Source organism: Dromaius novaehollandiae, chromosome 1, assembly GCF_036370855.1.
Source record: "Dromaius novaehollandiae isolate bDroNov1 chromosome 1, bDroNov1.hap1, whole genome shotgun sequence".
NCBI lineage: Eukaryota > Metazoa > Chordata > Aves > Casuariiformes > Dromaiidae > Dromaius > Dromaius novaehollandiae.
Window position 1 is genome coordinate 145,070,129 of NC_088098.1, and position 71,931 is coordinate 145,142,059.

Here is a 71,931-nt window from a genome sequence, read left to right on the forward strand (position 1 = left end):
TAGATTCAGAGCAACATCCTGCCCCTTTTCCCAGGCTGATCTATGGAAACTCCTTCAAAACAGGCTAATCGCTAAGCTCCTGTCAGCTGCTTCCCTTCTACAGTAGAGAGCAAGGCTGTCTGAGACATCCATTGAAAGGTCTTAGCAATCAGAAGAAATTACAAGTATTTTTCATTCTGGAAAAAAGTTTACTACAGTACCAGCCTTATTTTACGTTAGCAGGGAAACATTTTCATGTTACGGTTATTTTTTGAATAAAAGAAAGAAGCTATGACTAGTAGTATTTCCGAGAGAAATCTATGTGAATTTTTGCTGTGTTGGTACCTAGTAAAACAGCAAAGGTAGAACAGTTATTCTTGAGTCGTTGCTGCCAAAGAAAGACAGATGCATATTGTATAGGCATCCTGTAAGGCAGTAAGTTCTGTAACATTTGACAGCTTCACTTAGAAGATAGCTGAGAAAATTCAGATCCCAAACCTAGAGCTTCAGTTGAGCTCAGTCTCAGCATTTGTAGGTGAAATTCCCTCCTTTGTGGAAGTCCAGCACAGGACTGAAAAATCATATTAAACTCTCTTAAACTCTCAAAAGAGGGCATAACAGGATCATAGGCACAGACACCAAGTAGTCCACCCAAATGAAAGCATCCACCTTCTGACTGAAAGCATCCACCTTCAGTGTTCAGCACTGTGTACCAAATTCTCCCTCAATAGCTGCAGGTATCCAGTATAACAGATTGCTTGTTATAGTGTAAAGCATCTTTATAGAAATATTTATTATTTGTATATGAAAAGTGCTGGAACCACTCTGAATATTTCTTATTTTAGTTAGAAATTCATACAGCATCATGAATAACATTTATGCCTTCTAGGTAATGTTTTGTTTCAATAAGAAATTATTTGCTGAGATTCTTCTCCATATTTCTCAGAAACACGTAATATTATCTTAATATTTTGGCCTCATTTTAAAAAGGTACTGGGCTTTCACAGAGGTAGAAAAGGCAGGTAACACTTATCAGCTCTAGCAAATGCAAAATATAACTACTTCTCACACAATAAATAGAAAAGAAATGGCACATCTTTGACACTTCAGAAATTTTGCTTGCTAGAAAATATCAAAATTTGAAGGAGAAAAAAAAAGACAAGTGTCTAAAATTTATCTACAGCATGAATTTTTGTCCTGCAGTAATATTTGGAATTGATAAATATCAGCAAAAGCCAAAACTAGTAATGGATTGCTAAACAAGACACAAAAAAGCAGGCTTAATAACGGTACTTTTGAGAGGATAACCTTCCATCGATGCAGGCCTTGATAACAAAGGCAATAAATAGTTATCTTGTTAGAAGCAGACAAGAGCAATATTTGTACCTTTCCTCTCCCCTCCCCATCAAAAAATTAATGATATAATAAACTGATTAGGAGTAGCATAAATATTAGAAATGGGGGGGGGGGTCAGTAAACCCAGCCACTTTGGTAGTATAATTTAAAGGATTTCCTATTCCCCATCTTTTCCAGATTTAGGTTAGCTATTTTGCTTAAGCATTAGCTTAAGACTCGTCTAAATAGCATGCAAAAATTAAAATGGTCAAATATTGAACTTGTCCACCTCAACAAAACACTTTCATGGGTTGTTTTTTGCTTTTTTTCTTAAAATGATTGCAGAAAAATGTCATACAGACTTTTCAGTCTCACTTCTGAGAAATATGGCACATTAACTTGACTAGAAATCCTGGCATCTATCTTTTCCCATATGTGATACATACAACTTTATCCATTCATAGAAAACTCAGACTGTCATTTTGGCAAGGAGCTGCAATGCACCAGTCTGAGCATAAAGGACTTAAGTTATGGTTCTTGCAGAATCGGTTATAAACAGAATAAGCACGGCTATTTTTTTAATCTATAATATTTACAGTATTGCACTTTACTGCACTTAATTGCATTTCACTAAAATTAATGCTGCATCAGTATTATGCCTTAAAATCATAGGTCCATCTTTGTTGTATAAGTCATTCTTTCTACATCTGGTAAAACAGCAAGATTTCAATTCAAAGATCCAGACATTTGGAAAAAAAATTAGAAAATTGGCCTGTTTCTATGGCATAATGCATCTCATCAAGTTCAGGTGATTCTGGCAAAACAGGTGCATTTCTTATTGTTCCCATCTTTCAAATTATCACTAATGATTAATAAATTCTAGTCTCTCTTTTTTTTTCCTTTCAAAGGACATAGCCACTTGAGACACACATTTTTTGTTATTGCTGCTTTTTTTTTAGGAAAGAAAAAAAACTGCCTTGCCTCAGATCTGAAATTCCACATTTAAATTCAAACCAGTTCTGCAGCAGCAGCTCCTCAGTGATGGAAGAGATTCATGGCAGTGAAATAATACTGTTGGCAACAAAGAAATGTCATCTTTAATGGAGACCAGCCCCAAGGATTTATTATTTATTATTATTATGTTTTGTTTAGTTTTGTTCTAATATATTTTTGATCTTCAGAATGTGTTTAGTTAGACACATGCACAAGGTAGCAAAATTGACAGCAGCAGATGATGTTATGCTGGAGTGATCACTTTTGCCAGGGTCAAAATCCAAAGTGTCCCAATGTTCACAGATTAACATAATTTAGAGATTGTTTCCTTTTTTTTTTTTTTCCTCCTCCTCCTCCTCCCACCTACTTTTTCCTCCAAGAAGTCTTTGATTTATGGGGCGTGTGTTTGCTGCGCGCGTGTGTGTCTGAACTGGGACTCGGGGTGACTTCGCCCTAGCGCGGGGTGCGGTCCGAGAGTTTTGCACGTGCCACAATGCCAACGGCCGCCAACCACCTCGGTCTTCGCCCCGGCCGCGAAGTCTCTGCGCGCGAGAGGGCGGGGCGGCGCGAGAAGGGCCGCGGGAGAGGGCCTGGAAGTACTCGCAGACCTTAAGAAAGAAGAAAAAGAAGGGGGGGGGAGAGGGGAGAACACACACACACGAGAAAGGAAACCAGCCGGCACGGCACGGAGCCCCCGCTGCTCTCCCTGCGGCCGGGGTGCCGGAGCCGCGGCGTCGAGGCGGTGCGGAGAGACGGGGGAGAGGAGGGCGCGCGACAGTCCGCGGGGTCTCACGCACACGCCCCACGCGCGGCGCGGGCACGCGGGCGGGGGGCGGCCGAAGCGTGTCAGAGCCCCAGGGCCTCAGCGTGCTTCCTGGCCTTGAGCCGCAGGTCGGCGATGCTGGAGTTCTTGCTGTTGCTCTTGGCGGCGGCGGCCACCACGGCGGCGGCGGAGGCGGACTCCGCCAGGGAGGCGATGGGCAGCCCGAAGGGCGGCGGCGGGAACATCAGGTAGGGCGCGTGGGCCGCCAGGTGCGGGTGCAGGTGCGGGTGCGCGTGGGCTACGCCCTCCAGCTGCAGCTGCGCCTGGACCTGCGCGGCGGGCGGCAGAGACACGGCGTCAGGGCGGCCCGCCTGCCCCGCCGCTCGCCCCACGGCTGGGGGAGCCCAGGGCGGCGCCTCCCCCCGCCCTTCCCCGGCCGCGAGGCGAGCGTGCGGCTGAAAGGGAAGCTTGTTAGCGCAAGCCCCCCGCGCTCAGCGGGCGCTGACTGGCGGGGGCGCAGTAAATCTCCGCTCCGCACTTAAACAAGAGACAGAAAGACATACTTAATCCTTCTCATATTAAAAAAAAAAAAATATCGCTGCCTAACGCGCGGGCGCCAACAAGTGCTAAATAGGTTTTTTTTTTTTTTCCAGGGATGTTTATTTATACCTTGCTAAAAACTCTTTGGCCACGGGACCCTTATATACCAGGTTGATGTTTGCTTTGGAGCTTTCTCGATCTATACAAACACCTTGGGTTGGCTGAGAGATTTCAGCTCCAGGTAGGTTTGGGGAGGGGAGGGGAGAGTTTATTTATGTATTTCATTATTTTGGTCCAAATATGTCTTAAAAATCAATACAATTAATCTGTCAGCTCCATGTGTCTCTGAGAAGGAAAGTGTGGCAGAGGGTCACTTCGGGCTGGGAAAATCGATTCCCCGATTAATTGACCAAAAAAAGGGGAAGTGACAAGTGGGAGGTTGGATGGGAGCGGGCCTGAATTTCTCCGCCCTTGTCCCCGCTTCCCACCAGCGGCTCTCCACGGAGGGACTGCGTCCTGCTGAGGCTCTTGAGCCTCGGGGAGCACCCGCGCCCTCCGGGGGCAGGGGAGGGCGTGTGGTCGGTCTTTGTCTCATTCGTGGCTAGCCGATTCCCCTGCAGAGCATTGCCCCGCTCCGGCTTCTCCGAGGAGAAACGTCTCCAGCCCCTCGACGGTCATTTCTACGGGGAAAAGCCAGGCCTCGAAGGGCCGCTCAAGAAGGAGCGGGGAAATACAGGGCAAAAACAGCTTTTTTTTTTTTCTTTCCTCCTCATCGTTTCCCCGACCACGTGGGACGCTCTCCTGCTCCTGCCGCAGTGGCCTGCGGCGCCCGGACGTAGCCCTGCTCGGCGCCGGCGGAGGGAGGCGAAAGCGCGCCCGTCCCGCGGCTCCTCCCGCCCGCGCCCTGCGCGCCCGCCGCCCTTGCCCGGGCTCCCCCGGCGACCCGCGCCCTGCCCTCCCCGAGCCGCGAAGGCCGCTGCGCGCCGGCAGGGCCGGCCCGGCCCACCCCGCCGGTGCCACGTCTCTCGGCGGCCGCCCGCGCGGGCCCCGAGGCCGCGGGCAGCCCGTTACCCGCCGTACGGCGGCGGCGGCGGGGCCCTCCCGCCCCGGCGGCGTCTCCTGCCGGGGCCGCGGGACCCCCCGGCCGCGGCGGCGCGGTGGGCTCGGCGCCCTCCCCGGCCCGGGGGCTGCTGAGCTCCCAGCAGCCCAGCGGGGGCTCCTTCGCGAAGTTTTACAGCCTGTTTTTAATACGTGCCAACTTCTATATAAATGGCACTTGTAAATGTGTCCGACTTCCTCCCGTGCAAACGAAAGGGGGTCGGAGCTTGCTGGGGGAAAGGAAAATAACCAAAACGGAGCTAACTACCTGTTGGAAAGGCATCCTCAAGGCTCCCATATTCACATACGGGGCCACTCTGCAGGCGTCTAAATGGCTGGCAGTTCCCAGGATCACACCTGCGGGGAGAGACAAGGCGGGTGAGCGGCGAGGGCGGCCCGTGGCTCTGCGTCCGCCGCCCCCGCCCGGCCCGCACTCCTTACCCACCTTTGTGCATCTGATTTTCCTGCTTTCGGCACTTTGCTCTCCTGTTCTGGAACCAGACCTGCAGAAAGAAAACGGAAACAAAACAAAACAAAAGGAAGAAAAGTGGGGGCTGACCGGGCAGCTGCTGAGAAAGTGGGTTAGCTCGGGGGACGGGATGCAGAGGAGAGGCCAGGCCGAGAGGCTCAACACAGCTTTGCCGAGATCTCTTCCCGGGTGAAGCCGAGGGCGAGATCCCAGCCCCAGGTAGAGTGAGCCCCTCTGTGTGCTGCTGGGATGAGAGGAGGGGAGCTACTGGGGGGACTTGGTGCGGGGAGTCCCGCTTTTTGGTGTGGTTCCTCAGCGGGAACTGAACCTAGGAGATCACACGTCCCCTTGCTGCCTGGGAGACCGAGAGCCTGCCGGCTGGTCCAACCCTCCGAGGCCCCCTGTGTCTCCCAAGCTGGCAGGAGCTGGGGCACGCACTGGCTGTCCGTGTGCCACCCATCTGAAGCGAGAGACCGCTCTGGCAAACACTAAAATAAGCCCACACGCAGTCTAAGGGGGGACCCTTGCTTCCTTCCCGTTCACACCTCAAACAGCCCGGGAACAGTCAACGTGGGATCAGACTACAAGATCTTAGTCCATAAGCGGTGGGATTGTCTGCTCCTTCTCCCGAGATGAGCCTGGAGCCTGAAGAGCTCGGAGAAGATCCGAAATATAAAACTTGAACAAAGGGGCTGAATCATTCGCCCTTCCCCAAGCGTTATACCAAAGCAAAAACCGCTCCTGTTGACTTCTGAAAGCTCCGACTTTCAGACAAGAGTAACATCTTTCCAAATTGGAATTTAAAGAAGTACTTATGCCCCACCAGAGAAATGCCTGTAATCCAATAATCCTCCTCTAATTCCAGTCCTTCTAAATCAAACAAGCGCAGAACTTCCAGTTGTCACTGTATCCCCCTCTTCTTTTCGAGGGGCATTTCGGATGTTCATTACTTTTTTCCTTCTAAGGTGCTCAGTTTAGTCATTCTCCTCAAAGGCTCATCGGAGGCACGGACCAAAATGTTTTACCGACCCTTATCCTTACACAAAAACTACCGATTGTGGACAAACATTGACTTCCACCGCTGATAAAATCTTATAGCTAGGTAAACACCTTCAACCTTTGATGTTCTTGCACTTGCCAAGAGATCATACGGTTAATTAATACTAACTGCACTTCCTACATCAAATTTTCCCTTCAAGCTTTCTCCAATTGCCTTAATGATGGTCATTTACAACGGAGTAATTAGTGCAAAGAAAGGCTTCCAAAGGCATTAATTACCTTGGGTACCTCAGTGATTTTCTTAAGTAGGGATTGGCCTTCTCTGATTTGGAGCACCATCCTTCCTTCCTGCCTGGGGTGGCCGGGGGAGAGCGTGCAGCAGGCGGGCGGCTGCGGTGCGGTGCGGTGCGGTGCGGGCTGCTCGCTCGCTCGCTAGCTTGCTCGCTCGCTCGCTCTCTCGCAGCTTGCCAGGGGCGCAGCCCGCCCCGCGCTAACCCGGCACCTGCCTCTGCAGCTGCCGCCTGACTCTCTCGCCTGGTTCTCCCACCGCTTCCTGATAAACACAGCGCTACACAAGTCTGTCCTTCGTGCAGAAAATACGCAAATACTGAGAACGTGAAAAGTCTCTCTTTTTTTTCAGTGAGGGTGTTAGAGTTTGTTTATATAAGTGCGCAAAATATCATTGTGCTGTAGCAACGATAATACTTTTTTTACAGTTGTAAATCCTTGCAGGAAATCTCCGTATGTGTTTTCTTTCCCTCTCTCTCCCTTTCCCTCTCCAAAGGAGTATAAATTGTCAGGAGGAATTTAAGCAGCGTTTAAACAACTTCTCTTGCAAATCAGAACATCTTTCAAACAGAAATTATATTTAAATCTGGAAAACGAAGTGCCCTTTCCCTTTAGCTATGAAAAAATAAGGTTATGAGGAATAAAAGTGATGAATTAGCCACTGCGTTAAGCGATAATAAATCAGGCTTGGTGTGATTCACGATCAATTCCAATTAGTCATGAATATGCTAAGTAAAGCACAGTACACTGTTTTAGACAGTTATTTCTTCATTAAGGATCACTCAGTGATTTCTTTCACAAATGCTCTAATCTGATTTCCTTTTGATTTCCATTAGAGACAGTGAATAATGACATTTAATTTAGCCCTGCACCATAAACCCAAAGATATTTGTTGTAATTGAATTACTGCCTGCTCCTCACTATGGTCTCATAACTTTCAATTATAACCCTGACAGCTGGGTGATATGAGTTTCCAGTACAACACTAAAAATAAAAGGTTAATAAGGACTAGCTACCATAGGAGCTTCAATTTATTTACAGCAAATTTCTACACTAAATTGAAACTATATCCTTTAACAGCAAGGGACAAGTGGTTCAGATAGGAATTAGAAAACAATTCTGAACGTATTAAAAACATTTTTTTTCCTTTTCCCCCCTCTTTTTCTTTTTCCACTTCCACCTCTTGACAGATATCAAGTTCTCTGTTTATTCCTAATTAAAATTATCTATGCCTCGGCTTTTCACTCCTGATATTTCTTTTATTTCTGGCGTTATTTTCACTGATGCAAACCTCTTTTATTAGATGATTAAAATTTAAAAAAAGGGGCGGGGGGGGTCTCTCTCATTATCCCCACCTGAATCAATATCACTTTTTTTTTCTTTTTTTGGTGTGCTGTTTTAAGATCTGTAAGCACTTGAAGCACCAATTTTCCTGTAACTATGAACATCCTGTTAAGGTGCTGCTCAGTAATAAAGTACTTGAAAGAAAGAGTACAGAATTCAATTACAAGTAATTTATTTTTATAGAAACAGTACATCAAGGCCTTGGAAAGATATTACAGAGCCCAAGTAAGAAGATCTGGGAAGATGACATAAGAGTTGATGTCCCCTTCAGCAAAAGTTTAATCTTTTCATTAATTTATATGGTGTGGTTAGATCAATCTTCCGAGAGAATGTAGGCCAGCAGCACTCTGAACCCCTGCAATATTCCCTACAAGTCTCCCTTTCTAAGGCGTATGCCCGGCGCGATCCCTTACCCAGCTTGGTTTATACAGCAAGAGGCTGGGGCTGAGGGGAGAAAAGAGCTTTTAAAAACAAAACAAGAAAGAAAACAACCTAGCTACACTATTTATTTCGAAAAATGCCTCCAGGAGGCAGCTGTTTAAAGCTAGATAGCCGCTTACTCAGCCAGACGCGTGCTGAGCGGATCCAGGAAGAGCAGGATCCTTCCTATTTGCTCTGCGAAGTTGATCGTGTTTAAGGAGGGGAGCAACGCAAGCCCCTCTCCCTGCTGCAACTCAGGGGTGTATTTCTTGTATTTCTGCTGTATCCCAGAGCTGTGTGTACGCACGGAAACATGTATGTCTGCACAGACACACACGTACCTATGTGTGCACACACACACGCATCCATGGAGCTATATATACATATGCATGGGCACCTATCAGCTCCAGGAGGTGAAGGCGTTTTGTTCGTTTGGAGGGGTTGGGTTGGTGACTTTTTCTTCTTGGTTTTGTTTTGTTTTGGGTCTGCTAGGCCAAGCACAGAGTTATAACCTAATAAGGGGTTTCCTGAACGTTTCTCTTGCTCTGTAGGCCTGCTCAGAGAGCCACAGGTTGATCTTATTAATTCTTTCTAGTTTTTTGTGCGACATCTGTTTTGGGGATAGATTCCCTAGTTAGCTTAAGGTTTGGGGGGAGAGTTGTTCCTACCCCCCCCCCCATCAAACCGAAAATCGAATTTAAAAATAATCGATGTGGAGCCAGCACAACAGGCAGCTCTGATGGCCCCAGAAATAGAGCAATCCGGACTTATTCTCCAGGTTTAGAAGGCTAATTGGCATTTAGCTGTATTTGAAGCGGGAAGGGAGGGATGGGGAGAGACTCCACCAGATGGGGTGCCATGCATTCATACGCTTGCTGTGTGAATCAGAGGGGGAAACATTCTCCTGGCTCTGGCTAATCCCGTCCCTGAGCACCCAAACTGTCTGGCTTTATTCATGGCAATTGTTTTCTGGGTTGTTTTTTTTCATAACGTCCCCACGAAAAGGGGGATGGGGAAGAGGAGTTAAGGATTAAGGGAGCAGCTATTTACTGGCACGTTTGCAAGGAAAAATATTATAGCTTTAAAACAAACAAAAAAAGCAAATCGCTCAGTTATTAATTTGATACTCATCACCAGAAAGAAAGAAAAAAAAAGCCTTCCTAGGAAATGCAACGAGCGGGCAGATATTCTCAGAGCAGAATTATTATTTAGCAGGACAGGTACACCGGCATTGCAAACAGCTTCCCCAACACACGTGTCGTTTCTGCCTTCACCTCCCTGCTTTGAATGAAACAGGGCACTGTGCTAGGATCCGCTGGCAGTTAGGAAGTGAGGTGAGGACGTTTCCAGGAACAGAGTCTTTCTCTTACCTGAACCCTAGCTTCAGACAGTCCCAGCCTCTGGCTTAGTTCCTCCCTCATGAAGGCATCCGGATAGTGAGTCTCATCAAAAAGTCTTTCCAGCTCATTCAGCTGCTCTAATGTGAAATTGGTTCTGCTTCTCCTTTGTTTGAGCTTGGTCTGTCCATCTTCATCTTCTGACTTCACATCTTCCCTCTTCTCCTTGCACTCGTAGATCCCTGCCGGGGAGGGGGAAGGGGAAAACGACACAGAGCCTCCCCTTAGCACCTCACCGAAATTGCTCTCTCCAGCAGACGAGTGTCTCCCCCCTCCCCTCTCTTCTTCCCCAAACTCAGCACAACCTGCAGGGACAGGGGCCGGGGGGGGGCGGGCCCCACTGCAGCCCCGCGCCGGGAGAGGGCACCTCCGCCGGGGCGCGGGAGGGAGCCGTGCGCCCGGCCTGCCGGCTGCTGCATCGGACAGTCCGGACCGCTTTTGGTTTGGCTTGCAGGAGGAGAGTGGAGCTGCGCCGCCGGCTGGCACGGGAGGCCCGGGAAAGTGGCTGGCGGAGAAACCGCCGGCCTCCGGTACCCCGAGGCGGCGGGGAGAGGCGGGGGAAGGGGGTTTCTGTGTTCCTGTTTTCTTTCGAAGTAAATAGGGTTATGTAAGAAGCTCCCCACTAGTGTCATGGTGAAGCCATGGTGAAAACATTTGCCTCGTAAAAGAAACTTCCCATGGGCCTGAGACCGAGTCGCTTCTCCCCTTATCACCGCCTGCCCGCCCAGCGGTACCTGCCGGCGGGCGAGGCTCCCGGGACGCCGCGGGGCAGCGGGCGGAGCCCCCGGGGAGGGGCCTCAGGGGAGCTGCAGCGCCCTCGGCCCTCCAAGCCCCCCAGCTCGGGGGGGGGCGGGGGGGGGGCGGGCTTGCGGCCAGAGGCAGCCGCCTGTGCCGGGCACCGGGGAGAGGGGCTGGGGAAACAGCGGGGAAAAGTCGGTCGCCCTTTTTTGTCTATGCTTGTGCGGGGGGCGCGGGGGGGGTCTTTCTTTGGCTTTCTTTCTTTCTTCCCCCCACCTTTTTTTTTTTTGCCAGGCAGCCTAAAGCACCGGCCCTGTTTTAAACCCGGCTAACGAGAAGAGGAGAGCCGCTGGGGCAGGGGACGCCTCTGGAGGCTGAACCGGTTCCCCGGCATCGCCTGCCTGCCCAGGGCGCCCCTCCGGGGTGCGCGTCTAGCGCGGACACCGGCGGAGTCCCGGGACGAGCCTGCGCCTGGCTGTCTCCTTTGTCCAGCTTCACCTCCTAAGCAGTGCGAGGCTGAGGGGAAAGCCACATCTGGAGATGAAGTGGAATTAAATTCATTTTTCCATCACCAAATACATCCGTACATATATATATATATATGCATATATATATATGCAGGCATGCACATATATGTTATCCTATATAATTAGAGGCATTCCCAAATTCAAATGACTAAATGTAAATCTTCAGTTAATCGAATGTAATAAAATGTCCTAAACTGTATCTCTGCTGAAGAAAAGCGCGGCACAAGCACCCGAGCCGAAGTGTTCATTTTCACTTCTGAAATTAAAACTGTCTCTGTCCGTAATTATTCTTCTAGTTCCCTGTCTCCGACTCTGGGCTCGTGATCGACTGCGTAAAACTTTGAGATAGGTGCGGCCTCCGGAGGGGGTGTTCGCTGGCTATTTTTAATGGCATTTTTTTCGTATTTCTCCTGTAAGGGGAACCCCTATTAAAAGACGAGGGTACTAACCCAGTAAATGCCTAGGGAAAATTAGCCGCGTTCAAAAGCTCTCTGTCTCCTTTCGGAAATACGGGGCTACAGCATGTCCGTGATAGGTATAAAATATTAACTAGCATATCGGTGGGACTGAAATCACACGCTGGAATCAATTGAAATTAGACTGAGACCTGGCATGAATTTAAACTGTCACAAGCATCTCAGTTCTTTCCAACTCCTCCCTTCCATCCCCACCCCCAGCCCCTCTCCATAGATTAGATTAGCTAAACATACAAGCCAGAATTTCGATACACAGGGAAAGGGGGGAGTAGTGGAGAGATTTTTTTTCTTTCGTTCGTTTTTTTTAAGAGTTTTTTTTTTTCCTGGAGAGTGCCCTGGTTTCATTTTTAAAAACTATCTTCTGCTTGGATAATTCCTCTAAACTGAGCCCTCTCGGTTTGCAATCTCGAGAGCTGAGAAGGAAAATCAGCAAAGCTGAGTGGAACTGACTCGTGCAGAAATACGGGTAGCCGAATATGTCATTACGCCTGGTCCTTCTATTTGGGGAGGGGGTGAAAGAGAAAAGGATATTAAATAAGCGTTTGGGCTGTAAATTGAAGTGCCTTTCACCCAACGTCACATTAAATAAGATCAGACAGTAGGAAACAGCTGAAAGACTGGCTGTTGTTCCCCAAACTATTTACCGGATTTTATTTCCCGAAGCTAGCCAGTAGCTCCCCAGGCAGGTCCACCTGTCTAACTTGCCTAGAGACACTTTCTCAACTTTCTAATCCCCCCGCCCTTTTTATTCTCTTCCTTCCTGGCGAGCGTGTCCGTGCTAGAGATTTTTTTTCCCTTTTGTAATCACTGTGATTTTATTATTTTCTGCTAAGGAAAGGAATCTCGTTTTAATCTCGCTTCCCCCCCCCCGGGCGGAGGCGGTCCTCTGCTGACCCTGGCGGGAAGGGCAGGCAGGGGACCGAGGCACCAGGGGACGGGACCGGACGGTGCCTCTCCCTGCAGGGATGCTCCGTCTCGCCCAGGCCTGGGGAGCTCCGCCGCAGCTGGGCTCCTCTCCTGCTCCTCGCCAGCCACCGGCGCTGCCGCGGACAGGCTGACCGACGCAGCAAAAAACGTCCAAAAAAGAGAGCCCCTTCCACATCCAGCTTTCTCCCAGAAGAAGCAGCCGCATCCTGACGGCCCGGAAACAGGAAGAACAGGTCTTCTGAGAAATTAAAACTCCCCGGACAAGGTTTCCTCGTACAAAAACACACAGATACACAAAAATGTCTGACGTCCTGTGCTGCCCCCTTCCCCCGTGCGGGCGACTGCCTAAAGGAGCGGATCGATTGCGGATTTCGGCGGAGGCCGGCGGGGGGAGGACTGAAGTTGCTACTTATTTCTTGGGGACACGGGCGCGCACACATATCTGCCCTACGCGTGTACGTATTTTTCAGCGGTGGCGGCGATGGGAGGGAGGCCGGGGCCGCGAGGGGAGTCCGCTCGCCCCGCCGGGCAGCGGCCGCCGGTGGCCGCTCGGCCGCGGCTGCGGAGCGCCTGGCGGAGGGGAGGGGGCCGGGGCTGCCGGCGAGGGGCGCGGACGGGGGCGGCCAGCCCCGCTCTTACCTTCCGCCGTCCTGCCCGTGCTGAACTCCTTCAGTTTGTCCTTGTCGCTGTCTACGTGGTCCTTGAAAAGATGCACCGGGCAATGGTTGCTGCTCTCGGTCATGTCCTGCAGGTTAGAGTCTGAGTTTCCAAGCTCCCTAGAGCGAGCCAACCCACTCTCCAAAACTTCCCTGTACGTGATCGTCTCCTTCTTGTTGCTGCTGCCACTGCCGCTGCTGCTCTCTTTGCTTTTCTGGTCAAAAGATTTGGATACAAAAGCTGTAAGTTCTTCCATGGCTGCCCGGTGCTCTTATCCACAGAGATCCACTTGATTTCAGTAGGAGATGTGGCCGTCCTCTGCACGCTGTTTTTGCACGTAGAAGATGGGCTGTATAGGGTTAGATCACTCCTGCTGTTATTTATGCCTTTCAATTTGAGATCACACTATTTATACATGGCTACCTCAGCCCAACCCCCAGCTCTCCCTGTCTCCAGCAATTACTGACTTCTCCATAGTCGCAGGCGGACTCCTAGCAGCTATCTCCCCCACCTCAGTCCAGCAATTGGCTTTCTTTTCATTTCATCACTGTTTGGCATCTTTGCACCTTGATTTAGGGAGGTAAAGAGGCAAAAGCAAAAAAGAGGGAGCGAGAGGAAGAGACAGAGAGAGAGAGAAGAGAATAAAAAGGAGGGGTAAAAAGAGAAAAACATAAAAATAGGTATCTGCATTCTGTAAGTGAGTTGCAGAAATGAAAGTCGAGGAAGACTTAATTGATTGTAAGGACATCCTGTGCGTGGCAACACTGTGAGTAAAAACGGACCTAGCTAATCAAAAACCGTGTTCTGCAATTAAATGTATCGCTATCAAGAGGAAAAGAAAATGATTGTTCAATAAAAAGGTAATGAGTAAAAGGCTGGAGATGTGCATTTGTTGTAATCATTTAAAATTCTACCTGATCTGCTATTTAGCTAATTTAGCTTAATTAAATGATCTAAATAATCAGCGAAGCGAAAATGTTGTTTTAAAAGTGCTGCCTGTTCTGGAGGGCGGGTGGGTGGGTGCGTGGAGGGGGGGACATGTGTACAGTTAAACAAGTTGCTAGATATCTCTGAGATCCTTGTCGTTTTGTTCGGAGGATTTGGAGGGGTTGTTTGGTTTTGATTTTTTGCGTTTGTTTTGTTTTTTCACCCATAGGTAGGGGGACGATCAAGATGCGCGTAAAACTTGCAGACTCTGTTTTCTTGTAAAATGCTATTATGTTGTCTGAAGACATTGTTCGGGAAAATTAAAATCTAAAATGTTTCTTTCGCTGTAGAGCTATCCTGCTGCGCGTAGTAAAGGCGTAATTTGTTAACACGAGAGTTTGTACACGACGAATAGAATATTAATTCGTCTGCCTTTTTTTTAAAAAAAAAATGAAACATATCCTTCCAGATTTAAGATAGGATTGTCGATAATTTCCCCGCTTTGTTCATTATAGGCTGCTGTTATTTTTGTGGTACCCCCTGGAATAATTACTACTTTGTGCGCTTGAACAGCCGCCTGAAATTAATATCCAGATAACAGCCGTGGCATTTCTAGCACCTCTCCGCACAATTTGATCCGAATGCGGAGCTGACTTTCTAGCTATTTATTTCTATCTCCTTTCCTTGGTCTTTAACATAAAGGGTTTGGCGTTTGGTGGAATTTCGTCTTCTGTTCGTTTGGCTTTTTATGTTCTTATTACCGTCGCCTCGAGATTGGGATAATCAGACCCCATAATCACGCCACCCTCTGCTCTGAATTGTGACCAAAGGAGTCTTCTTGCCCGAGCAAGGGGCCATTGTTTCTCTTCTAGGGGAGTGTGTGACTGCTCTGAAAATTAGCAGAACATTAAAACAGCAAAAATACGCTTAATGAATCTAAAAGTGCCCCCAGCACCAGAGTTAACACCTCCACAGGAGGAGGGGAAAAAATAATAATCGAGGAAGCAATTAATAAAGAGCTTTAAAAAATCAATCTCCCCCTGTGTGAATTTAAAATGATTATCTAGGGGACAAGGATTGATCATTTGATCTCGGCACTGCGGATATCCCTGACATTTATTATATTGTTGTGTCTCGGTGGCATCCTTCCTCCAGAGTTCATTTAACAAGTGAGGGAGCCGAGGAAGCCTTACAACTTAACAAACAGGTCTTGTCATCGCAAACGCCAATCAAATCCGAGGCTCTAATGTATATCACACGGCACCACATAAATAATAAAGGGAAACGATAGACGTGGAAGTAATGTACGGCTAAAAAAAGACCCAGGCAAGATATGCTGATTACGCCTGTATCATGGGTCTGCATATTAACGCGCGTAAGTGCTAATGGTTAATCGTTGTGTATGAGCGCGGCGTGTGATGCACGCACGTCTCTGCTCGGCGGCGGTGCGAAGGACACGCACGCACACCCGCACACACACACACAAACCCGCGCACACACACACACGCACACACCCGCCCAGGCCGAGGGCGCTGCGGGAGGGACTCGGCAGCGGGTGCGCTCCGCGGCCCTCTCGCCCTTCAGGGAAACTTTTCCAAGGCTCCGGCTCGGTCAGGACCGATTCCCCCCGTTCACGCCCGTCCCCTCTCTTTCTCTCTCTTTTTTTTTTGTTGTTTTGTTTTAGAAAATGAAGGATAGATATTCGCTAACTCCTCTTCCCTTTCCAGTCGCAAAGCCCCGGGGTGCCACGCTTCATGCCGGGCCCCCGGAGTTTGCATCTCCTCCCGCGGAGCCCCCGGCCCTTCGCCTGCCCCGGCCCCGCCGGGCTGCCCCACGCCCGCCGCCCTGCGCCCCCTTGGCTCTATCCTGCCACCCCCAGCTCTCCAGCCCCGACGAGGCGGGTGTCTCCAAGCTCCTAAAGCAGCCCCTCAGAAGCCGCCGGGGGGGGGGGGGGGGAAATCCCCGCTGCCTCCCCCCATCCACCCCGCCCTCCATCCCCCGTCCCGGCGGAGCGGGCGCCCCGTGGGAAAGCCGGCCCCCCCGGGCCCTTGCCGCTCCCCGGCAGCGGCTCCCGCCTGGGGCCGCCCAAACCCCGCGGCGCTGCGCGGCCCGCCGACGGCGCCGACGGCGTCGACGGCACCGGGGACGCGGCCGGACGCGGAGCCCCGGGCGCGGGGGGAACTTGCCTCCGACTCGCTCCGAAAGCAAAGAGCGCAACGGAGCGCCGGGAAGAGGGGAGGGGGCGACGGGAGAAAAAGCGGTGCAAGCCGCAGCTCTCGGCGGGGCAGGCGGCGGAGGGCGCAGGGGCGTGGGCAGCCCCGCGGGCGCGCACGGCCGCGCTGCGAGCAGCTTTGCCTGTCATCTCCCGGCTCGGCCCGGGGGGGCGGCAGGGGGCGGCCCCCTCGCTCCCCCCAGCCCTGCCGGCACCGAGGGCAAGAGCGGGCCGGCGCGGGCAGGGCTGGGGGCGCTTCTGACCCCGCCGCAAACTTTGGCCGGCTGCGTGTTCAGGAGGGAATTACGATTATTGCTGCTCGTGATAACGGCGTGGGGTGGGGGGAGGCAGGGAGGCAGGGAGCTGCCGTCCAAGCCCCATTCCCCAACGGACGCGCAGCTCCCGGGACCCTGCCGCGAAAGCACGACGTCGCCGCCCCCCCCGAGAGCCACCTCCGGGCGGCTCAGCTCGGCCACCCGGGCCCGGCCCCCCAGCTCCCTCCCGCACGGCCAGATGGGGCCAGCTCGGCGGGGTCCGCCGGGGGATCCGTCGTGGCGCGGCCTCCCGGGGCACCTGCGGGGCGCAGCGCCTCCAAATCCCCCCCCCCCCCCCCGCCCCGGGGCACCGTCCAGGAGCATCTCGAGCTGCTGGCCGGGCGGGGGGCACCCGAATTGGGCAAAGGGGGGCGGCGCGTTTGCCCGCCCTCATTTGCCCCAGTGTGACCCCGCGGGGCACAGGACCCCGCGCAGAGCCCGCGGGCTGCCCCTGGCCCCATCGCCCCGAGGCCTCCCCGGCCGCCCGACGGGGCCGTGGCCAGCCGGACCCGGGCGCGGAGCCGCGACCCGTCGGGGCTGAGGCGGGGGGGGGGGGGGGCGGGGCGGGGGTGCCCTGCGCGCACCTTCCGCGCGCGGATCCGTGCCCGCCCCCAGCGGCCCGCACGCGAGCGCATCCCTGCGAGGTGCTAACAAGTCCGCGCCGCACGGCGGGAGCGGAGCGGGCGGGAGCCTGCAAGGACATAAAGCCGGCAGTGTGAGCGGGCCACATCGCCGTGCTAGGTAGCAGCTCCAGACGAGGTACCCCAGACGGGCGGTTATTTAGCGTCATATCAATACATTTCTTTTTTGCTGTTGTTGCTGTTGCCGTCGTTGCCGTTCCGCTTTCGAGGGGACCTCTTGACCATCGGGGACTTTCTCCGAGCTAAATGCGAGAAATAATTCTGAATGAGCTGAGGCATTTCATTAGCTCTAAGCATTTCCAAGGCAAAGGATTGGATTTCATATGTATAAGAGGAATTTGCACTGGTACATTGACTCACGGCATGACGTAGAGTGAAGCCGATTTCCTCCCCCCTCCTCCTGCTCCTGCTTATTTTGGTCGAAATGGGGCAAATAGGCAAACAGAAAAAATACCATTTTAATCCATGCTTTAATAAGCACTGACCTGAAGAGCAAGATTTTGTTGAGCAGATAACCGATTTCTCTCTCTCCCTCTCTCCATCCCTCTCTCTCCCTCTCTCTCTCTCTCTGCTCAGTGATTAATTCAGAGACTGTAATCATGGACATTGTACATCAAACCTTTCTGCTCGTGCTACAGACTCCTGCAGATTTTTATTGGTTTACATGAAAGCAAGTAAACATATTTCAGAGGATGCCCTTTCAATCTGGCTCCATTTCCACAGCACATAATTCCAAGGACAATTTGTTTTAATAATAAGAATGGATGCAGTGTTAATGGTTTTCAATTTGTGTTAAAAAAAACATTAAATATTTATAAGTATCGATCGAGGGTTTCAGGATTTTACAGACGTCTTAACACATTTCATAGATGGGATTTTTTTTTAATTTAGAAACCTGCGTCGTATTCTCTTTTATGCTGTTTATTGATTTAAGCAACATCCGTGTCTCAAATGAGGGACTAATAGATTTTCATTAAAATAGGCTCTCTTAATCCTGATTGTGAATGGATATGATTGATCCATCCAGCACACTACACATCTATAATATTAATAAAGGACATTATCATGGCAGGACTTGCTTTTCCGTCATCAGTGCACTTTTTTTTTCCTCCCTCCGCAACCTTAAAGATTTATTTGGGGGCCGTAAAAAGGCCCACAGGAGGGAAACGCATTGGGAAGAATACATTTTTATATTAGATTTTTTTTTGGTGGCTTCAGTGGAAAGATTTTTTTTTTTTAATCTACAATCCACTCTGACAACATATGGTGAAAATTAAACTGTTTCCCCACAAATCTAATCTTAAAACATTTATGTTCAGTTTTATTTTTAGAAAAACATTTTAAAAGGAGAGGAAAACAACTTTGGATGAAAAGTAAAATAAAGAACATTTGAAAGGCTATAGTTTAAACTAACAATAGCCTACTTTCCAGTCTGAAGGTCCTGTATGGGTATCATACCTGATGAATACGCTACGAAGCGATCGGGACAGAAGTAGCTACAGTAATTAATAGAGCCTGACATAAATGCTGAGGGCTTAATTGTCTTTTTTCCGACTTCTAGAAACAAATCCAAAAGGATAAATTAATTTAATACACAAACACACCAATGCTCTCCTCTCTCATACAGAGAGGCAGACGCAAACACACATGCTCACGCACACGCATAAAGTCTCTTCTCTGTTACAGCTCTTTTTAAAAAGGTTGCGTCTTTCCAGCGACATTAATTGCTCATATATTCATTACAAGGTGCCGAGACTCGCTCAAATCCTCATCTACTTTTACTTCTGTAAAAGAAAACATTCACGTGTTGAATTGCAATAAGCATTAGCCTCCGCGTGTCATTAATTACAATATAGTGGGCGAGCATAATAGGCGAGTAGTCGCCCTGATTTCAGTCGCCTGGATAACTCGAGCAGAATTGGTAGAGTCTAGCACAAAAAAGGCAGAAAAGGAGGAAAAAAAGTTCTGAGCTGTAAAGTTTGTACTAATTTAGCAACACAAAATGCACACAGAGAGAATTGTTTGCCTCCTTCTGTAATGTGCTAGGGAGGCTGTAATTTTGAACTCTGTAATAATGATTAATAAGTCAAAAGGGCATATTTTTCTTTTATGGTATGCAGCGCTCAAGGGAATATTCTGTGTATGTCTTTAAAACGAAGTAGGAATATTTACACACATGCACAGAGTTAGCAACAGTACCAAAGCAAGAAAAAAAAGCACGAATATTTCAGTGAACTATTACATTTTTTCAATTATTTCCCAATGAGTATTTCAATGAACTGTTACATTTTCCCAATTCACAGGGAAGATTTATGGGATTATTAAGACTTCTAGTGGAAATATTATACAGTGGAAGTTTATCGTCTCTCAGGGATTGTACACCATTTGATATCAATTTCCAGATGTTATGATCTTTTTCAGAAAATAATTAAGTATATTAACTTCTTTGCTGCATAAGACTATTTAGGTATTTATTTATTTATACGATCAAGAACACAGCTATCTCTTTTTTCCCCCTCCCTTACTAGAGCGAAATTGTTGAAACGTTAGAGTAAACTCAGATCAGATACAGGCTTAATGCTCGAGGGAAGGAATAATTCATTTGCGAGTTTATTACAAGCAGAAGCCCATGGATTTACCTGTATTTTTATATAGGAATGCGTTTGGAAGACACAACCCAAGAACACCCGCCTGCAGATTTCGTTACCTATAGCCGTGCGCGCACGAGGAGGCACTTCGGCTGGAGGTGTGCGCTTGTGCGCACACACAGGCGCGGGGCTGCGCGAGAGGCGTGTGCTGGCACCGCAGCCAGCCCGCGCCGCACCGCGCCTCACCCGGCCCGTGGCCAGCGGCAGCGATCCCTGGAAGCAAGTTTTCAGCCACACGGGTGTTTTGAAAAGGTCTTTTCAAGGTTGTTCTCGCCTCGCCCGGCGATAGGTCCCTAAATCCCCAGGGCTTGCGGGGGGCGGGGGGGCGGGGGTGCACGGACACATGCGCGCACACGCTTTTGCACGCGCACTCCCACCTCTGCGCGCACACGCTGCCGCCACCCCGCCTCGGCAGCCGCCGCGGCCCAGCCCCCCCCCCGGGGCCCCGCAGCGTGGCCAGGCTGGGGCGGGCGGGCGGCGCCCGGGCCGGCTCCCGCCGTCGAGGGGCAGAGGCGGCCGCCCCCGCGCGGCCCGGCGCCGGCGGGGTGCGGGCGGCCGCCGCGGGGGTTCATCCAAGAGGGAGTAAGGGCTGCGGCGGGCTGCAGCGGAGCGAGGGGCCAGCGCTTCGCAGGTTGCCTCGCCTCGCCTTCATGGGGGCAGCTAAAAAATAAAGGGATGCCGGGGGGGGGGGGGGGGAAGAGAGAAAGAAAGAAAATCGGCTTTAAGAGTCTCCCGGTTTAAATAACAGCCTTTGATATTTCCACAGTAAAATGGAAAACACTTAACAGGAGTCAAGTTTTGATGTCTGAGGCTGGCAGCGCCCTCTAAAATTATATTGTCTTGCCTGCTGCTTCAAATTGGACCCAGGACCTTATAATGTCTCTCTGGGTCTTTATCTGCAGCCTTTCTGATTGCAAAACCATAATTGTATCATTTTGCACCAGTCAACTGAGCAAGTGCCAGTGGAATAAAATCCACAAAGTGCACACACATACCAGCTCTCTGGCTAAAGCATTCTGTTCTTTGCAAGTTGTAAAGGCCTGCAAATTAAATACCAATTACTGGAAGCAATAAAATGTTTTTTATTGCATGAAATCTACTTACAACAGAAAAGAATAGTCGTTTTATTTTCGGGAGGGAGAGGGGGCAGCTCGTGAAGACATATATTGGCAGCGAAAGATTATATACCGCGCCTGCACAGGGCCACAATGGGGACATTCTGCCGCCGGCAGCAGGCAAGATTTCCCCCACGTTATATACAGAGGGGGGGTTGTGTAAAGGTGCTTATGATAGGGATTATTGTAGGTGAGACTAGGAGAGGTGGGAAGCCAGGGAACAGTAGCTCTAGGTAGGAGCAAATGAAGTGGTACAACAAAGTTATACAACAGGAGTCCGATGTGCTTTTAAGACCCTTCCCAATGAGACTGTAATGGGTCAGTGGAGAATAACGCGGAGGGAGGGGTTCCCAAGTAGCCTAAGGAGAGACTAGCCCTCTCCTCCTTCCCCTGCCAGCCCCAGAGGCTTCCCCGCAGGGTTTCGGCGAGGAAGGGGTTACTGGCTCTCTGCCTGGGGAGCATCAGCATGGAAAGGCTTCTAATTCCCCAGGTGTGCTCACTCTCCTCCACCCTTGGCAGGGATGCCTCCCTGGGGGCCGCTGGCAGTGCCTGCCAGGGCTGCCAGCCCCACAGCACTGCTGCCGTCCGCCTGCAAACGTCCTCAGCTTTCCACGGAGCCGAAAAGCATCAGCAAACCCGGCAGTGGGAGGGAAGTTTACCCAGATGAGACACTTCGGTTTTGCCTTTGCTGGGCTGTCATTACTGTAACACAGTCCCTTGTCTGGTGAAAGAAAGGAAGAGCTGAAGCAGCCAGAAAGATGTGCTTTAGCAGAGGAAAGGCAGTGGGATAAGTGATATGACAAACTTCATTTAATAGGCTCAGCCCTTGATTTTCATATCTAAATCTCTCTCAGATACAGGCATCATACTCACAGTTTCTCTTGTGTTTCATTACTATATTTCATTAGGCTGGAATATCCTATCCTTATGGTTTTCCCATATATTGTGCTTGTGCTTCACCCTCGGCTTCATTTAACGCTAGGAACTGCCCGCAGATGCGGCAGGACACAGCCCTGGGTACCACCTAGCACACACAGCGGGTCTCTTCACTTTTACTGGCAGGGGCTCACACTGCTCCTCTGTAAATAGCGTTTGAAAGAGCACGGTTTGTTTTTTCCAATGACAGAGGCAATTTGAGGATTGTAAGCTTGTTTCTTAACATGACCCCATTCTAAGTGAACTAAATTCTCCGACTTACCAGAGTGTGTTAGACAGAGCCAGACCGATGCAACAAAGAGATCTTCCAAGCTAATTATCTGCAAGCGTGCAGGCTTTCTGTAGATGAATTGGATTTAGAAATGCTTGAAGACTAGGCTTGACTAGACTTAGAAACACAGGGAAAACTGAAACTCTATCATGTGTTTTACTGCCATTTCAAAGGTTCCCTTTGCTGACCGCATGAGTCTCCAGCTTTCGAAAGGACCAATTTACGGCTGCCCTATTGCTGCTTGTGCTGCGAGGAGGGCAACACTGAAGTCAGGGGCTCATGGCTGCAGGCTACGCACAAGCTTTGCCGAGCCAAGGTGAGCCATCGCCCTCAGGCCTTGCGTGATGCAGAGGGCCCGGGCTGGTTCCAGCCTCCAAGAAATCCTGTTGGGGAGAGGGATGGTGGTGCCCAGGAAGGCATGGGTCTACCCTCCAGCATCAGCGGGGATGCTGGCACTGGTGGCAGCAAAGTAGAATATTTCCCTTCCTCCCCCTTGAAGTAGGGGGGTGTTGGGAATTATTTTCCCTCCTGGTTTTCTTTTTTTCTCGGTTCTGCTTTTCCCCCACCTCTGTGGCAAGAAATGCCCCACTGGTGGTTTGCTCTGGGTTCGTTCACCAGGGCTCAGCTGCGAGACCGTAAGGAAGTGGCCTTCGGAAATAGTTGGGTCTCCTGATTATCAGCTCCGAGAAAATTAAGGCCCAGCACTGACTTTTGCAGGTCCCCCTGCTGCCCTGGATCCTCATTTAGTGCTGAGTGAGTAACAGCTCTGGGAAGGAAAGAGTTTAATGCCATAGTGATGCCGCTACTTTTGGTCAGGGGGTGGGAATCACTATCAGAGAGAAATGTTTGGGGTTTTTTTCCTTAAAGAGGGAAATTCTGTCCTAGACACTGCTAAATAAGCAGAACTTAGGCTGCAGCGCACCCAAAACATGCCATATGTTCCTTGCAGATCCACTCGCATTTACACTGCTCGCTGCACGTCCACATGTGCAAATATTCACCCATTCACAGTGCTGCTGAGATTTCTGGTTTTGCTTAAAAATTGGCTGCCTGCAGCCTCCCCTTAGTTCCTCTGGGTACGTGTGAGCAGCTGTAGAGAGCTGTGAGGCTAGCCAACAGACCTTGTAGCCCCCACAGATGTCAATTAGTTTCTCTCGGGCTTCCTTTGGATACACTGGGGTCTTGAGACCTCCATGTGCTGACTTATTTGTAAAGCATGAGTTATTCACTAACTCCATGTTATTAATTAGAAGATTATCAGCTCTGGTCTGCTGTGGGGCAGTTCCAAGGAAGCCCTAGTACAGAACACAGCTAAGGAGACTGTCCATTGATTACTTCGGTGGGACAATACTGCTTTCCGCATTAAAGAACAACTGGAGGGATATGAAAGGCTTCGGAGGCCCTGAGTGCCTTTCCAGGCTCGGTAACCCAGAAAGCAGCTTGCCACAGCTGCACCACGGCAGGTTGGTAAAGGCTCACCAGCCGTCCGGGGAGGCAAGCCCAGAGGTGGGGGGCAGAGGTCCTGGAGAAACGTGCAAAGAGCTAGTATTAGGCTTTAGGGGAAAAAACTGCATAAACCCTTCTGGCAAGTAGCAAAAGACAAGAAGCTGGGTGCTCTAAGTGCAAGGAGGAAGGGAACAGTTAAGTACATCGCCTCTAGACACCACAGCTTTTTAAACTAGTTAAACAGACTACACTCCTCCAGGAATCCATTTTAGAGGAGGCAAAATAGAGTGCATCTTTAATTTGCCTAATTTTCTTCATCCTATATATTTTTAGTTCCTCCTTGTGCTAATGAATCCTTGCTGTGTTCATGGGGAGTGAAACTTGTTAGTATTAGCAGAGATCATTGTGGCTTTTCTTCAAGCTTTCACTGTCCTTCCTGTGACTCAATGAAGTATTCAGGAGGGTCAGCCCGAGAAAGGAGAAGGGTCAGTTTAAGCCACCTGAAGTTTAACCATTCGTCTTTGAAAGACAACACACTTTGATCTAAGGTGTGGTATCAAGCAGAATATATAGTTATGTATATGAGCTTCTGTAAAGAGGAAGGAAATCAGGAGGCCGGTTCTGCAGCAACAGGAAAGTCTTGGTGCAGGGAAAAAAAAAAACCAAAAAAGAAACAGTGAAAGGCAGAAGTAAAAGAGTTTGGGTACAAAAGAGGGTTCTGTGGTTATCCCGCAGAAGTCCAGGAAGATTAGGGTTTTGTGATATGAATGAGATCTCTGGCTTTGCCACAGATTTCCCATGTGCTATTGAGTAAGTCACTTTTTAATCTTCCTCTGTCTCAGTCACCCACTTGCAAAATGGGAATCATAGTGGAGCATTTTGCCTTCTCTTCATTTGTTTGCCTTGTCTACATAGACTATAAAGTGTAGGGGATTGCTTCTATGTTTGTTGTGTCTACTGCTTGGCAGTTTCATGTTCCTTGGGACCCATAGGCATTTTCCATAACACAAGTAATAAGTTTAACAGGTTCTCTCTTTTTTTCTGCCTTTGGCCTCAGCACTAACCACATCTTGTTCTCATGAGCCAAATGCAGAAAAGTATCTTCGCAGCCCCTTACTGAACAAGGCCTCCCAGATTACAAATAAATAAGGCATCAATAATTAATAACCACTGCTGTCCAGCAAGCTGACCCATCTGATCTTTTCTGATTGCCAGATTGCTCTGAACTACGAGCAGTCAAAAAACATCCCCTCAAAAGTTACTCAATTACTCATTTGCAGAGTGGAGCACTGAACAGATGAGTCGTTCCCATGACTTTTCAAGGGATGGCTCGTAGAAAGAGCGGATTGGATGCAGCAGACAAGAGGGGATGGTTACAGCTGGACGATGAAGCAGACATCCGTTTCCTTCTTTACACGCCATGGGAGCCCTGGTGACACATTTTGGGCTTGCAATAAAGACGCAAGAAATATTTTCCTCTGTGTGGTCTGTATCACCATGTCCAGGCCCCAGACCCCACAGGGGTTTCTCGCCCAGCCCCTCCTGTTTGTGGCCCAAACCCAGCGAAGTGACAGGGACTCAGCTCTGCGAGCAAACCCCAGCAGGCTGGAGACCTCCTGTTTGCGTTGTGACAATGCGCAAACCGCTTTCCGGGGTGCCTGGAAAGAGCAGAGCTCAGACTTTAAAAGTGGCCAGTTACTCCACGTCTCAGTTCCCAAGTGCCTAATTTGAGACAACATGCCCAGATTTCAAATTGTGGTGTGTGTTGTTTTTTCCTGTAGTCTTCAATCCTTATAAGCTGTCAAGTACCGTGCTCTTCAAAAAATCATGTTTCACATATCTCATAACTCAAAGAAAGGTGAAGCACCTCAAATTAGAGAGTGCATTTGAGAGGGTAGGTTTAAGTAATTAGAATTTTTTTTTTTCATTACAGCAGGAGGGGTACAATCAAATTAAATCTGGCAGACCTAGCTGGAACAGTTTAAAAAGTTACCATCACCAGCTGTTTATTACTGTTCTTCTGTCAGAGGTTACCTCCTTCTCCTACTCACACAAAAAGCAGAACATGTGTACACCTCAGCCACTGAAATGCGCAGACCAGCAACTAAGCCCAGACTTGCTTTCCCTTTAGGTACCTATGTAGCATGACACATGGAGTGTAAGTATCAAGGACTACTATATTCATAGTCTGGGCAGTTTAATGCATACATAAATGTTTGAGGCTGTATAATTTCTATCTTTCACAAATACACAAGTGAAATGTATTGGAGTGCTCTGAATAATTTTCCATATTTAAATTTTTACGTAATAGCTCATGTGATTGCTTTTCCAGAAGCAGGCAGATGTAATTAATTTTAAAAATAACTTACTAGTAACAACCACTAACGATGGTTGTGTTTTTGTCCCTTACTTTCTAAGACTTTTTCAAACTAGCTTGTTTTGCTATGTTTGTTGTTTTGTTTTCCCATGGCAAGTATTAAAGCTCTGTGGACACAGACTTCATGCTGCTTGAGGGAGGAGATATAAAATGATACTGTCCTTCAGAGAATCATAATGTGAATGAGAGAAAAGAAAACTTTCTTTGTGGTCTATTTGTGCATTACCAGGCAACCTTCCTATGCCTCAAGTTCTTTCATATTCAGATGCATCATCTTCATAAAATAGATAGACTATGAAATGTCAAATGTAAATTATGCAAGCTTTCAATTTCTGTGACTTCTAAGGTGATCTTTAGAACAAAACAAGCCCACTGGGAGAAAAATTGTATTAGTATATTTGCTAATCCTAAATTCCAATTTAAGAAAGCTTTTTGGCAGGAGCAGCAGAATGACATTTCTTAACATTGCTCTGTTTTTATTTTTCTATTAAAGAACTGATCAGTAACAAGGCTCAACAATCACCATTTTTTTCTGTCTCCAAGTTAGATGTGTGATGCAAACCAGGCAGACTGATCTGGCTCCCCTGACTGCCAAGCTGAACAGAAGTTATCAGAGTTAGATCTGCTACTGGGAGCCACTTTCAACATGAAGAATGACAAGCTAGTGACTTTCCAAAATGATTATCAACAATTCTGAAATTTGTTTTCCAAGCAAAACTATTTATAGGATTTTAGTAATACATTCTCACTTTATTAAAATTATATTTTTACAAATAATAAGTGATATTGACTCCTTAGTCTACATCTACATCTACCTTTAATATTAAACTAAGTGTGTTGTGCAAGGGGGGAAAAATCAACACTCACTAGAAAAATACATATACAATTTCCATAATCACATTCTTCAAAAGAAAGGCTTACATGATTTATACAGTTGTAAATGCACACAGGTCAGTTGCAGAGCTGACCCCACTTAGAGCTGGACTAGATGACCTACTCAGGTCCTTTCCAACCTGAATTATGCCAGGATCCCCAAAATCACAACTCACAACTAGCCGTGCTTCTCATCCACATGCAGGCCTGAAATCACTATCTAAGATTTCAAAAGCACCAACATCCCCACTGCCCCCAGACTCCATCTCCAAGTGAGATGCTTGTTTTGAAGCTGCCTGACAGTGGGAAATGAATTTAGATGCTTGGCCACATTTGAGTTACTTAGTAGTTGCCTGCGTGCCTCACTAGGTGATTTAAAAATACTGACCTTGGGGATTAATTTTCAGGTGGGTTCACATATGAATTCTAGGCCTTTACTTTTAGGAGTACAGACTTGGAGCCTGGACAGAGATCTGCGCTGTCTGAGTTTAACACCAGTCTCGCATGCCTGGTTTGTGAGGTTAGTCTCACTGCCTTATTTCTTCACCCAGCGGTAGTGGCAGATCCCGCAAGAGAGTGAATCAACAGCTAAGTTAGGGGCTTTTCCTGAATCACCCCATAACAGAGACCACCCCTATACAGGGAGCCTACAGCTAGTATCCTCCTAACTTCAATGCCTAAATTATAGCCTATACAGAAAGTCCTTTTTCACCCCCTCCCATGATAATCTCTCTCTCCTTCTCCTCACTGCTCCCCAAGAAGAGCAGGCTGCAGCTAGTCCATGCTGGGCACCATGCTGCGCTCACCTCAGCCTCTCCATCCCAGTTGGGAACATGCTGGGGAAGTGGAACCAGTGACAACCAGGCACCGTGGGAGGCGGTACTCCCAGAGCTGACATGGCATGCACAGCCCGTAGTGGACATTCAGTCCCCAGGACCAGGCTAGATCTAATTTGAGGTGAAGCCCCCGAAAGGCAGCGACCAGCCCCTGTTGGGCAGGACTACTTGCTAATGCAGCCATGGGCAGGATAAACTCCCCTGTTGTGCTAGTGCAGCTTCTGCCTGTCCCTGACAGCCGATAGAGATGTAATGGCTCCTCAGAGCTTCTGCACAAAGTACAGAATATTGGATCAGTTACCCCTGAGAAAACTATAGGAATATCTTCATCTGTTCAGGCATTGTGCACTCTACAACTTTACTTGTCATGGCTTTCAGTGACTCCAATGAGCAATGATGTCTTGTGCTACAGGCAACTGAAGGCATCCTGTAGCAGTGCATAGTATGAAACTTAACAAGTTTTCCAGAACATAAAATACATGGGTGATGCAGGTCAGGAGCAAAGTTCCCTTACCCCAAAGCAAGGTGCAGTGCAACTTCGAACTGCTTGAAAATGAGAACGGGTGTAAACTAAACCCTGTGGAGAGATGCCAGCCAGCATGGAAACAGCTGACTTACAAGTTTTTAATAACAGTACATTAATTCTGCATACCCTTTGCCAATGCTGTACCTATACTAAAGGTGATATGACGGTTGCACTAATAGTTGCTCTTTCTCTGCTAAGATCAAGGTTGTGGGACTGTGGAGAAGAGTAGATAAAGCATATTGCAAGCAGATTCTCTAGGCCAAACACACTCAGAGTTCTTCCACTGATGCCAAATACTCATATTCAGGTCTTCCTTTGTGCAGAGAGAAGGAGAGACAACCAGGACATGCAGTCTGAGTGGAAACAAGTGAAAATAAGCTGATAGATTTGCCAGTCTTCTTATTGATAGACCTTCAACCTCCCATCCAAAAGCCTTAAGCAGTCAGAATGGGTGCAAAGAAACAAGCCGATGAACTGCAGTAGATTCACTGAGGTTCAGATAATTGCTCCCGCCACAACTGAGCAGAAATTTCTGTCAAGGTGATCCAAAGCTCAGAGCTCAACAAAAAAGATCAAAGAAGGCACAGAACTCCAAAGGACTCTAAAAATCCCTCCTAGATCACCAAGATCACCTACAGTTGTCTATCATGGTGAACATGTACAAACTTGTAAGAGGAATGTTAAGCTCAGTTCTAGTGGAGAGTGAATGGGAATGGTTGTGTGTGGAAGCATCAGAAGAGAGAAAAGGTAGAAGGATATATGTTTTTGGTGCCTACATTAGCAGGTCAAAAAGATCACAGCACATCTACATGCGGTTTCTCAGGACACACAGATCTGGAAAACAAGGGAGAGCCCAAAAGAAGGCAGCACCCATACCCAGAGTGGAACTGGAGCTGCAAGGCACCCAGATAAAGGGACAAGGAGAGATAATAAATCCTCACGATCCCAGAGGTGAGATAAAAGGGAGAGAGGAGAGACTGTGATCCCTGTCAGCTCCAAAGAGGAGCTACATCCAAAGCCAGCACATGATCACCAATCTTAAACCCAGGAGATGTAAAGCGGAGTCGCAAGGCCATGTCTCTTGTACTGCCGTTGCCACAGGGAGCCCTGGCAGCCCTCGTGGGTGCGTGGCTTGGTGCCTAGGAGTATGTAAGTATGACAGCGTGTGGAAGGGAAACCTGTTTAGCTTCAAAATAGAATCACCTTCCTTCCCCATAAGGACTCACACTGAGCTCTGCTACATTGTTGCTACAATGTTGCAATGGTTTACTACATTAATTAATGGTGAGGGGTACAAACAGACCAAAATTCATGACAGAGGTTTTAAAGGGAAGTTTATTCAGAGTCCTCCATCCCACAGAAAGTACTGAATGAAGTGTGGAAGCAAACAGCTACAGTGAAAGCAACTAACCTAAAACCTAACAACCTAAAAACTGTATGTAACTAAAAAGAGAAGGGAGAGAGCTGGCTGTGTTTGAAAAGTACACTGCAATTCTTAAGAAAACTATAACTAAGATTATCTCATGTCTAGCATTTAGATTTTTGTGTGACGTTTTCTTTTGTAAGTATTGCAGTTAGGATAGATTTACCTATAAAGCCAAACCCAAAGCTGGCATTTCTTCAGCCCTAGCAGGAATATACTGCAAAACTAAAAGGCTGATTAATGAAGATGACATTACGATAGGCAGCCCTTACAACTCTTACATAATTCAAAGGGTAAGTTCAGATATAGGTGTTGATAGCTTAAATGTACACTGACATGGAGCGCGTAAAAGCCATAGTGGAAAGGAGCATTTACAAATGATGGAAACAAACCACTTCAGCAAAGTGGTTCTTCACTGCAGTGAAAAATACAGAGCTGTAACTGGCTAGTAAAATATCGATGTTAGAGGCAATGGGAGACTCAACAGCCAAGCAAACCTCAGACTGTCAGTGCAGGTTCAGGCAAACAGGCTTTACCAGGCCAAAATTGAGCACGCAGTATCTTCAACCTGCAGATGCAGGCATTCAGATTTGGAAGCTTTTTCTTGCAAAACTGGCCTACAGCAGGGACAAAGAAGGATACAGACCAGAGGTGTTCCTGGCTCCCAATGCTCTGCTCAGTTCCAGAGAGAGAAGGGAATAACGTGCCTTCTCTTCAATGCAGTTTTCCTTGCTTATTCATTTTCTTCGTGTTTAACCTTAACACAGATTTGTTTTGACTATTGAGAGAAGTAAACTCAAGCAGGTGCATGGAGCTTAGCTACAGCTTTGGCATGCTTGGTTGTATAAAGGTACGTTAACAAAAAAGAAAAAAGAAACAAATTGCTAAAAATGGAGGATAGCAAATGTTTTAGTATTTAGTATTTAGTGTTAGGCCATATGTCCTTAATAATTATCTTTCGCACAATTTACTGGAAGCCGTCTGGAGGTAAGCGTATTGAACAACTGAGCCTGAAAGTGAAACAAATGAGACCTGAAAATGAAATGAGTACTTATATTTTTAATGACTGTGATCCTTTTGTACTTGTATCTCATCAGTAAGTAATTCTCAATTTAAAAAAAGATGGATATTTAAAATTTCAATAAAGCCAACCTGCAACTTGGTTCTGAGACATTTCTGTTGGCTGAGATATTCTCAGATGGCTGGTGTAAAGCTTCATTAACTGTTTGAAAAGTGTCTGGTAGAGATTCAAAAGCACAAACTGAGAAGACAAGATGGGGTTTTTTTTTAATTGCCTATTTATTTAAGTCTTTTCAGTCCTTCTGACCAAAAACCAAGCCCTGTCCATCTTCCCCTTTCTCTACAGCTGTCCCCTTATTTGGTTCCATGTCATTCAGCTCTTCTGCTTGTTATTTACACTGCAGCATTTCTCTGTGCTGAATGTGCTTTTATAAAGATTTCAGGATGCCGTACATTTGAAACTGCTCATCTGGGAGAAATAAAAGTCCTAGCTATTCAAACAATAGCAAAAGCAATGGAGTTAAATTTATGTAAGAGTAGTGTGACAAATAAACTAGTGAAATTCCTCTTTTGTGTCTCCAGGTAAAAATCTAATGGAATTCCATAGGGACAAATGGAATTACTCCACATGCAGGTTCCTTTAGGATGTCATAGGCTGATCCCAAAATGCTTAAAGGAAGCCCCAGTTATTCTGGACACATTCCACTCTGGTATAAATGGTCAAAGTAGTGATGAGTTCATGAAATATGTAGCCATTTTCATAGTGTGGAATTTTCTTTGCAACACATGGCTGATAACACCCAGTGACAGCAACAGGGACTGTGCCCACAGACTGCACACAACATTTCCCTATAATATTAAACCAGGACGTTGTCTTTAATCCCTAAATATCTCCAGAATGTGACATGAGTTGAGTCTGAGCACCCAGTGTGTTTTTCCTTGCTCACTTCCTTCTGCAACTTGTTACCTGAGTTCAGTGTGCACATCCAGTCAGGTTAACTAAGCACATTTACTCAAATATGATGTAGACTTATCAGCTGTGTACTATATGTAAAATACAAGATGTGCAAAGATCGAAAGATAATAACAAACGAAACAGAGAATCAAAGTATTTCAGTGTCATCATTTGTCATGACTGTAAAAGTCTCCCATTAATGTCCAAGCTTCACTGCCTGTTACCAGAAAGAGGAAATCATTACATAAAACATCAGACTCATCTGTTTATTTCGCCTGAGCTGAGTGAAGTGCTGAGAATTAAACTGACCACACAACTGACGAAAAGTGAAGTTGCTTTTAAACTAAATGCATGAATGATTCACATTTTTAAACATATAATCGAAGGCATTGGATCATGAGAACTAGAGCTGTATTCATGTCATCTAAGTTTAGTCATCTAAAAGTTAGGCGTCCAGTCGAAGCTAGTCATGTGGACTCCTCTCCTACGCTCCCCAAAGAGGTTAGCACCCCTACAGGGGAATTCATAGTGCTTCATTTATGTCATTCATCTTATCTCACATTACACCAGAGGGATGGCTTGCCTCCTGAAGGGGCTTCTTTGCTGACTCTAGAAGTGCCCTAAACAACGCTCAGAGTCCTGCTTAGTTCTACAGACAGGATAAGGTGAATCTTACCCTCCTATGAGATACCAAGGACTCAACAGTTATTGCTTGTCATCTTCAAATAATTTATTAGGTGTAGTTATAACTCAATTTTTATCCTAGTAACCATGTGCATGGTCCATGTTCTTCCAATGATAGCATCCCATAGTTTGGAAATAAACCATTCAGTTATTATAATAAATGTAAATGTGCCCACTGCCTTCTATGAGACTGAATCAGACCCACTCACATATGTATCAGAGCCTTTATACCACTAACAGCTACTGCATTATTCATATACAGAATACTGTGTGTACACAGTACGTATAAAAAAATTACTGCATTTGTATACCTTTACATTTAAGTGTCTCTGAGCATGAATAATATAGAGGAAGCTTGCACAGTGCGGACTGTTAGCGTTATAATTTGAGGGTGTCTAAAAGGGTAGGCAATTTATCTTGTATGTTTAAGTAGCAGTTGTTTCACTAACTACATACCTTTATCTACCAACTAGCTTGTACTGTCAGGTATCCCCAAATGAATATCAGCTATGCCTTCTTTTTTTATGATGATGGTTTACAATAAGAAAAATATTAAATGTGCATGGTTCATTTAATCAGCAATTTTGCAAGTGTTTTACTTATGTCAACAAAGAATAAATTGTTTTTAGTGCCTGGCATGTAGAATGCAGTATGCAGCATAAATTATTCAAATCAAAGCAACATAAATCTTTGTGCAGCAAAGGTGAAGCCACAGAATTCATCACTGTGTTTTACAGCTTTGGATAGGACAATGACCTCTAATCAAAACTCCTCAATATAGTCCTTACACTTAAGATGCCAACTTGCCACTAAGGACCTGATTATCTATAAATTTATGGGAACCTGCAATAACTGGTGTTTGCCTCCTGATAATGTTTTCTGACACATATCAGGAGATTCAGCTGATCTGTGTTAGAGATTATTGTACAGAATCTGCAGTTTATACAGGCAATGAGTAGACAGGAGGTCCATTTGAGACCTTTAGCTATAGAGAAGCACATAAGGAAAACTGTTTCCATAGAAACATGCCCCACAGCTGTAGTTAGTATAGGAAAAATAGTTTTATGATTATTTCAATGAAGTTCTATCTTTTGTTTTCAGTGCAAGATGTATACAATAGGTTGTTTCATAGTATGATCTCAATGTAGCTAAGGTCTTATGTGTGAAATTTACCCCAAAGTGAAGGACCCCACATTTCTCTTATGTGTTTCTGTGAGTTTTATAGGTCATGTATCCACAACAAAATGATTTTTACTTGGAAACAGTACTGCTTTTCAGTATTTATTCTCTGCACAAGAATTGTTTACTTTTACATTAACTCATAAAATTGTACATAAATTTCACCAAAATTCTAGATAAAAAGTAAATGACCAGATGAGCTTCCAGCTAATCCAGGGGAGGGTTGTCCTGTGAGTCCAGGAGGAGATGAGCAGGCCCGAGGAGAACTACAGGAAAAGAGAGGGTGGGCATGAAGAATTTGCTAACAGTTTGGCAACATTTTCTTTCCATTCAGGTCATTTCCTATTCAGAGGAAAATTTTCACCGGTTCCCTGGAAATGGTAAGGTTGGTGCATCTCCTAAGTAGTTAATCCAAGCCATTTCTAAGAGAGCTTTTGGTCTTGATTCTTTCCGTGGCTGCAAGGGCATGAGGAAGAATGCATTTCCTGATGGGAAGAAGGCAACCACACAACTAGTTTAGATTTTTTCTCCCTCTCCTTTCAGAATTGTTAACAAGGCTGCAGATTTCCCTTTCCTGCCTGGCATGATCACCGACTTCATTAGCTTCTACCATGTACATATACTGCCCACAGAGTACTACGACACTTGGACTTTCCTTAATCAATTTGAAATTGGTATTGCAGCATCGCACCAATTAACACTGAGGATGAATACACATGAAGGATGATATCCACTAAGACGCATGAGTAGGAGGCTGGATTTTGTGCATGAGTAAACAAACAAGCCCAATGAACAAGGATGATGCATCACTAAATACACTGCATGCATTTAAATCTGATGCCATGTCAGCTGTGGCATAGTTTTTGTGTGCTTATGATAATAACAGTGGTTGTTTCCTTCATCATTTCCAAACAGGACTGAAATCACATTCTCCCGGACAAATTTTGCTGGTAGACTTCATACCCATGCAAAACTAATGTAAGTTGGACAGATAGCCATCTCAGTGTCTCTGCAAGGCAGATTTTCCAGGAACCACGTTTTGTACTGTAAAGAAAGCCAGAGCCAGGTATCTTTTAAAGATATTTAGACTCCCCTGTAACAGCTTGTGGGGTGGGAGGGAGAGAAGGTTCTTAACTAAGGTAAGATCCCCCACACTGTGTAACAGAGGCATGCTTCAGGGGTTTCCCTCCATCCGGTTGTCAGCGTGGGATACTGAGCTTTAAAGTTGCACATCTAAATTGGTGCTGAAAAGCAGATGTCGTCAGTACGTTTAAATGATGCAGCCCTGTTTTAGGAGCGATGTCCTACAATCCATTGACTTTTTATAAGAATTAGGTTCATAAAGCCCGGGGAACTGATCCAGGAACTGATTTTGGTGGAATCTAACAGCATTGCTACCATCGTAGGCAAGTAACTTCAAAATCTAGGCCCTCATATTATGAGAGGGGACAGGATGTGGCTTCACATTTGTTAATTCCACAAAATCCCGCAGTAGCACTGTAGAAAAGGGGGAAAATTAGGTAACATTTTGTGCACTATTTTAAAAATAACGTATTAATACCATACCTATACAAAGGGATCTGACTACAGGGGATTTGAAAAAGTACTTCAATAAGAAATAACTGAATAATCCACAGCTAAATAAGACCTAACTGAATAATCCACATATACGAGACAAATAAACACTCCCACATGCCTCCAAAGCACCAACAAGGAAAAGTTTATTTCCAAAACAGAGATCTCCAGCTTAGTCATTTTCTATTCTTTTTAAAGTTTGAAATCTGACCCATCTTGACCCTTCAACAATTGAAGCAAGGCATCAAGAAGATTTTCCTTGTAGCATTTAATTTGTTAATGGGATTTGTGTGCACATTTCCAAAGACTTATCAAGAAAGTTGGTCTCATTGTCATGATGGCTGGACAAGGGAGAGGATAATTGTGTCATACAAAATCTATCCACGTTCTCCCCACAGAAATATAATTATGCATTCAAAACTTAGAGAGGTGGAAGGGCCAGCTCAGATTTCACCTATGTCTGAAGGATTAGTCTCTATGTCGATTCTAATGGTACAAAAGATCTGAGTATAATTTCCTCTTCTGCCTTGTGGTATGCCAGATTGCAGAAGATTGCATGTATTATTTTAAGGTTCTCCAGAGAAAATTTCCCGAGGCTTCTCGAAAGGACTTTCAACCACAGTACAGCATTTAAGGGAAAGGGCATTGGAACAAAAAGAAACAGAGTATTTAGGGAGTGTTGGAAGCAAGTTTCAGAACAGGCAGCAGTGATAAAAGATGGAGCAAACTTAACGAAGGTATCTGAAGATGACAGAGGAAATCTTGGCCTAACAGAAGAAAAAGGCAAAATTCCCACTGACTTAGTGGAGCCCAGAATTTACTCCAAGAGGAAAAACTGTGCCAAGAGAGAGAACTGTCAACAACAAGCAGGAGTCTGAGATAAACCAGCAAGCTGAGTTGCCATGCTTTAATATGAACTTTGGTGTCATGAGCCAATGCTGAAGAAGAGAACTGCAGTGGAAAGGGTCAACATAAATAACTCTGGCTCCTGGCAGAACCACCAACTATAGATTTTGATAAAAGATTAAAAGAAAAGCAGTTTTGATTTGTGGAACTCTGGCTACAGACAAGACAGGAGCTTGTAAGTTGACAGAACAGAAGGAGCTATAAGGTAACTTTGCAAAAGTACTCACCTTACCTAGGAGCCTAAGTCACTGATTCAGGCACATCTGAAACTTCTGTTCAACATGGAGGAGGCAGATCTGCAGCCAGAGCTGATTGTCTCTTCTAACCCAAATAGCTATTACATCACAACTGAGCCATCTTTGGCTCCTAGTTTGGGTTTCTTCTTCATGGAGGGGGGCTTTTCAGCCTTTGTTTTCAGAAAACACATGAAGCGAATCTTTTTTCCCATATTTTACAAAAGAAAAGAAAGAAAAAGGAGCTCTGTAATTGAATCAAAAAGCAGCAAATATTTCTAAACCTTCTGAAATCAGTACAAGCTCTTAGGAAAAGTTAGCATAGCTGGAGGCTTCTTAGAAAGCCACAGCAAAAGGGGGCTTTACCCCAACAGACACATGGGACAATCCCCCACTTCAGGGAGAGATGGGATACAGCCAACAAATCTTGCCCCTTCTTGGATTCTCACAGTTCTTTCACTAAGTTTTGCTTTCTATTTTGACTGTGTTGCAGAGGTCCATTTTAACGTGCTGTTTCGTTTGTTTTGTTTTTTATTTGTAGTGCTATCCAGTGCATGACTGAAGAGGAGCGAGTGACTAGAGAAAGGCGAATCCATTTTGCATAAATAATAAAACATCGCCATTTAGAACAAAAGGAAAATAACTGCCTCTCAAAAACAAGGCTGTGTTTGTTTGTCTGTTGGTTCATACAAAACAGTTATCAAGCTAAAGAAGTCCTGGTGACTGTGTTTTTCTGGCACAGGCAGAACAAAGGATTATTAAAAATAATATAAACCTGCAACATATGTTATCAGTATCGAAATTAATGCACATTTTTGCTTAGTTTAGGGGAAGCTGGGAGCTGGGTTTTATTTTTAGCAAAGTCAAAAAATACAAGAAAACTGTTTCATTCTTGTTGCCTCTAACAAGGAGGTATTTCTTTCTGTTGGGAGAGGAGGGTTGGGGAGATCATACTTATTGATTGTTTTGGGACAAAACTCATTCAATTTCCCCCCACACAAGTAGATCTGTCTTTGACCTTGACACACATACTTCTGCAAATATTTTCCCCACAAAAAGATTGTGGACAGAAGTGAATAACAACCAGATGACTGCCAAAGAGCAGCAGGATTGAACCCATGATGTTCAGACCCACAAACACATTTCATAAGATGTTTTAATAACAGGTATTAAAATTTTTTCATGGTGATGGTATGTAGACTTTCCAGTCCAGAGTTAGGGTCCCTTTGTATCACCCATGAGAAAAGCAATCACACAAAAAGCCACCCCTGCTTCAGAAAGCTCTCCCACCTAGCCTAGAACTTCCATAATACTAGAAACAGTAACGTAGTTTGAAGCAGTCTGCTGAGATCTTTCCTGGCATTGCCCCTTAAAACACACTCACCTGGTATTTAGCATAGTCTGGGAATCTTCAAATGAGGCTCAGTTTGCAGTTTAACTATACCTCTGACCTTACAGTTCCTGCAAAGCGAAGAAACTTGTTTGTAATGCTCGCACATTATTCCGGGATGGCACACTGTCAACACATGCAGTGTTACGGACTGGAAAATCCAAATACAGTTTGCAAAGCCGTTGGAGGTTTTCCACAGAGCACTTGCAAGGGCCTCTCCTAATTGAATTTGCCAAAATTCGCATGGACTCAGATTTAATCCAATCAGTTCTACATCACATGTCTTTCAACATTGACAAAATATTTTTTTCTAATTGTGACTCTCTTATGGAACCAAATGAATCAGAAAGAGACTTAAATGAAAACCAGTCCAGATTGTTCTACACTTTAACCTTACATCTGTGCTTAATTAGGATGCTCAATTTCCCTAAACTCAAGTCATAAAATGGAAGTAATCTGTGGCCTGTTTGTCAGTCATTATAGGGCAGCAGACCTGCAAATCAAGGCAGGCTCAAATGCACAGAATCTTGTTCTACATGGCCATTGAAGGAAACATGGAAGATGTTATTGTGCAGCAGGCTGGAAGGGAATCAGGAGAAAAGTTCACAGAGAAAGACATGTGTGGATGACCTGCATGCTGGGAATGTGCCTGAGCCTTTAAAGAAAAGAGCAAATGAACGTGAAAAACATATGTGCTTATTTAGACTCCCCCGTTCGGACCACATGGGGCTCTTACGAAAGGCCTAATAATAAGTGGAGCTGGACAGTATTTTCACCCATGGAAAAGGCAGCAATCTCCTCTTCCTATCGAAGCCACTCTGTTAGGAGCGTCAGCACCTTCAGCCAGAAAGCCGTGTAAGCTTTTAGGGCATAATTTCAAGGCACTGCGATGCCTTCATTGGCCCCACCACTCCCCCAGGCCACCTTTTATTCCCACTCCTGCGCACCCCTGAGATCACCAGTTTCTCCCTCCAGCTTTTTCACTGGTTTGTGGGGCCGTGCTGTGAAGTGGAGCAAGCAAAACTCCCCATGCCCCTGCCACATGCCCCTTTTCAAGGGCTTTTTAAGGAAGATGGACTGTTTCCCTGACTCAGTTTTGCAGCGCAGCCCCACACACTGCTGCAACAGCACAGCCGAGAGGGCAGGGAAGCTGGAGCAAGGGAGGGCAGGCATCTCCTGACAAGGCTTGGGCACACAGGGCATTGCCGTGGGGAGCAATACCCTTTAATGCCTCGCTTCCATGCAGCCAGCAAAAGTAGCTGCAATTAACCCACGTCCTTAAAAGTGCAAGGAAGAGACATCCTCTAGAGCTGTTAGAGATGCACTGTTTGGGGCTATCACAAATCACTGGAGGAACAATAAAACGCTCCCCCACACACCAAGGTCTGTCATCATTTATTTCAAACATGCACTTCAGAGTGTTGCTGTTATGTTGTTTTTTGACATCTTGAGATCTGCATGAGAAATCCCAGTGGACATGCTGTAAATCCATATCTACAGCGGTAAGTTTTCATTGCATCAGTGTTATTAAATATATATAGATACACTTATATATATATTATTTGGTGATGCTGAATGAACAATTGGCCTTTAACTCCTCCTAGACTATCAGGTCATACTATAGGTCAGTGAAAAGGTAATTTTCCCTAGATTTGTAATAAGGTCTGGGATTCGACCTGTGACCTCAGTGTCACAAGGTATTCATTATCTTCACACAGATGATATACAGGCAAAGAAACATATATTTTTTATAGAACTACAAGAATTATATTTGATGGATACATTTTATTAGATGGATTTTATTACCTGGATAAACTCAATTAGCAGACCTCATTAATTTGGAAAACGTAATTTATCTGCATTGAGAAATTCTTCCTGTGGCCATTAGCATTCACAATCTATAAACTAGTGCTTTGGGCATGCTGGAATTTTTTTGGTTCAGTGGCCAAACCCTTCCAAAAAAGAGAAAGGAAAAAAATCTTCTAACCAGAACAAAAAACCTTATTTTGCATCAATGCAGAATACTTAATTTAACCTGTTATTAAAACTATTTTCAGATTCTTAAAGTGTTTTTTTCTTTTACTCAGAAATACTAGACAACAGTCAAAAATGTCATTTCCCAACAAGAAGCTGAAATGTTTTGTTTCCAAAGTGACAGAAACAGGACTTCATCTTTTGGAGTGGGAGGTGTTGTTTGCTTTGTCTTAATCTGGCAAATAGTTTCAATCCCCTGCATCTGGATTTTGGAAACAATTTCACTATTCCATGAAAATGTTCCACTTTCATTGAGTAGCAAGCAGAATTGAAAGGGATAAAGATGTAATTAAAAGGCATCTGCATAGATCACACCTACACCAAAACAGATGTGTTGCAAGAGTGAGAAGTAAAGGTCTAGTTTGTGAACCACTTGTATGTTCACTATTGTCCTTCAGCTGATTTCCAGCGCAATTCTGCCACTGCTACTGGGGCAAAGTGCCCCTCTTCCTGCTCATGTGTTTCAATAGCAGCCGTAAAAATCGCACCCTTGCATAACAGATGCATCCATCCCTGGCAAAAAAGAGGAGGGGAGAGGCCAAGAATGGAGGATGAGATTCATTTCAACTAATGTTAGGTTTCTAAAAGTTAGATTTCTAGGTTAAGCTATGCTCTTGTAGTCGAAAGAGAAAGACAGGGCTCTTCCTGAGAAGTAGCTGCCCTATGTGCAAGGCAGGAGTGCCATGCAGGTGGGGAGGGTATACCACTTGCTGGGATACCTGTGTCTGCAATGATTGCAGCAGGAGCCTAGGCAACATGCCTAGACCAGACATCTCAGAGGCAGAGAGTTCAAATAAGGTGAGGTGAATGCCATCCAAAATCACTGCTGTCTACGCAGGTGCCCTGGGAAACATCAGCAACAACAGTGTTAGCCCAGAGCTAAATATTTAGGATCAAGTTCCCTCAAGACTGCTTCACCTAGTTCCTGTAGCACAAATGTGCCGCAACCAGCAAGGTGGGGAGCACCTTAGCATAGGTGAAAACTATGATGGGGGATGCATGAGGTCCAATTGAAGCTATTTTGGGAAAAAAGGGTCATGGACAACGCATGCCAGCATTTCTGCTATCTCCTGATGCAGAGCAGCTCCACTGAGGGCTTCTCCAGCTAACTATAATCTAGAACAGCTATAAGGTTTTACCTGCCATTGGCTTGGCTCAGAAATGGAGGTAGGGTAGAAACAGAGCATAGGTAACCACTCCACTGTTGCTTAGTATCCATCCCTTAGGATAAGGTCCACTATTAAATTATCAGTATCACGAAACAGCTTTATTTTGAGACTAAACTACTTGTGTGCCCAGTCAATGAATTCCTGTTAAAAGACTAAACCTGCTAAAAAGATAAAAATCCATTACAAGTGAAAAGCAATTTACAGTAGAGAATTGGCCTATAAAACCAACGCATTTCTATTGCACTAATCCAAAACATATTTCAGAAAATAGGTCTGCATTCTGAAATAGGTCTTGTTAAAACAACCAACCTGTTAAAATTATGGGCTTAGTGCAGCAAGCTTATATATTTTAACAGGACTTTCATGTGTTGCACCATAGTCCTAGGAAATTTTCTAAGAAAATGACCTCACCCCTCCTGCTTCTCCCTCATCCTCAAAAAGCAGTAGGAGATTCACAAGCAAGACATATCACTGGGACTTCAGAGCGAGCCACTTACAAGGATCCTTGCCTCCCAAATGCCTTTCTCCCCCTCTCATATTTGTATTGTCTCTTGTGCCGTCCCTTCCACCTGGAACATTTTTACCTCTTCCTATCTGCCAAATATTTCCCCTTCTGTATTTCAAATTCCTCCTTAACTCACTAATTCACTTCCACTTAAATTCTCGAATATAGGGGCCCTCACTCTCCCACTGCAAAGCTCCTCCACTCAGGGGAGAGAGCCAGGCCGCCAGCGTGTGCATTCCACAATTACCCCGCGAAACCCAGGAGACGTGCACAGATGTACGGTGACTTACTGGATGACTCATTGCAGTTAGAACAGGAGTGTCTCTTATTATCCCAGAGCATGTCTATTTTCAGGACTGGCCCACAGTACTTGAACTGGGATCCTCCAGAATTTGCGTAGGAGAAGTCAGAGGCTCAGAGAGGGGAAGATGAGCATCTAACTTTTCAGGAAAGCCAACTTTAATTACTTAAGGCTCCAGGGCCTACTCCAAAGCCCACTGAACTCTATGGAAGGAATTCAGTGGGCTTTAAGTCGCTTATGGCTGGAGGGTTGGATCTCAGTAGAGAAACAATGCTGTGCTCTTGTGTAAAAGAGGTAGGCCCTTGATAAAACATTCGAGTGGAAAATAGATCTCCATGACCAGGAGAGTTTCTCAGTGATCACTGGAAAGCCCCTGCAAGTCTGTGCTCTATTTTCTACTAGTATAGAAATGCAGCTTGAACTTAAGTCCTCTTTGATTATTAACTATGTCTGAGAGAATGAGAACTAGAGTTACAATAAAACTAACAAATCTCATTTTTTAGCTCTTCCTCTTCTTCTACCTCCAGACGTTACAGTCACGATTACACATGATCTTTAAAAAAATGGCAAACATGAATGATTTTACAATAAAGCAATTCATGCACGTGAAAGATTACTTCATAGCAACCAATTTTATTAGCAGACAGATAGTAGCAAACAGGTCAGATTCAGCCAAGAAGCAAAGAAAGCACTGAGTACCTCAGCCTTATCTGTTTCCACTGTCACTAATTCACCCATCCCATTCAGCAATGGGTCCACATTTTCTTTGTTCAACCTTTTACTACTAATGTAGCACTAGAAGCTCTTCCTATTATCCTTGATGTCCTGTTTGGAAGCATTGACTCCAGGTCAGCTTTGGCTTTCCTAACACCATCCTTACATGCCTGGGCAACATTTCAAAATTCCCCCTTTGTAGAGTGTCCCTGTTTCCACCCCCTGTATGGCGCCTTTTTGCACTGGAGCCTCACTGTGAGTTCTCTGTTTAGCCAAGCCAGTCTCCTGATACATTTGCTTCTTCCCCTGAATATTGGGATGGCCCATTCTTGTCCTTGGAGGATGCTGTCCTTTAAGGCCTGACAGCTTTCCTGAGCTCATTTGCCCTTCAGAGCTGCCTCCTGCGGGATCCCACCTACCATTTTCCAGAATAAGCTGAAATCTGCTCTACTGAAGTCCAGAATCTGCACTCTGCTACTCTCCTTCCTGATTGACCTCAGGATCTTGAACCCCACTATTTCATGGTCACTACAGCCAAGGCTGCTGCTGGGACTACCACATCCTCAACCAGTTCTTCTCGTCAGTGAACAGTAGATCCAACTGGGCATCATCTCTGGTGGCCCATCTAGTACCTGTATCAAAAAGTTATCCCTGACACTCTCCAGGTACCTCCCGGGTTGCTTGTGTCCCTCTGTTTTGCCCTTCCAGTGGGTGTCAGGGAGGTTAAAGTCGCTCGTGAAAACCAGGGTCTATAACCCAGAGACTTCCTCCAGTTGTTTGGAGAAGGCTTTGTCCACTTCCTCAACCTCATCTATAACCCATTCCCACCACAATGCTCCCCTTGCCAGTCTCTGCCCTGACCCGGACCCACAAGCTCTCCAGCAGCCTGTTGCCCATCCCATCAAAGAGCTCCCTACACCCAAGGCGGTCCTTCACAGAAAGAAAAAGCCCCCTTGCCCCCTCATCTGCCCTGCCTGCATTCCTGAAGAGCTAGTACCTGTCCATCGCAGCCACTCCAGTTGTACAAGCCAGCTTACCATGTCTCAGCTATTCCAACAACATTGTAAGTCAAAAGAAAAAAATCCATGGTCCTAGTTTTCAGTCTTGTTACGGTATCTTGGAGTCTGTTCACTGATAGATCTGTGTCTGCAGCAATGAGCTCAGCAAGCAAAAAACCTACTTCGTTTCATTGCTACAGGAAGATACAGCAGCATCTCTACCCTTTGGTACAAACAGTTGTCCTCTGTCTTGCTTGTTGAGCTAAGACTGCAGCAGAGCTCATTTCTGAAGTGAGGGGACTTCCTTCTCTGGCATTGTTTTGGGCCTGACCCTGGGCTGTGCCAAGGTGCACCCATTCCCTTTGCCAGTCCCGCTATTCTCCTTACTCCTCTCAAAGGGAATAAGGATGGCAGTAGAGTGTATAAAGCCAGAGAGGTTCAGGGATTTCCTGAGTCAGCCAGAAGGCTGTTCTTTGCACTATGAGGGTCTTGGGCTGAATAATTCAAAACTGAGGAGACTGCATGAGTCAGCAGAGATCTTATGGGGAAGAATAGACCCCCTAACAACTGTCTAGTCTATGCACCAAAGAGAACAGTATGTTTTTCTATTAGACAGCTCTGAACTCTTCATCCTTCCAAATGGCTAACAAATGTATTTAATTATGTAGCAAAGCAGATGTTAATATGTTGAAAAATCTTGTTAATCAGGATTGCAGTGCTCTATCTACAGAGATATAGAATATACAAGGAGAAAATTTCAACACCTCCTTAGCAAAATAAATTAATGTCTTCTGAGATTGTGGCACAGGCAAAACATGTCCTCATATGGTATAAACACTTGACGAGATGAGCTTCATAGCTTTACCATGAGTCCACCACTCAAGAGTGAAGTGGCCATCCCAAATTGATGCGAATCAAAATGTTATGCTACTCTAGGACATGTTCTGTCTCTCCCCTCTTCTTGTGATGATCTCCATCAACCATCAGATTGCATCATTTAATAACACACAAAGTCTTGACCTTTTGACACAGATCCCCTCCTGCACCAGAGGAGGGACAGCTCTAGTTTCTACCAGATGGCTTCAGACTATAAGAAACCACATGCCAGCTGAGGGCTAGCCAAGCACAGGTGTGCCCCACCCTGTCCCCAAATGCCTTTTCCTATTCTCCTTCCTTACACCAAAGCATGAGAAGATGTGGGAAGGAGCTGGCAGCACCTTTGTGCCACCTAAGAATTATGCCAAGCCACTGGTTAGCCCCTTTAGGGGTCACATCCAAGCAGCTCTGTACAGATGTGAAAGGAGAATCTGCTCTTTCATTTCAAGAAAGAGTCACAAATCAAGGGGAAAAGTAAAATTGCAGACTTTAGAATTAAATGCAAGAAAATGTTTAGTATGTTGCCAGAATGTCAATGAAAATGAAGAAGTGGATTCCAGAGAATCTAGAGAAAATGATCCCTTTGAGTCAAATATTAATAAAAGTCTGCAGTGATATAAAGATGATCTCATGCTCATGGTTATTTCCCCTTTTCAACTTTTTTTCCTTGATATATGATTTTTTTTAACTCCCAGGTGTTGTGAAGTTATTCATACAATCATTTGTGTGTTAAAAAATGAATAATGCATACTGGATACACATGAGTCACTACAGTGCAGCACAGGACAAAGGGAAGTGATCCATTTAGATCTTCAGAAAAAGACAATTTATTCATAATGTCAGAACTGAAATTCTTCAGTACTCTTCAGCCAGACAGTGCTTTTTGCAAGAGAGAAACGTTCAAGCTGAAAATTCCTGGGAGCTTCCTCTGTGCACAAGCTACAGGAGCAGCACAACCCCAGCCAGAAAGTATGCTTGCCAGTGAAGGATGGTATAAATATGAACACATCTGGAGGAAAGTTTTTTTGCAGACCTGTGTGTCATAAACCCTCTATTCATTGCACTTTGTTGTCCCACATGTAAGGCAAGATGTGAGGAACTGTGTTCTTCAAGGCCCACTTGTGTCAGGATACACATGCACTTAAGTACCGCTGGCACACATATAACCCATCTCTGTGATACATTCAGCCTAGTACTGGTGATATATTAAGTGACTCAGTGTGACCGTGAATCGACAGGATTTGCACATGTAAATATGGGTGTGCAGGTACACAGTAATGTTTGGAAAGTGTAGACGTTCCTCCCCTTTTTGAAAATGTGATGCATTAAAAGTTATTTCAAAGTACTTAGAGCTGGCTTCAAAATATTAATCAAGCCCCTTAGCCAGCTCTTTCAAAAACATCCAAAAATATTCTGGTCCACTTCCTCACTGGAAAGAGTATACCTGTGGGCAGAGATCAAAGAGACCAGACACCAACTTATTTACTTTAAAGAAAACACAGTGTCTGTTGAAAGGCAACCAGCCATCCTGGTTCAGGCTGCAGAATTTTCTGGACAGTCTGATGCCTCTTGTAAGGAGAACGGTGCTATGTACCAATTTTTTGCCTGTGGCACGTGACCTAGCCTCTTCCACAAAGGGCTCAACTGCACAGGTCGCTGAATAGCCACTGGGGTGCAGGAACAGCCATCCGAGTGCTGGACATCGCATTACATCCTGTCAGTGGTAAAGGCACTTGTGTGCAACCACCAAAAGGCAGGGCAGACTTAACACAAGGCTAATGCTGCAGATCGATAACATGGGTCTGACAGTAGCATCTGGCCTTTGGTGACAGCATGAACATTAGGGGATACTCTGTCTAGTAAGTGCTGGTGAATATTCTGAGGCACAGACTATTGTTTCTTGTGTCATATGATTCGCCAACAGCTTTTTTCCTGGCTTTTTCCTGACTTTCTTATGAAGGTTTATGGGTCATCTCTGGCACTCGGGATGATCCAAAGACAGTTTGCTACCCCGACTATTTAAAGTCCACTCTTTGGCTAAGCCACAAGAGTTTGGGCGATTGTTTTGTAAAGCAGATTTTTTTAAATACTACTTAGTAGATTTGTCAGGTGACAAGTTATTTAATTAACTTTGTTTCTGTGATTTTTTAAGAGGCCAATGAGGAACATTCATTCCTAAGGGGCTCAAACTAATAAAATTGTAAAATGAAAGGCTGTAACAAGTGCTTCATCTCTTGATAGTTATGTTTTTAAAGCTGAATCTCGTCCAGTGACTGGTCTCGACTTTTCCTGCCTTCAAAAGTACATATCATTGCTTTTGTTTTACTTTGTTTTTCAAAGTGCTGACTCCTGGAATCCTGTGATTATATAAGAAACCAGCTTTCAAAACAAAATGAAACAAAAACAAAATGAAATCCTCCAAGCATTCTATGAAGAAACATAGAAATGTGCGATTGATGTAGATTCCTAAACCGAACAATTTTAAAGCCAAAAGCGATTGTTGTAATTGTCTCACTGCCTTTCTGTGTAATCGAGTCCCTAGAACTTCCCTATATTAATTCGTCCTTCAAGATTAAAAGGTGTACTTGCAGCAGAGCAGGTCTTTTAAAAAAGAATTTCATTTTGGTTTAAAAATTTCCTTTAATGGAGAATCCAGCACAATCCTGCGTAAATCATTCCAAATGATTAATTATCCTTGCTGTTAAGAATGTGTGGCTTCTCTTTTGGTCTGAATTTGTCTGGCTTTAGTTTCCAGCCATTGCTCTTATTAGTCACTATACCTTTGTCTGCCAGGCTGAAAAGCCCTGTATTACCTAAATCTTTTCCTTGTGGAGATACTTACAGGTTATGATCAAGTCGCTGTTAACCTTTTCTTTTAGAAGTTACTTAAATCTTTTCCTATTAGTTATCCTTTAATTATTCTCAGAGCTCCTCTCTGAACTCTCTCCAGTTTTTCTACATCCTTCTTGAAGTTTGGGCACCAGGAGCGGGCACAGTGAGCACAGTGCCAGTACCAAAACCAGTGGAAAAGGTCCCGCACCGTTTTCCCTTGTTTGTACAGGCAGGGACTGAGTCAGCTCTTCGGGCTGTAGTGCCACACTGGAGGTCATGTTCAGCTGATTCTCATCCTGAGTGCAAATACCGTTTCCCGATTTTCTGCTTCCCCAGGCAGAGCTCCCGGAAGTGCGACCTGCACATTTCATTCCTAGAGTGGTCATCTTACATTCAGCTATACTGAAACACTTTTTATTTGACTGGGTCCGGGGTTTTCTTTCTGTATCAGTGACTATCCCCAAATTGTTGTCTCAGCTGTGAGGAGCTCCATCCTTACCACTTAAGTTATTATTAAAAATGAGAAACATCAAAAAACTAGCAACCAATTTTTGTCAGACCTCTCTTGATGGAGACTTCCTTTCTGTAATCAGATTTGGACATATGATTGAACTCAGTTTCAGTCTATTTAATGTGTGACATTGATTTTATAATATCCTGCTTTGTTATTCAAGATGTGTGGTCCCATATGCAATAATGTCAGAATTTTATTACATTGCAAATACTATTACGTCTATCAAGCAAAGTTGTAATCACATTAAAATTTATATTGAGCTAGTCTGACAAGATTCTCTTCTATAAATAATTATTAATGATGTTTCCCTCCTTTAAATCATTGTTAATCTGGTCCCGTATCTGCTATTCCACTAATTTGTTGGGGAATGGCGTTGGTTACTTGAGGTTGCTTTGTCTAAATATGAGTGCATCTGCCTTTTTCTGAACTTTTCCTCTTTCCCAGGATTTATAGAAACTCCGTATTAATGACCCACTAAGCTTCTCAGTTCACAGTCTGAAACTCTTGGACATAATGGTTTGAAAAGGTCTTATTTTAGTATCTGTAATTTAACATCATCTGTAGTCACTGTGGGAGTGGGTAGATTTTATCATTAATGCATGACTTAAATACATCATTTTTCCCTTTCTCTCTTCCTTCAGCAATGGTACAGAAGGGTCTGTATTGAGGGGTCTGTTGAATATTTCACCTTCTTATTGACAACTCTGCTATATCTCACTGTTTAGTGAAACCTTTATTGGGATTCCTTTTGCTCTTTGGATAAGCAAAACCTCCTTTTACAGTCCTAAATTCTACTGGCTATAGCTTTCTCTTTGTATCCTTTTTCTTCCCTCATCCATGTTATAATTTATCTTCACTGCTGTCCATCTTCCTTTTTCCCCTGTATTATATAGTTTTTTAATTGTTACAGATGCTTTCTCGTCCTGTATGCACATGGCTGGTTTTAAGCTTCTTTTTCTTGGCTGTAGGATTTTAGCTCTTGGATAATTTATAAAACATTATAAAGGAGTTAACTTTTTCATATTTTACCATTTCAGTTCTTCTTCCAAGCTGACTCAGATTGTAATTATTCCTTCATAAAACTGGACTCTTAAAAACTGTATGTGTGTGTTACTGATGTGAACTTTGTGTGGTTTGCATATAACACACATAGTCAACTGGAGTCTAAATAACGACTGACTTCTAGTTCTGAGATCACCTTCTATTTATCTGTCAAGATGAGGTCTAATATAGAATTCTCCTATGTTGATTGCCACACTTTTTGAGCTAGAAAATTGTCATCTATAATTTCTTAAAATTCCAAGGATATTTTTGTACTGGTGGCATGAAACTTCCAGCAGATGTCATTCAGACTGAAATCCTCCATGATAACACAACTTTCATTTTTCTATACCTGATAGATGGGTGTTTAAGCAGCCCGTCATCCTGTTCTCTAGTGTGATTTGGCGGACAGTAATAGACATCAACTAGCTCCCATCTTCTGCTTTATGTGTTGGAACACCAGCCCATAAACATTTAAGACCGCTTGTCAATGATTCAGAGACAGCTAATGCCATTTTTAACAGAGTGCCATTCCCTGTCCTTTTATGCTAATTTGATCTGTTCTAAAAAAAAAAAAAAAAGTTATAACCAGTGATTTTAACATTCCAATCATGACAATTTTTCTTCCATTTTTTTGTAATACCAAGTGGAGTGTACATATACTCATCACTGAGCAGTTCCATTTCCTTTTGCTTAATACCAGGCTTCTTGCAATCCTTGAAGGCAATTAGAGTCTTTTCTTCAGGCATCTCTGGCACCTTGATTAATTGTGGTCTGGATATCTTGATTTTTCTGCTAGCTGTCTGTCTTTCTCCTTTTCCAGCATTCTCTGTTATTGTTGTTGTTGTTGTTGTTGTTTAATATAACGCCTTTCTGACTAGTCTAAGCAGCCTGTACCTCAGTTTTCCATCCACTGAGATTGCTTCTTCAGACACCAGCTAACCTGCCTTTCCTCCCCTCTCCACTGGTAAGACAAATGTTCCTTTGAAACAGAACACCCTAGCTGGTGCCATTTGCCTGGCCAGCAGATCACTTTCAGGATCTGCTGATTTGTCTCCTCCTCCCCACGCAGGAGAGGCTGCTGGGCATGGACTGGGTGCATCTTGTGTCCTTCTGTGGTCTGGACTGGGCTCCCCTGTGCTATAGGGGGTTTAGGCAACCTAAGTGCCTCCTTGACCCCCCCCCCCCCAAAAAAAAAAAGTAAGTATGGTGTAAGTTCAGATAAACATAGCTAGAAATATATAGATGGGATTCACTAACTTTCCTCACAGGGTTGTAAAAAAATTAATTCGACAGAGACAAGAGGAGAGCTCATGTGATACTAGGCAGCTTTGCGGGCTGACATGTGTAGGCTTTTGCAGCCTTACAGCTCACTTTGGGGCAATGGGCTTTCCTTGGTAAGTATGTATGGAATATGTATGTATTAATATGTGCGCTTAGAGCATAGTAGCTCTGAGCAAGGCTTTTATTAGCATGTAGAAAGTTTTTCTTCCTTGTCTGTTCACCTACACAACAGTCAGTCTGAACTGGTCCAGCTAAGATTATTCTTCCAGTTTTATTCCTTTTCTTTCTACTATTGATCTGTTTAGCACCTTCCCATACGATCTTCTATCTGCTGCTTTGAGAATCTACTTGGTTTTGCTGGTCATCACCTGCTTTCCTGCTAAGTAGAGCTGAATCCCAGATTCTTTTAGCCCTCTCTGTTTTGTTATTTTTTTCATACATTGTTTATATCAGTAGAGTGAAGGAAAGTATTACAGGGAAAGACAGCGTGGTAAGAGAGGCATTGGAAGGGAAGTCAGCACATATTTGCGCTGTCAGTTTTAATGCATCGTTTGTTGAATCTGTATATTTTATGCGGTCCAGAAATAGTTTCTGCATATTTTGTCCATCTACTGTTTTATCCTGCAATTGGGATGTTAGTGTTTCATGTTCTCTATTAGGGTTAGGCTCCTTCCTTTGATTCTTGGGATTGATACTAGTTTCCCGGGTCTGACAATTGCAGGGTGTCCATGGAACAGCTAATTCTTTCTTCCAACAAGACTTTTTTGCAGCATTTGATGAGATGGTCATTATAATGTTGTTCCAGCTTTCCAGTTGTGTCTAGTCATTTCCAGAAACTGCACAGCCCAGCCAGCTCCAGAACACAGAAAGGGTGATTTTGCAACCCAAAGGCTGATGAGCTCTGTTTGCACAAAAGAGAGATCCCTTTACTCATTAAGAAATTGTGCTCAGTCTCTTTTTAAATAGGGAAGGAGAACTGGAGCAGACGGAGGCTTCAGAAAGTGAAACCGTGAAGGTGGTTCTTCCCCAAGTTGTGTTAAATCCTCAGCATAAAAATACTGAAAACAAAAGGCCCTTTCCCTTTCCAACTCTTTGGATAGTATCTATAGCTGTTACTGATAAAAATCATCGCAGTGTATTCTTTCCATATGACTAGCTCATCTCTGTTAACAATGGAGAATATTCTCTGCGTGGACCTTATATACCATGAGCCAAGCTCTGTATCACAGAGCAGATCCTCCAAGCCCACAGTACCACATCCTTTCAAGTCAGAATGCACCCGCCAATGTCCAGCAGGGCTTCAACTCGGTCAGACAAAGATTGACAGCAATACTATAGCACCTATCTCTTACATAGACTTCTACCTCTTTTTCAGGGCAGTCTACTCAAGGTTTTAACATAGTCATTTCACAGATGGAGAAACTGAGGCAACGGGAAGCTAAATGATTTTTCCTATTTTATACAGCAGAGCCAAAAAAACCCTTTCATTTCCCAAGTTCCCTGCTGTACCATAAGATTGTCAAATTACATCCCTTAATATTTGTACTATTCAAACATCAAAAATCACTGTCAGAACTACACATGGGCAATGCGATAGAGGTGCATGTATTATTTTAAGAGCATCAGTCTAAAGATCCCTGTTAAAAGGCTGTTTCAGTGTTTGTCAATAGTCACAACCCCTCTACTTTCCAACATGAGCACTAAATACGGTCCAAGAAACAGAAATGCACTGCTGCACCTGGAAAACAAAGTAGGCACTTGGAAAACAAATAGTGGGGGAATATTAGGTTGATTAGACACCTACAAGCATGTTTGTTTTGTAACTGACTGAAAAATTATAAGTTTATCCCTAAGGGCCAGAATGTTTCAAAACCAGCAAAACCAACAAAATAAGAAACTGTTGGGTGATGCAGCTCTTGAAATTACCATATGAGACTGAAATATAGAAAAGTTGCTTTTACAAAAGTTGCTTCTACTCTACTTACATTGCCAATAGGGTGCTGCTGACTGGAAGAACAAAACTTAACAGACACCATGTAAGGTACTGGTTTGTAAAACACAATATACAGCAAAAAAATATTTTTTTTTTTCCTGTCAGGAAAAGGCTAGAAAAAGAGGAGCAATGATGTTCGCTTATACTTTAGAAGAAATATTCTCATCAGGCAGGTGTTGCTGTACAGCCTCTGTTCACTGTGCCCTGTCCAAGCGTACGTGGGGGAAACTGTCTGCAGGACATATATTCTGGTGGAAGAGAAGGATTTCTGGAGTGGATTTTGCTCTGTCTTGCCTTTTAACTTGTAGGCCTTAAGAAGATAATTTCAAGTGCTTACAGACTAAAGAGGAAAGGAGGTACGATGTGGGTAGCATTTATGCCTGAAAAGGAAAAACAAGAGAAAAATAGATGTCAATCACTGAAATTGCAGGCTCCTTTTTATCATCTCCTACTACATCCTCTGAAATGCACAAGTAGCTGCTACGTTAATGGGCATCCAGGTAACCCAGAGAAGGAAACTGTGCAGGAACTAAATAAACCCAGTAGAAACAGAGCTCCAGCAGAAGCCAGAGTATAAAAGTTGGAGCCAAGACTACTGGCTGCCGGACCCTCCTCTGCTTTTGATGCTCTGTCTGATCCGCTACAGAGCAGGGCCAGATCCCCAAAGACACCTTCGTGCCTCACTTCCATTGATTTCAATAGTAGCTTCTGGAATCTGGTAAAGCCTAATAAATTCATGCTTTTCTGGTTTTAGTAGGAACACAGAGAAGCCCAGCATGAATGTTGTAGATGCTACTCAGAAAGTGCTTTCAGATATGGAAGATTTCCTCACCAAGAAAAAAAAAAAACAAATTGTCAATATGCCACTTTAAAATGAGGTACTTTGGAGATTTTCTTCATTCTCATAAACCTTTGAAGCAACTCAGCAAGATGTGCATTATCAACAGAACAAGAATCAATGTGGAGTAAAGAAAATATGTTATCTACATACACAATAAAAAGAAGAATGCAGCACTGAAATGACCATCCATTATAGTTCACTGTTTGTAAATACACTTATGGAATAAATTCTCATTAAAAAAGGAGGGAGAAGAGGAATAATTGCCATTAGGTGTCTGAGAGAGTGTTTTTCCATTAGCTGCAATTAATACGGTAATGGTAAATTAAAATCATTTACCATTTCATGCTTATTGTGAGGAAACATTAAATAGAAAAAAAAAGAAAAAGAGAAGTGAAATGAAAGAAAAACAAAGCATAATTATTAATATATTGATGATTCGTTATTGTCTCTGACTGGATTCATCGTCATGAGTTTGGGGTTTTACTGATGAGTTTACGATAATTTAGTACAGAATCCCAATGTGCTGATGAAAATTGGCAAGTAAAAACATTGACCTTCTGCTCACAAATACAACATTGTATTGCAGTACTAACAGCCTATATACATCAATGTTAAAAGGCTTCAGTCTAACACGAGCGCCATTGTATAGGGAGGTTTCATTACTGACTACAGTGAAATCAGAGTTTGGCTCTTTTTAGTGCATCAGAGTCTGGGGACCGAAAGGGACATAGGTTTTTGCCAGAATAATAATTGCGTGCTTTGAGATTATGAAGTTCCGCCATAAACTGAAAATGAACAGACAAATTTCTTTTTGTTTGTTTTATTAAATACTATTATTGTTATTTATTATGGTTTTGGTCATCAGTTCTCTTGGAGTGGCTAACAAAGTGCCGCATAAATCCAGCCTGTCCCTTTCTGACCCTTATAACATCATGCAGTTTTCCCCATTCACCCTTAATTCGAGATATAAACTAATGTGAAAACATGCATTTTATTAAATGCCAAGTTTTCTATTAAATACATTTCTTTTGCAGTAGGAAGTAACTGCATTAGAAACAAATACCTCAGCCAGACCTCCTGCATACTTCTCCCAATACATAAGCAAAAAAATATGTTGTGGTCAAACCTACATTGTTCCATTTGCCAATTGCAAAATAATAATAATGTTTGATGGCCAAAAACTCAGCTGTCAGGAGAGAAGACAGACGATTCTACTTATTGAATGCTATTGACTTCATGGGGCCAATAAAACAACTTGCAAATAAAAGAAAGAGGAACCGTCCTCGTGTCCTAAGATGGTGTGACGTAGCCTTTTTCTGTTCGCATAATGTTGTGATTAAATATGGTGGGGCCCTAGGGAGTGAATTTTTTATTTGAAGGTTAAGCCAATATTAGCAAAAAATAAAATAAAATTAATCAAATGGCCCAGAGCAGCACAGCCACAGTTGATTCCAAAAATGTTTGGTTACAAAATGAGCAACTGACTAATTGTGTAAATGCTGTTAATTAGCTGTGCAGAGCCCCTAACTGGGCTTTTCCCTGTAACTAATAAGAAATCAATTAGCTAATGAAGTGGCCATTAAATGCTATGCTAATCTTAGCTGGAATATTTTTAATGTTTCTTCTTCTTCTTCTTCTTTTTTCTTTATGATCCTTCCTAATTGCCATTGCCATACGGAGCTCACAGCTTTCAGCATGTCTAATGAAACATCATTATATCATAACTGGCATTCTTGGAAGAGTTAGTGGCAAACCTGCTTCCCAATTATTTTTAATTGCCAGACATACTCATAACTGGGCCTTTTACCAAGTAGTTCAGATCCCTGCACTGTCATGTAATATACACAAAGACCGTGTTTTCTTTTCTTTGCATATGAAGCATGGCTGTAGCATTGGAGATGATGAAGAATGCACATACCACCCTAAACAAGAAACCTGAGCAGTTGCCTTTGCTCTTCCTTTGATTGGAGTCTGTGCAGACTCAACATCGCCTTCCCACTGAGCGGTTAAAACTAGACAAATCTCAAGGAGGTTTTACCTTTGTTTGAAAACTTCCTGTGCCCAGTAAACATTATTCACAACCAGCCATTCAAAACTAAAAATGTAATTGTTGCATCTGAGTGCTTATGCCAAAACACCGCAATTTAGCAATTATTATTAGGATTAACCATTGAGGAGTGTGAATATCTTCAGTAATTCTCACAGGTTTGGTTGCTCTCTAAAGGAGTTAATTATCACTATTTATTTATGTCTAAAAATTCCAACTCAGAGAAGGCATGTAAGGTTTTTTTCTTTTTTTAGGTGACAAGTTTGCAAAATCAGTATTTCCTCTTTAAAATAGCCCTTTGTAAGTGGATGGAGGCAAGACTGAATGCCAGTTTTTTAAAGGTTCCAGTACCTAATAGTTTTCATTTACCAGCCCAGCATCTCTCTGGTAATGGAATCATATTTAAACCCTGAATCTCAATGAACTTCTCTAAATCTACTCGTGCTGAAGTAGGTTATGTGCCAGGATTAGACTGGCTCCTCCCTGCCCCCCGCAATACAATAATACTCAGGACATCTGTGCACGAAATGAGTGCTTTTTTAAAAGAATGTTTTCAAAAGAGATTCTTGTCTCTCTCTTTTTTTTCCCCCTCCTCCCTCCTTTTTTGGATAACATGCAAATTGCATTGGTTAATTCTGCACCCCAGTTTCAGGAAATCTGCCACCAGCAGCTGCCACTGTTTCAAATGTCAGGAGGATGCAGATACACTGTGACATTTTGTTCATTAAATAAACAAACCAGGTTCAGGCTAACAACATTAGGTAGAAAGCCCCATCAATTCTTGTACATTTAGTTCACATAATAGGAAGTGACAATTGTTCCTTAGCTTCATAAGCACTATATTGAAGAACAAAAGGAAAAAGCATACATAATGTGGCAACAGCAACAACAGTTGCCATAAAATCCTGCAAGGTTGATTTAGATTAATGAGACACACAACTTTTTGCCCAAGGCTACTTAAAATAAATATGGCTACAAATGTGGCTACTAGGAGAGAGAAAAAAATTGTCATGATTTTTTCTCACTTACATACGGTTTTGGTCTTATTTATTTGATCTATCAAGTAAGAAAACTACTCCAACAATAGCCCCCATATAGATGAATGAAAAAGATTTGCACAGTGTTTTAGCAGGAAAACAGAAAGAAAACAAGAAAAGATCCCCTTTTCTTATATTCCAGTGGCATAATATTTTACTCAAAAATGTTAACTAGCATATTAACCTTAGGTTAAAATAATAGAGATATTAAAAACTCAAATTAAAAGCCATGCATCTTTTCCATTGTGACAAACCAAGCTATCTGAAATATCAGCATTTCTGGCTTTTGCATCAATGCATCATCTAGGAAATGTAAATGTTAAATAGCCAAGACACCAACTATAACCTGTCTATTGTACATCACATAATATAAAAGTTACTAAAACTGGAAATTCAGTAATACATAAAAAAAAAAAGGATGATGATCAAGTGGAAGAAGAGTGGCCTATCTAAAAATCAGACCATCCTAAGGCTTGGAAATCACAGATAAGGCTGTCAGTCAGACTTAGACTGAAAGGTATAGACAATAGAAAAAAATCCCTGCACATTAATATGTATAGCACTGTGATGTGGCTTTTAATATTCCAAAGGGACTTCAGCAACTCCACGGGAAAAAAAAGCTGAACCTGCAACTGGCTTTTGCAAATCCTCCCTGCCACGGGCGGCCCCACTGGCGAAGAAGCCGTGCAGGCGAGCATCCTTGGGCATGTGGCCACCGTCCCTGGGCATGTGGCCACCAGCGCCATGGCACAGACAGCCACTGCAGCCAGGGCACTGCTCAAAGGGAGCTGTGCCTGGGAAGGGGCGTCTGCAGGGGATGGGGAAGCGTCAGGGACCGCGGCAGTTGTCAGGGAGCTGGCAGCATCCTGCCAGTGTCCTGCCAGTGTCCTGGTCACTGCTTTGTGGGGCTATTACTGCTCCAAGGAAGACTCTCCAGTGCAACAGGAAAACAGCCTCTACTGGAGCAGCCTCTGCTCATCAGCTAGGGTCAGAGAGGCATTTAGTTGACAGGTGTGAAAATACATATTTAGCCAGACAGCTCCCTAGTGACTCCACACATGTGGACATTGAAAGCAGCAAGTCATTCCAGAGCAGGTTGGCATTGATTTAAATATGGGGTTTTTTTGCCCTTTGATATTCTGTGAGCATATCGCAAGGTAGTGTGAGGGATCATGGACTGCTCCACCAGCTGTGAGGGCACCTCCTCCTCGCACATCTGAGGCACATGGAGCAGACGGCCCATGCCTTTTTGGAGAGGACAGTACATGGAGCAAGATGAGTGGCAGAGCTGTTTTGAAGTAGACGTGCAGGTCTCATGGTGCTTCATGGGCTTGGAGGTGGAGAGCCCTTGAGTGCTAGCAGAGCCTGAACGACAGGCCGCTGAAATCAGAAAGTGCCTCTTCAGTGTCAGCTTTCTGATGACCTCTGGTACCCCATCAGCAGAGAAGCCGCGGTTCCTCCAATGACTGCAGGGGGGAGGACAAGCAGACATGGCAGCTCCAGAAAGGTGAACACAGCACTTTGGCTACTTTCTGCCTCACCCACTTGTGTGAAAGTTCCTCTCTAAAATTTGCATGCGCAGCTGTGGTGGGCTGTGTGTCACAGATGAAGGAGAATTCAGTCAGAAAGTAGCCAGAGTGAAGTGGTGCTGATGGGGGGGTCAGGGCAGTTATTTCTGAGGAGGGTCCATATCCACACTGTAAAGCAATCTGAATCCTAAAGGAATCTTCATTTCAACTGAAAACTTTTATGCACCCAAAATTAAAAAAGAGAAAGACTAACTGAAATTCATCTGATCGTTTCAGATTATTAACTTTACCAGCCATGCAAGAATCAGATTTTAACAAAAATAAGCTGTTTCTTGACTTCTGTAAACGCTAGTTTATTTTCTTCAGGAGGAAACAGGTATGTCCTTTACTTGACATATTTCCATTTCTTGGAATAATTTTTAAATGATTTTCCCCAAAATCTTAGGATGATGTAGACTCTTCAGTGGACAGGGAGTTTTCTCTTTTTAAATGAGACAATTAATTTTCCTCATGTGCTGCAGTTATATCTGACCGTGCACAATTTGTGTGAATAACATTGCCTAGACAGTGACATGCTTACTTCCAGTAAAAATATGGAGATAATTTTCACTTCCCTAATATGTACAATGTTTCAAGTGAAAAAGCATGATAGATGATGATTTGCAAAACAAAATGAACACTTCAGAATCTGTGAAAAAGATTAGATACAGTGATGTAAAAAATGGGGCAAATTTAGAAGAAATCCCAATAGAAAAGTAACCATCATTCCGAGTAACATTTTCAACAAAAAAAAGAAAGAACAATAAGTGTTGCAGCTATTCTCTTAGGTGGGCTCTTGAATTCACAGGTATTTCAGTAATGTGCAGATGGACATCCTCCCTCCCTCCCTCCCTTCTTTCCTTCCTTCTTTTCTTCCCTCCCTCCCTCCCTTCTTCATCAGCACTGTGTCAGATTGAAGTCATATACCAAAGCCGCTTGAATTTTCTCTTAAACCACACATAAGAGCTTACAAACCTTCAGAAGCATTTGGATCTGTGTACTTTTTTTAATGCAATGCTATAAAATTATCATTGAGGATCAGTTGTTGATGCTGTAGGGACATGGAATAGTTTTTAAAACCTGCCCACTTGGGAAGCTAAGCATTGTGGATAGTATGAGTACTAAAGAGATTAAATATAACACGGGGCAATTTCATATGGGGAATTTGCGGAGTTTACAACATATGAGGGAAAATCCTGGTCACCATGAGTGTAGAGTTTTCCAAGGACTTAAGGCCTCAAAATAAGATTTATATACATTTATCTGAAATCGGTAAATTACCAGATTAAGATAAAACTAATTTAAGCAAGGTTTACATATGCCTATGTGAGGAATTTGCACTAGTATGACCAGATGAATTTTAAATCATTTTAGTTGCAGCACTGTGGCTTTTCTAATGTAGATGAGCTCTAAATGTTTGTCAAAAAGCAATGTGAACATGAGCAAGTTAAGTGCAAGTTAATCATTAATTTTAGAAATTGTCTTCAGACCGTAGACCACACATCACTAAGCAAAAAGTGATCAAACAGGAGTACATGTAATCAACTGTTTTAAAAATTCTTTTTTAGTATGACAGTCCAGTATTTGAAAAGTACTGAAATTATCTTCACGACAAAATAGGGAAGAAAATTCACGATGAACCTGTCACTACCCCCCGCCCTTCCTCATAGACCACAGCAATCGTGTTTCTGGCAAGCATCAAGAAGCTCAGCAGAGGATTTGGGGCCTTTGAAACACAACTTGTCTTTACCAACAGAAGGGCTACCTTCCTCAAAATGACTGCAAGTTGCATAGTCAGGAACTTCTATGATTCCTGGAAATTTATCCCATCCTAATTTCTTGAGCAACCAATTAAATGAATCCCTTCAATTTGTGCCTCTAAGATTTTAGCTATATGAGCTGCCTTGCAATACTTTGCCTCAGATAGCCTCTAACAATGTTCTTTCTGCTCCCTGGGCCTGCAGATCTGCACTGTGCTCTATGCTTAGCTAACAGTTTTCCCAGAGCAACTACAGAGATTGCCACAAACCCCTGTGTCTCATGTGTACATAAGAAACATAGTCAGAAAATTAAATTTTTCCTCCCTGTAAGCAATAAGAATTAAACATTAATGGTTTTGTTGTCACTTTTTAAAGTAATGAAGCCAAGCAGAAAAAATAGGAGCATTTCCAAATAGAAAGCAAATATTTTTTACAAAACAAAGTTAAAAAAATCACAGGGCAATCCTGCAATCAAAAACTTTTTTTGTTTTTTTAAGTTTAGTTAACAAATTCTTTAACAATGTTTCTAGGAATATTCTATTGCCAAATCTGATTCATTACAGTACATAAGCATGCATATTCCTACTTCAGAAATTCTGCAACTATACAAATGCTAGCAAAGCAGGAGAAACAATATGTAACTGATCTGCTTGACAGCATATTGTCAGCACATTTTTAGGTGAAATGCCCTGAGCCCTGAAAAGGGATAATAGGTATGCTTTCTCTGAAATATCCAGGACATCTCTCATACCATGATTTGCTCTATGATATGGAAGCAAATTCCAAGCAGCTTTTTAGTTCGCAGCTCACTTTGCTTCTGTGCAAAATCCTGCATAATATTCAGACTGTTTCAGGGAGAAAAAATATCTAAATAAAGGGTATCAATTACTTGATCAAAGATTCGGGTAAACCTTTTTGCAGCCACTGTTTACATCATTTTTAAATAGTTGTTCACTGGAAGTTCCAAGTTTCTTTTTCAAATTTGATTTTCTAAATCAAAATCTCCCTATTTTAGTTCCTATTAAGCCTCCATTTTGAAACCATACTGTTTGTTCTTTGTTTTAAGCAAAATGAGTACTGGATCCTGCAAGTAAGAGTTTGTAAAATCACATCTAATATATGTCTGTATTGTTAACTGCCATATCATTGCAATTAAAATATGTAACCTAAGAAAAGATGGACTATGAATTTGAATGGTCCTGCCTGAACTCAGGTAAATAAGACAAATATCAGAACTGATATCTAAGATGTGTCAAGGGATATATTTTTTAAATTATTTAAAGCAGAATTACACCACTGAGTACTGCAGAGAACCCCTCTAAGATTTTGGATAAATGTTTCTTATCCCATTATGTTTTGCAAAGATCATTTCTGTTACATACTGAGCAGAAAAAGCACATTTTGTGCCTATCTCATTAATCTGATAAGTTAGTGCAAAATTATTTTACCGCATCTCGTAGTTACGGTGTGGCTCCATGCTACCGCACCATAAAGCTTCTGGAAATGAAAGGTTCAGGTGGCAAAAGGTGGCTACCAGCCTTCCCAGAGCCCCAGAGCAGTGTCATACGCGTCTCAAGGTGGCAGTGAGTGTCAATTTACAATTTATGGGGCTGAGGGAGTCTCCCTACATGCCCATCCTGTGCCCTACCCCCAAGAACCATTAAATTAAAAGTCGGGGGCCAAACCCTGCTCCTGAAGTATGTACAGATCTGCCTCTGGTTTCAAGCAAAGTTGGGTGCACCTAGCCAAATGCCAAATTTGGCCTTGTTGTCTATTTGTTCTTTATGTAGCAGAAGAGATTTGTTGCTATTTACAGCAACTCCAGAATGTCACAGGTACTAGAGAAAAGAAATACAATACAGGTAAATCTGCCAGTTCCTGGCATGTCAGGTACCCAAAACCATGAAAGCCACATTTTGCTGATGTTCGCTTTCATTGAGGATTAAGCCTCCATTTGTTTTCAAGCATTTGATGTTTCATTCCTAATGATCTCTAGACTCAGTACCAAAGTTGTCTTCCTGACAGCAAATGCCAACTGTGATTACTCACCCGGCTAGAGATCCTCACCTCAATCCAGCTTTATTCATGGAATCCAATCACTGCACCGATAGATGGGCTCGGCTGCCAACAGCGCAGAGCAGAGCAGCCAGCCCCCTTGCTCTCCTCTCTCTCCTTCCTTTTCTTTTTTTTCTTTTTTTCTTTTTTTTTTTTTTTTGGCTTAACATAACTGCACAAAGACAACACTAAATAAGGAAAATATGCTTCTCAGTAACTGAATCTGACAAAAACAAAGACGACATGCTTATATAATTAGTTACACATCTAACTTTTTCAGCCTATCTGCTTTTCGAATGTCCCACAATGACTTCATAGTCCAAATTGTAAATGAAGCTGAAATAGATGCAGAGCAATGAAATCAATATTTTTTTCTCTAAAAAACATTGTAGACCTTAGGTAACTCCTGAATCTTGCAGTCCCTCTGTGACTGCTTTCTGCTGTGAGAGCAATTCATTAAAAGTTAATTAAAAGGTGAAGTTCAATATGCAGTTTCCTTTAGCTAATCCTCCTAAGGCAGCTTCATATGGCACTAACGTATCCATTTGGTTGATGTTAGAAAACAAAAAGGCAAGATTGTCTAATTAAGAGGTTGGTGTTTACAAGAGAGAGGTTTTCTAATTGGCAACTCGGAGTCCAAATTAATCTTAATGCTGCTCGTTTGAGCATTCTCAGTCTAGCCTGGACTTTTCCCCAACAAGAGCTTGCAAAATATGAATCGTTTCCAGGACCTTTTAGTATAACAATATTCACTCTGCTTACTCTTTCTGTGCTAATACTCCTTCAGGGCCCAATTCTGAAATCCCTCAGTTAGTGAACTGTTTCTCACTGGCTCTGGTGCAAGAACTTTCATGTTAGGGACGTTGCTGGATAGGTTCCTAAAGGTGGAATTTCATCTCTACCTTTCAGCACGTTTTCACTAACATATTTAAACATGCGTTGCATTTCCATGCACATCCATATTTTTATGGTAATACATTTTAAATGCTTTACAGAAATGAACACAGTCCAGTTGATTGTGTTAGTGCCAAAGGGGTTTTTTGTTTAATGAAAGACAAAAGCATAATAACTGTATTTCTACTCGTTCTATGTTTTTTTTTTTTCTAGTGGCTACTGACTTCCTGTTCTTACAGTGGAAATACAGAAAAAGAAAAAGAACACTGCCCCCCCCTTAAAAATATGAATTTGTACTGCCCAGACACACTTACAAAAAAGAGCAAAAATACCCTAAGCTACTATCACTCAGCCACTTTTGGCCATCTGGACTTTAATTTTGGAGACCATGCTGGTAACAGTCTGTGGAAGAAATCTACAGACTATCACAAAAATAAACCAACTATCTCAAGAGAAAACCAATTCTAAAATACAGGCAATCCAGGACAATTCTTTCCTTTTCAAAAAATGGAGATACTAACATGACAGAACTTGATATATTTATCAAGGACTGTCACAAAGCTGAATTAAAATTGTAACTTGCCCTGAAAATGAAAGTGCTACCTAAGGGCTAAGCAAGGTGACTTTCTATTTACAATGTTTTACATTGATTTTTGTTCCTACAGTCATCACTGGTGACTCAAACCTCTAGTGCTCCCATGTTTTTCTTTGTGTATGTGACGATCTGCTTCTCCTTTAAAAGAAGTCATGTAGGCAGAATGTTTTCCACTTTCATCTCAGTGTATATCATGCGGTAATCCTACTCTTGTCAATAAAATCTGAAGGTTAAAAAAATACCTCTCTCCAACATAACTCTTTCCCTCAACATCTCTACATCCTCTTGCTTCTTCTTTCTCCTTTGTTCATTTAAATTGCTGGCCAATGACAGCCGAAGAGAAAGAGAAAGAGGAAAAAAATCAAGAAAAAGTTCTTATTTCTTTGCACAACCATGGAAGCCCCCAAACGTCATTTTGCATTGTTTGGAAGCCGCTGACCTGTTGTGCCGAATTGAGAGCCGTGTGGTTGGAAACTATTTGCTGCACACTAAAAAAACTGTTTTGGGTACGCCCTTGCATTCAAGGTATGGAAGCTAAAAGTGGGACCAGCCTTCCACAATTCTAGCTTGCAAAATACACTGTAAAAAAAAAAAAGAAAGAGCTCGGTTCACATACGGTAACGCCCAAGCCTTCCGGTTTGTCCTCGGCACACAAACACTAGAAGTAGTACAGCATTTCTGCGAGCTGGAATGGCGTTCTGAGCATACTGAAGCTAAGAGGGTTGGGCATGTTTGTGAGTCTGCTGAGTTCTTTGCTATATGTTTTTCAAGACAGAATTGTGAAAGTGTTTCCCAGTTATAGCCTCCTTACCTTCGCTGAGAAGGGATGCCACAAATCACGTGAATAATTAGTGACACTCTTAAGCATCTAGCACTGTGCCCATTTATTTTCTTGGCACAAAATGTATTAGTTCTACACTATTCATTTAGTTTGCATTTAGCAAGAGATAAATTTTAGTCAGAAGCTGTACTGAAAGACAATATATACTGTATGTTGGAGAAAAATCTATTTGCTCTAAGACCATAGCTTTCTCAAAAAAAAAAATATATCCAGGAGAAATAGCATGGAGTTAATTTATATGAAAACCTAATTTTTGCACAGCTTTTGATTGTTCAGATCTCCTAACTAAATGGCCTGCAGTGACCTTTTCAGGAATGCCATACTCAGAGTTAAATTCTCACCAAAAAATGCACATTTCTGTGATCCCCTCATTTAGATAATAGCTCTATGCCTCTCGCTATAAATGTGGAGTGAAGGGAGGGAAGAAAAGAGAAAGTTTTCCTTTCTCCACAAATGTTAATGAGACTTTTCAACTATGCTGTAGACTGGAGGAGACTTAAGCCTCTCTAGGTGTTTCTGTTTTTCAGGCTTTGAGCTCTTGCTGTGCCTTGCTCTCTCCATCCTGCCTCTGAAAGGCTCTCAACAACCCATGGCTTTGTCCCTTGGTATTTTTCAGTATAAGCTACACTCTACTAGGACCACTGTTAGCTTTCATATTTCAGCAGAAAAACAAACAGAAGCAGAAACCGTTTGATGTATTTTAAGTAGAGAAGGCCAGTAAAATATTTTTAATGGGGATATGAAGTCTTTCAGCCAACAGGATGCTGGTTCAGTTCCAGCCCAGATGAGGAACGACTAAAAGTTGCTACCATCTAAAGGCTATTAAAGCCTTTGTAAAATGAGTAGCCGTCTAAGTACCTTTCCCAGTGGCCACCTCACAAAAGCACACTAACAGGTAACTCTGTCTGCAGCACCCTTCTTGCCAGTTCCTCGGCAAGAAGACAGTTAACTGTCCTCTCACATGGGCTTATTGGGACTCCTGGAGGTTTGCGGACCACGGTGAAATCTGCCCCAAGTCTATGTCACACACTGGCGTGATGTGCTGCTGGGTGAAATTGCTTGAATATATTGACAGAAGCGGGTGTCCCCTTCTCTCAGACTCCTTTCTGATTGATTAACAAGTGTTAATCTATTAAAAGACGACTTTATAAAGCCAGACTCTATGCCTGTCCCCAGCCCCATAACCAAATGAGTATGTAGGCTTATAGCAGGTAAATGCTAAGGGTCTGCCCTTAAGGTCTGCACCCACAGACTCCAGATAAATGTGTGAGTGGTGCCAAACCCCGGCAAGGCGGGCACAGCAATTCACCCACACACCTCCGAGCTGCTCTGCAGAAATCTGTGCTGACCCTGGGAACAGCAGCGGTTGTGCCCAGGGGAGCTGCACCTCCCAGGCCGGCCACTTCCTCCCAACCCACATCCTACCCACCCACCCACCTACCCACCCACTAAAGATACCGCATGCCTGTACAGAAATCCTCCTCCCCAACATCAGTGTACACTTCCCTCCTCTTGCTAAAGCTTTACACGCTGACAGAAAAATAGGCAGGATTTTTCCTTAAAGGGGAAAAAGTTCAGTTGAGTAAACTCCGTTTTACCCATACATCTCTCTGTAGTGCAAAGCAAATGGGAAGGGAAAAGGCATGAAGCAGAAGTCTGATTCAAGAATATAGGAATACAAACTATATTTTCATGCATACACAGAGACTTGTTTGCTGAAAGTTGCACATACATCGTATTAAAACAGATAAAGCAACAAACTCAGACATCATGTACCCATAGGGAATACACTCAGCCTTTATTTAGCCACTGAAAATTTACTCCTGCTTGTCTATATCACTAACCTCCTTGGGTAGAATGATGTTTTGATGCCGGAATACCCGTAGGGTTTCCAGAGAATATATCATAAGACTCACAACTATAGACACATTCTCATAACAAAGCAAATTGGACTTAGATGAGAGCCTTGTGCAGAGGTACTCAGCCTACAGAAGACGGAGGGCATCCGCAGAAGAAAGGTTTAGCACCTCAAGAAGTTGCTGTAAAAATGTGGATACCTAAAGGTGCTTCTCGAGGTTGGAGGAAAGAGGAAAGTTAAGGAATGTTTTCTGCGTTTAGAGCAGAATTCAAGTATTTCAAGTCATACCTGAGGCTTTCAATCCCTTTATGAATATGGCCCTATATCTTTCCATGCCTTTAACATGGCAGTGAGAGCACTTTCCTGCCTCCCAGAGGTGTTTTAAAAACAAATACTCAAAAAAGACTGTGGAGCACATACCAGTCACAGGGTCAAGCTTTGGACTACATTTCTGCATAGCTTTCTTAGTGCAGGGTGGTGTCTTTAAGATCCAAGCTGTAAAGGTCCCAAGTTGTCTGTGTTCTTGTGTGATTATAAGGGCCTGAAAACATGCAAGTAAATAAATATGCTAGCCACATAAGTAGTCCTGGGAAGCTTAGAGGGTAACATCCCTCCCACTGTGCCTGCAGAATAAGTCACTCAATAAAGTTGCTTCAGTGCTGAATGACCTAAGCAAGCACTACCTATAGAGCGACACACATGGCAAAGATTTTTTTTTAACTTCTCCTTTTATTTGAGACTAATGATTGTTTTAAGTTCTCCATTTTCTTTTCCATAACGTGGATTGAAACTTAAAAGTGGCCCCAACTCGTAATGAAAGCTGCAATGAATTTTAGCAAATAAAAAGCCACTTAAAGAGAAAAAACACTACTGTCCTGGCTGGGAATTTTAATAGTGCTGCACTCACAGCCAGACTGCTTGTAACTTTTCTATTAAAATGTTAAATAGAGAGCATTAAACAGCTTCCAATTAAGGGGTATATTATCACCTCGATGCACAGGGAGTTTCACACGTAAATCCCTATGTATTAAGAAGAGAATATACCCTGTGGCTTTTTAAATAACAAATAAAAGTTAAAAGAGATTTTGCAGGAGGTAGAAGAGTCATGGAGAGGCCTGCATTTTAACACACTTGAAGTGGAAGAAAACTTATGTTTAAAACTGTATAGAAAGATTTTTTTTTTTCCTGCTATTCCCAAATATTTCCACTGGGAACTACTCACCAAGATGAAAGTCTGCATATTCCATAGGACTGGAAGTTATGATTTTTGAAGACCTTTCCTATACACAAACAGGCTGGAGGTCCTATTGGTCATGTCTTTTTAACATTGAGGGCACCCTTCCCATTTCCAGAGTGCCTACTCTGTGAGTCAAAACTCATTTTTCTAAGGCAAAGGCAAATCTGTTAATTAGTTTGAGTTGAAATTAATATAAAAGTCGGAAACAGTTAAGAAATCCCCCTTTAGCATCTCTCATGTTCCTGAGGGCCTTTTTAAGTAAGCTATGAAAAGCTGCAAGCCTTCCAGCCTGCACACATACTTAACATTTTTCAGTGTCAACTCAGGGAGCAATGCACATTTGGAAAAATTAAATAGTTCTAACAAAGATCATTAAAAATTGTTGTTTATGACTGCTGCCATTAAAGCCAGAGACAGTTCAACCATCACATCATCATGACATCAAAAGTAAATCAATCAGCCCTCTTGCCTCTTGACCTTGGGCTGTCACTCAGTTGGTTGAGCAGAGTCAAGTCAGGGAGGGTGCAACAGCCAGATTAGAAGAGTTTTCAGACAACTTGCTCATAGATATTCAAGCAGGAGAGATACCGTGTACCATCCTCTGACCTGGTGGGTGTGAATGGCCACCCACTTCTGTCGGGCACATCTTCATCTTAGTGAAGTCATCTGAATTTGCTGCACCATGATGCTGCCAGCAGTGAAAAAGGCTGGCAAGAAGCAGGAGTAGATGTTTGTGGCCTTCCTCTAGGGAAGTAGATGGCAGTAGCTCTAATGTATGTGGTTCTCAGCTGTTTGAGGTAGATTTCAGATTTGTGTAAGGTAGTTCAAAATGTAGGAGGGCCTATTGTTGTCAGACCAGATAGATACAGTCCTGTGGGACCCACAGGAGGAAGTCTGGCCAATATTTTGCTCTCTTTGCTGTTCAGTTCAGCATTGCAGATAGCCCTGAGTCTATGCCTCCTGGTTAGACACCACCTCAGAAGTTTCAGGTGCTGTGGCCGTTTATGTCCTGATCTGCTTCAAAGTACAACATCTAAAGGACTCAGCCAGCTATGTGAGCATTGCTGAAATAAATGGTCACTCTCACCTAAAGCAGAAGCATTTTATATAGAAATACTGGGAGGTGCCCTTGGCACACAAAGCTTCTGGGACTATGGAGTAAGTGCCCATAGTATCCCACAATACAGCAGAGACAAGAAAAGCTTGTGTGTTGACCCCAATCTGGGACTGCTCATGAGAGAAGCTTTACTGACCTCTAATCACTGACAGAAACCACTGCTTCAACAGCAGAATGGCCAAGGCTTGATAAACCCAATTTCTCTCAAGTGTTTTGAAGTGGAAGAGCCCAGAGGACAGTTTGCTCCTTGTACCGACTCTTTTTAGTTCTGTGAGTTCTGCATCTCTTTGGAAGAGGCTTTCCTACTTTTCTGGAGTTTAGATTTCTCTCAGCAAATTTTCTAAAGCAGTTTTAGAAAAGAGCTGCTAATGAAAAAGCAAACTGACAAAAGTTCACTCCTCTGCGGTGGCAGCCGTATGACAGCATTTGGCTCAGTAACTCCAAGTGATGATCTTGACTTTCTTTTTAGTTCTTGTCAGAAGGAAGGGCTTGGAGGGGTGAGGGACACAGTGCTCAGATGTACAATAGACACTCTGTGCTTGGAGGCAAAGCACAGGCAGATGACTGGACATCCCTTGCATCCAGCACCAGCTACGCTGCTGCACTGTGGGAGAGGGAGAAGCACAGCCTGCTACTGCTGTAGTTGCTCTCCTCGCTGCCCTGTGCTGCCCCCCAGGCCCTGCAACACAGCTCTTGCAGAAGACAGTAGTAAGCAGCTCCAACAAGCGCTGTGTCTGCGTCCCTGCGGCACCTCCAGCACACAGATGGAGGAGCAAAGGCAAAAGGATGGCTGCTTTCAACTGCAGCAGCTCACACATGAACATCCTCCCTGAAAACCATTGTCTCCAAAGGGGCAAGTGCCAGGAGGAGCAGCCTCTCCCCCTCTGACCCATTCCTCCCTAACAAGCCTCCACAGAGCATCTTCTCCCTAGGAGCCTGGATTACACAGCTGGCACATCTTCCCTCTGTTGTTCCAAAAGCGGCACCCATCCAATGCTGCTTCTCCCCTTCGTGGGACCATTGTGTTCAGAGATTGCTTCCATGTTCCATCAAACAAACACAGCTTATTGTTCCCACATTAATGCAGCATTTTAATAAACAGTATGACCAAAATAAAAAATAGTATTCGGATACAGGTTTCAGATGGAAGCAAAGGAGGCTACCTAATTTCATATTTATGCACCATATGCCTGGGAGTAAAAAGACCTGAAAACTCCTCCACTCCCTCCCCCAACAAATTCTCAATGGACATGGCACCTTTAAAGGCAGACATGGCACCTCTAAAAGCTTTGACATAAATTCTTGGTTTTGCCTATGTTATTCGTCAAGAGTTACCATTTATTCAATAGTCTTGAAAAATAGGATACACTAACATAGACCAGGGTAGCTAAATTTAGCTATCCCGTTTCTCAGATCAGGGCTTCAGTGTGATCCCACAAAATTTTTGCTAAAATAGCCTTCTTTTCCCCTTCCCCTCTCTTCTCCTCTCCTCTCTTCTCCTCTACTTCCCCTTATACTGTTTCTTTAATAAGTAAATGCTGGCTATATCCTGTAAGTTTAGGGTGAGCTGTTGGTAAACCTGTTATCCATCACACTAATTCATAGAATCTGGCATGTACCAGATGGACAATATTCTATTGTTTAAAGTGAGCTCTGTCAATCTTTGCCATTGATATTAAACAAAAGTCAGGATTATTAAAGCATATGGGTACACGGCCTCGTACACTGGTTAAGCCTTTGCTTTGAGAATGCGACTGCTGTTGTTGAGCATTCTGAAAATATATATAGTGTACTACAGTACACAGGGAATCACAGATGTCAAGGGGAAATGATTTGTGAAAGCAGTGTACGTTTAAAAATGCAGCACTACTGTACCTTCTTAAAAGAAAAAGAAACTTTCCTCCTTCTCCCTCCTTCCCCCTGTTGCCAGTTAAAATGAACTGTCAGAGCCTGGATAAAGATACAAACAGGATTGCATACCTTACCAAGCCTACAGTGCCTCTTAGACTTTGATCTAATTCTATTTGCTGCTTTATGATGCATGAAGCTGTCAGATAAAGAGGTGTTCAAAAAAATCCACTGGAGCTGTCAGGGCTGACAAGCCCTGTGATGGATTACAGAGAAAACAAAAGGGTTATCACCTTAACCACAAACATTTATATCTTTTTTTCATAAGGGTGCTTCAATCAACATGTAGTTACCAGGGTGCAGGTTGTTGTGAGCCTGTAGGAACACAGATCCAATGACACATGTTGAAACAGCATTTAAAAAGTACAACACACATGCATTGGCACTAATATGCTGCTGACATGGTACAGTTGTGCTTACTTAGATCAAAGATAAGAACCCTATAGTTTTCAGTATAAAAAGGATTCTTTTCTGAAGAACAGATTTCCCTCTCCCCACCCATCTTTCAAAGATTAAACGCAGTCATAACAGTCTGAATGGGGTTTAACTCAAAAAAGCCCAGTACTTAAATATGCCCATATGATTACTTACACAATAGAAACTTCAGCATAGAATAAAGGGCAGTTAGCATTTGGCTCATGTAGAGGAAACAAAAAAAAAATTGCACTCGCTCCTTTTTCAACATCAAAAAGCAATCTAATGGCCCATTCATCTACCATCTCTTCTCCCTCCCTCACCAAAGTCTATCAATTCTTCAAAAGGCCACTGCAACAAACAATATTGGACCTGAAATTTGTCAAACAAAGCTAATATTCTACCTCTAGTGCTGCATCCTTGACACTTATGGAAAAAGAACACAACAAAATACATCGAGATACTTACCTGAACAGATAATACAGGCATTTTACCTCTGATTATCATTTTAACTGCACTCTGGATCCAGACGGGGCATGCTCTCTTTTGATCAATACATCCATATGTTATGAGAGTGACCAGAGGCTATGCTCTAGGATCCTAGGATCATATTTAAGTCTTCAGTGGCTGTTTTCTCCCCTATCTAGCAATTATGTGATAAGGAGGTTGGTTTAACACTAGCCTTGATTAAATTGGTTAGAAAAGGAATTAGAAAAAGTTATGGAGGATGGGTCCAGTGATAGCTAAAGAACAAGACAGTCCAGGAGCAGTCAAAGAAGTCTCTAAATCACACACTGCTGGAAGCTGGGGAAAAAATGTCAGGAAAAAGATTGTTCTATGATTGTCCTGCTTCCCCATCTTCTCCCAGACAGCTGTTACTACTGGCTACTGCCCTAGAGCAGGGTATGGGCCTAGACAGACCTTCAGTCTGACCCTTTATATGTCCCTAGTTCTAAACAAGGGAACTTGCATGTCCAACAGAAAAGATTTTTGCCAGGGTGTATATGTATGTATACGTGTGTGTGTGTATATATGCTTACATAGATATATATATAGCCTAGATATAGCCTGCCAAATTACTAACAAGCTATGGAAGTTAACACATGCCCTGTATCTGGAAAGAAGCTTAATGGGTAAGGCATCTTGACATATCATCTTACGTATAGGTAAATTCCTGTTGTGCTAGGTGAAAGGAAGGGCCTCATTTTACTTTGAAGTGCAATTCTAGCAAGAGAAAACCACTTGCTTTTCGATACTGGGAGGATAGCAAAACCATCCTGAAGCTCCCCAGAAGGTGGGTTATGAGATTATAATCAGCTTGCACAGGCTTTTATAAGGTAGAAGGACAGAAACAGAGAATCCCAACAGTAACAGCAGAAGACCAGATTCTGTTCTTATTTACATGATTATTGTTTCTCAGTGAAGAAACCTGGGCTATGTTGCCTGTGAAACAGAACAGAATCTAACACTGGAATGGATGTGACAAAGCAATACAGAAACAGAGAAAGGCCTCCAGAAGAAGCATTTGTGGTAGGATGAAGAGCTGAAAGGAAATGCTAGCAGTATCAAAAAGAATTCTCTCACACAAAGATTTCCCTTTAATAACTACTGCCTAAAGAGGAAAAAAAAAGAAAAGAAAAAAGGTCCAAATATATTGCTTACAAAAACAATTTTGGAAGTCCTCTTAAGCCCTTCTTTAAGTATATCAAGATTGGACATGATCTTAGTGGCCAGTTGTGGAGGGAGGGAGGACACTGATTTTTCAGTAATTCTAGAATTCTTCTAAGGCTGTTTCTCTTCCCAGCTCTGCTGTTCTGGCACAACTTGGCAAAACAGTGATAGGCACAAGCATAACTATCATTCATTAAGCTATATTCCTGTGCCATAAGCATCCAACAAACCAATAAAACTCTTTGAAAAAGAGTTGAAAGGCAAGCTGGTTCAGATAGGCCATTATTAGTATGCACAGAGTATACATTCACAGGCAATAATACAGTGGGAATTCAGCTAGCCTGAGCATAGGCTGATGTGAAGCATATGATATTACTTATGTAGGCATGA

At 43.8% G+C, this 71,931-nt stretch overlaps 1 protein-coding gene and 1 long non-coding RNA gene across 3 annotated transcripts; one reads left to right on the forward strand and one right to left on the reverse strand.

Moving 5' to 3' along the window:
* Positions 1 to 2,405: 2,405 nt before the first annotated feature.
* Positions 2,406 to 13,340, reverse strand: SHOX (SHOX homeobox). Its single transcript, XM_026108996.2, has 5 exons — positions 12,933 to 13,340; positions 9,599 to 9,807; positions 5,154 to 5,211; positions 4,977 to 5,065; positions 2,406 to 3,399 (listed from the first exon to the last, which is right to left on the reverse strand). Exons 1-5 carry the CDS (start codon positions 13,204 to 13,206, stop codon positions 3,154 to 3,156), a joined length of 876 nt encoding a protein of 291 aa, XP_025964781.1. The 5' UTR covers positions 13,207 to 13,340; the 3' UTR covers positions 2,406 to 3,153.
* A 159-nt stretch (positions 13,341 to 13,499) lies between these two features.
* On the forward strand, positions 13,500 to 36,777 carry LOC135324660 (uncharacterized). Of its 2 annotated transcripts, XR_010385957.1 has the most exons (4): positions 13,500 to 13,810; positions 33,668 to 33,713; positions 34,249 to 34,311; positions 36,589 to 36,777. It is a non-coding gene; the product is annotated as an uncharacterized LOC135324660 (long non-coding RNA). The 2 variants fall into 2 exon arrangements; XR_010385954.1 differs by lacking the exon at positions 36,589 to 36,777 and having other exon boundaries at positions 34,249 to 36,047.
* Positions 36,778 to 71,931: the final 35,154 nt, after the last annotated feature.

Bases quoted from the DNA above. Each gene is read 5' to 3' on its own strand.
- SHOX (XM_026108996.2), bottom strand. From the start codon at position 13,206: ATGGAAGAACTTACAGCTTTTGTATCCAAATCTTTTGACCAGAAAAGC. The intron at 9,808-12,932 runs GTAAGAGCGGGG...CCTCCCCGGCAG, and splicing joins CACGGGCAGGACGGCGGAAG to GGATCTACGAGTGCAAGGAG. The intron at 5,066-5,153 runs GTGGGTAAGGAG...CTCTCCCCGCAG, and splicing joins GGAAAATCAGATGCACAAAG to GTGTGATCCTGGGAACTGCC.